The sequence below is a fragment of the Bufo gargarizans genome, chromosome 2 (genome assembly GCF_014858855.1).
Source record: "Bufo gargarizans isolate SCDJY-AF-19 chromosome 2, ASM1485885v1, whole genome shotgun sequence".
Taxonomy (NCBI): Eukaryota; Metazoa; Chordata; class Amphibia; order Anura; family Bufonidae; genus Bufo; species Bufo gargarizans.
The window spans coordinates 76664727-76736815 of NC_058081.1; the positions used below are offsets into that span (position 1 = coordinate 76664727).

General features: G+C 45.3%; 2 protein-coding genes across 6 annotated transcripts; one reads left to right on the forward strand and one right to left on the reverse strand.

The window, feature by feature from the left end:
* Nucleotides 1-808: 808 nt before the first annotated feature.
* Nucleotides 809-20868, forward strand: TMEM150A (transmembrane protein 150A). 5 transcript variants are annotated; one of them, XM_044279215.1, is made up of 8 exons: nt 809-952; nt 11239-11417; nt 13129-13176; nt 13647-13733; nt 14422-14489; nt 14714-14841; nt 16167-16344; nt 18336-20868. In XM_044279215.1, the coding sequence occupies exons 2-8, from the start codon at nt 11353-11355 to the stop codon at nt 18575-18577; spliced, it is 816 nt and encodes a 271-aa protein (XP_044135150.1). In that variant the 5' UTR covers nt 809-952; nt 11239-11352; the 3' UTR covers nt 18578-20868. The 5 variants fall into 5 exon arrangements, with proteins under 5 accessions (XP_044135150.1, XP_044135147.1, XP_044135148.1 ...); XM_044279212.1 differs by having other exon boundaries at nt 832-976; XM_044279213.1 differs by having other exon boundaries at nt 939-1023.
* A 1288-nt stretch (nt 20869-22156) lies between these two features.
* RNF181 (ring finger protein 181) lies at nt 22157-47017 on the reverse strand. The gene is made up of 6 exons (XM_044279217.1): nt 46914-47017; nt 45572-45669; nt 26283-26416; nt 24315-24430; nt 23031-23105; nt 22157-22483 (listed from the first exon to the last, which is right to left on the reverse strand). The coding sequence occupies exons 2-6, from the start codon at nt 45655-45657 to the stop codon at nt 22424-22426; spliced, it is 471 nt and encodes a 156-aa protein (XP_044135152.1). The 5' UTR covers nt 45658-45669; nt 46914-47017; the 3' UTR covers nt 22157-22423.
* Between the last annotated feature and the right edge of the window lie 25072 nt (nt 47018-72089).

A 72089-nucleotide genomic window follows, 5' to 3' on the forward strand; every position in this document is an offset into this window, starting at 1 on the left:
TTTTGCGGACGTGTGAATGGGGCCTAAAGCTGTATCTTGCTTGGATGAAAGTTACAATCAGTAAAAACAAGTTTGAACTTCACCCAAGGTCTGGATCTGAATTTCTGCTGCAAATTCCTCTATTTACTCCTACTATCACTACACTCAATTTATTGCAAGCAAGCTCGGAGTCCAGCCGTACCCAGGTAGGAGACACCATTGACACCATTATCGCCACCATACAGAGACATTACACCACTCTGGCATTCCTAACCTCGTACGTGAGTTATAACACCTTGGAGGGCCCTGAGACTGTACCCTGCGCATGCTGCAATTGGCGTCACAAAGAAAACTATAGACTATCACCTACACCTGACCCAGCCATTGCATAATTTGGCGTCAGAATGCATACCCTGTTCCTGGTCATTGCACACTCCCCTCTTCAGCCCTCTCTAACCGACAGTCCCAGTAAAAAAAAAAAAAAAAGAAAAAAAAAAAAGAAACAACTCTCTTCCCTACAGCTACCTGAAAAAAAAAAAAAACTAAAAAAAAAAGAACAAAAAAAACCTCATTGTTCCCATGCACATAACAACCTGCACCAATCTGCTCCTCACTGCAAGAACCTGCTCTAATATCTCTCCTGCAACCGTACGGCCCCGCCCTTTAGAGGAAGAGACCCCGCCTCTTTTTGTGACGTCATACCGACCAGGAGCAAATCCATTCTAGACACTACTGCTACCCATATTACAGCGCTCTGCCCGTGAGTGGCTGTTTACAGCCCTAGCACACCCCATGACGTCACCGCGCCGCCCCCTTCTACATACCTCCGCACGTCAGGACGTTGTTGTCAATCCTATTACCTGTGACTTGACGTTATTCCCGCAAGGGCTGCTGGGTAACGTAGTCCGCATTGTCTTTTGCAGCTATACTGGACAGAGCTCCGTGTACTACAGTTCCCGTGAGCCACCTCGATGTAAGGCACTTTAATGAGTTGAAGGTCTGTTCGCTGAAGGCTCCGGGGGACCCAGGGGCAGCGGGGTGCGGGTGGGTATACGTGGTGGAGACTGGTGTGAATGCTGCGGGTAAATTGGGGGCACCCGTGTTATTGAGCAGGAGTGGCGGCACGGTGGGGGTGAGTGCGGTGTGTTTTATCACCCGGTGTCCTTTCTTCTGGTTTTCATTATGTGGACTGCATGCTGGGAACATAGTATTGACATGCAGCAGCCGTACACTGACGTATGTATACGTATGCACAGTATGGAGCTAGTATGTGTGTGTGGTATATATAGATGGACAGTATATAGCCTGTGTGTATTATATAGTATATAGCTTGTATGTGTGCATTATATATATATATATATATATATATATATATATATATACACACTATATAGCCTGTGTGTATAAATATGTGTATTATATACAGTATATAGCTTGTATAGAATGTGTGTATTTATGTTTTATATAGATATTATATAGCTTGTGTGTATGTGTGCATTACATATATATATGTTACACACTTATATAGCGCTGACAGATAATATATAGATGGACAGTATATAGCCTGTGTGTATAAATATGTCTATTATATATAGTATATAGCTTGTATGTGTGTATTTTTATTTATATATATATATATATATATATATATATATATGTGTGTTTTATATAGATACTATATAGCGTGTGTGTGTATATATATATATATATATATATATATATATATTTTACACACTTATATAGTGCTGACATAGATACACTATATATAGCTTGTATTTGTGTATGGTATATAGTTTGTATGTATATAATGTATATATATATTTTTATCTAGATACTATAGAGCTCTTGTATGTATGTATGTGTGTGTATGTATATATATATATATATACACACATACATATCATGGTGTAGAACTTTGTGGCACTCTGCCAATATATGCTTGGAGTCGGGTTCCCACCCCTCGTATAATAATGAAGAAAACATCAGCAGTTATGTTGCAAATAGGTGAATCGTTTATTTGAAGTGCGGCCTTAACATACAGTAACGTTTCGGCCGGATATGGCCTTTATCGAACTGTTGCTGCTTTAAAGAAGGAGGAGATGTATGGTAGAAAGGCTGCGCTCAATAGATGATGTTGGCGTGCAATTGCAAAGACATTACACACACTTATATAGCTCTGGCATATTATAGATAGTCAGTATATAGCCTGTGTGTATAAAATATATACACTAAACAAAAATATAAACACAACACTTTCGGTTTTGCTCCCATTTTGCATGAGCTGAACTCAAAGATCTGAAACATTTTCTACATACACAAAAGACCCATTACTGTGAATTCAGACGTCCATAGTGTATTGCGGATCCGCAAATTGCAAAATATACCCGGCCGTCACCCCCATAGAAAAGCCTATTCTTGTCCGCAAAATCGCTATTTTTTTGCGGATGCGGACAGCACATTCCGGCCCCATAAAGAATGAATGGGTCCGCACCCGTTCCGCTTAATTGCAGAACAGATGCGGACCCATTTTACGGACGTCTGAATGGAGCCTTATCCCTTTTTCACACGGGCGTCATGGATTTGGCCCGGATAAGTTGCGGGTGCGTCGCGGGAAAATGCGTGATTTTTTTAGCACGAGTGCAAAACATTTAAATGCGTTTTGCACACGTGTGAGAAAAATAGTCATGTTTGGTACCCAAACCCGAACTTCTTCACAGAAGGTCGGGTTTGGGTTAGGTGTTGTGTAGATTGTATTATTTTCCCTTATAACATGGTTATAAGGGAAAATAATAGCATTCTGAATACAGAATGTTTAGTAAAATAGGGCTGACGTTCTTTTACCATGGTGATGGATCATGTGACGGACCATGTGATGAGCGCCGTGAAGTCACCACAGGTCCTTTTGCTCCTGCACAGCAAAGAAGAAGAAAGATGAGAAGCCGGGCTGTGCGAACAAGTGGATGAGGCGAGTTAAATTATTATATTTTTTTTTTAACCCCTCCAGCCCTATTTTACTAAACATTCTGTATTAGGCTGCTTTCACACTAGCGTTCGCTGGTCCGCTCGTGAGCTCCGTTTGAAGGAGCTCACGAGTGGACCCGAACGCCTCCGTCCAGCCCTGATGCAGTCTGAATGGAGGCGGATCCGCTCAGACTGCATCAGTCTGGCGGCGTTCAGCCTCCGCTCCGCTCGCCTCCGCACGGACAGGCGGACAGCTGAACGCTGCTTGCAGCGTTCGGGTGTCCGCCTGGCCGTGCGGATCCGTGCGGATCCGTCCAGACTTTCAATGTAAGTCAATGGGGACGGATCCGTTTGAAGATGCCACAATGTGGCTCAATCTTCAAGCGGATCCGTCCCCCATTGACTTTACATTGAAAGTCTGGACGGATCCGTACTAGGCTATTTTCACACTTAGCTGTTCTATGCTAAAAATAATGCAGACGGATCCGTTCTGAACGGAGCCTCCGTCTGCATTATTATGAGCGGATCCGTTCAGAACGGATCCGCCCGAACGCTAGTGTGAAAGTAGCCTTAAAGAGGACCTTCACTAGAATAAAACATCTAAACTAACTATACAGACATGGAGAGCGGTGCCCAGGGACCCCCCTGCACTTACTGTTATACCTGGGCGCCGCTCCGTTCTCCCGGTATAGCCTCCGGTATCTTCATATGTTCGGCTCCACCCAGAGAACCTGCCGGCGTCTCCTTCTCCCATGCTGCAGCGCTGGCCAATTGCAGAGCTCAGCTCATAGCCTGAGAGGCTTTTTTTTTATCTCAGGCTATAAGCTGAGCGCTGGAATTGGCCAGCGCTACAGCATGCGAGAATAAGGCATAAGGCTCCATTCAGACGTCCGTAAAATGGGTCCGCATCTGTTCCGCAATTATGCGGAACGGGTGCGGACCCATTCATTCTCTATGGGGCCGGAATGTGCTGTCCGCATCCGCAAAAAAATAGAACATGTCCTTTTCTTGTCCGCAATTGCGGACAAGAATAGGCATTTCTATGGGGGTGAAGGCCGTGTATATTTTGCAATTTGCGGATCCGCAATACACTATGGACGTCTGAATTCACAGTAAGGGTCCATTCACACATCCGCAAAATGGATCCGCATCCATTCCGCAATTTTGCGGAAAGGGTGCAGACCCATTCATTTTCAATGGGGCTGGAATATGCTGTCCGCATCCACATTTGCGGATCCGCACTTCCGCATCCGTGCTTCCGTTTCCGCAAAAAAAATAGAACATGTCCTATTCTTGTCCTCAATTGCGGACAAGAACAGGCATGTTCTATTAGTGCCGGCAATGTGCGGTCCGCAAAATGCGGAATGCACATTGCCGCTTTTCGTGTTTTGCGGATCCGTGGCTCCGTGGATCCGCAAAACACATTGCGGCCGTGTGAATGGAGCCTAATGGGTCTTTTGTGTGTGTAGAAAATGTTTCAGATCTGTGAGTCCAGCTCATGCAAAATGGGAGCAAAACCGAAAGTGTTGTGTTTATATTTTTGTTCGGTGTAGATAGTCAGTGTATAGCAGATGTGTATAATATATATATAATCAGTATATAGCGTGTGTGTGTGTATTTTATATAGAGATAGTCGGTATATAGCCTGTGTGTGTGTGTATTATATAGAGATAGTCGGTATATAGTGTGTGTGTGTGTGTGTATATTATATAGAGATAGTCGGTATATAGCCTGTGTGTGTGTATTATATAGGGATAGTCGGTATATAGCCTGTGTGTGTGTGTGTATTATATAGGGATAGTCGGTATATAGCCTGTGTGTGTGTGTGTATTATATAGAGATAGTCGGTATATAGCCTGTGTGTGTGTGTGTGTATTATATAGGGATAGTCGGTATATAGCCTGTGTGTGTGTGTGTGTGTGTGTGTATTATATACAGATAGTCGGTATATAGCCTGTGTATTATATAGAGATAGTCGGTATATAGCCTGTGTGTGTGTATTATATAGAGATAGTCGGTATATAGCCTGTGTATTATATAGAGATAGTCGGTATATAGCCTGTGTATTATATAGAGATAGTCGGTATATAGCCTGTTTGTGTGTATTATATAGAGATAGTCGGTATATAGCCTGTGTGTTATATAGAGATAGTCGGTATATAGCCTGTGTATTATATAGAGATAGTCGGTATATAGCCTGTGTATTATATAGAGATAGTCGGTATATAGCCTGTGTATTATATAGAGATAGTCGGTATATAGCCTGTGTATTATATAGAGATAGTCGGTATATAGCCTGTGTGTGTGTATTATATAGAGATAGTCGGTATATAGTGTGTGTGTGTGTGTATATTATATAGAGATAGTCGGTATATAGCCTGTGTGTGTGTATTATATAGAGATAGTCGGTATATAGCCTGTGTATTATATAGAGATAGTCGGTATATAGCCTGTGTATTATATAGAGATAGTCGGTATATAGCCTGTGTGTGTGTGTATTATATAGAGATAGTCGGTATATAGTGTGTGTGTGTATTATATAGAGATAGTCGGTATATAGCCTGTGTGTGTGTATTATATAGAGATAGTCGGTATATAGCCTGTGTGTGTGTATTATATAGAGATAGTCGGTATATAGCCTGTGTGTGTGTATTATATAGAGATAGTCGGTATATAGCCTGTGTGTGTGTATTATATAGGGATAGTCGGTATATAGCCTGTGTGTGTGTATTATATAGGGATAGTCGGTATATAGCCTGTGTGTGTGTATTATATAGGGATAGTCGGTATATAGCCTGTGTGTGTGTGTATTATATAGGGATAGTCGGTATATAGCCTGTGTGTGTGTGTATTATATAGGGATAGTCGGTATATAGCCTGTGTGTGTGTGTGTATTATATAGGGATAGTCGGTATATAGCCTGTGTGTGTGTGTGTATTATATAGGGATAGTCGGTATATAGCCTGTGTGTGTGTGTGTATTATATAGGGATAGTCGGTATATAGCCTGTGTGTGTGTGTGTATTATATAGGGATAGTCGGTATATAGCCTGTGTGTGTATTATATAGGGATAGTCGGTATATAGCCTGTGTGTGTATTATATAGGGATAGTCGGTATATAGCCTGTGTGTGTGTATTATATAGGGATAGTCGGTATATAGCCTGTGTGTGTGTATTATATAGGGATAGTCGGTATATAGCCTGTGTGTGTGTATTATATAGGGATAGTCGGTATATAGCCTGTGTGTGTGTATTATATAGGGATAGTCGGTATATAGCCTGTGTGTGTGTATTATATAGGGATAGTCGGTATATAGCCTGTGTGTGTGTATTATATAGGGATAGTCGGTATATACAGATATCTTTGGGTTTTACACACATGTATTTCTATATCTTAGTATGTAGTTATATGTGTGTATTATTTAAGTATGAAGGGAATTTGTAAAGTCAGTTTCTCAGGATCCTGTGTTGCCATAATCTGTGCCAAATTAGTCAAATGCCGCTTGATTAACGCATGTGCAGTGGATTCCACGGTTCTGGAGCCGAGTACAGCGCTCATCTATCTCCGGAATTCCCATAGAAATGAATGGAGCGGCCACACGCATGCCTCCCCGGCCGCTCCGTTCATTGCAGGGGGTGTTGGTCCCCCTTTCTTGTGATCAGTGGGGGTCCCAGCGGTAGCAACCCCACTGATCTAATAGTTATGCCCTATATTGTGGATAGGGGATAACAATAGGGCTGTCGAATATAATCGATGCAGCGATGCATCGCGATTCGACCCCCGGCGATTCTGCATCGATGTGGTTGCTTTAAATAATCGATGCATGTTAATGACGTTAGCGACGCGTCCGCCGTGCAGCCGAGTCGGAAAAAAGTTTTTGGGCGCCTTCTTTCCCGCCTCCCGCTGACGTGTCAGAGGGGGTGGCCACAACATTGAGTGAGCCGGGTCTGACTGAGTGAGGAGGAGCCGGAGGCGTGGTTTCCGCGCATCTCCGGCTCCCAGTCAGACACTCAGAAGCAGGCGGCAGTGCGGACGTGCGGTGGCTGGCGGCGAGGTGAGTTATCTACCTCCAAAGCGCCTGCCACCTACACAGCATATACACCTGCCACCTACACAGCTCATATTGCCGCTTCTCATACCTTTGCCGCCCGCTCCATGTTTCTTCTTTATTTTTCCGGTTGTGTATCTTCTTATTCTTCCCCTCCGTCTACAGTGGACGGAACTTTAGGTTCCGGGTCTATGAAAGGCGGTCAAACAGCGGCCCCTAGTGGCCAGTCTGGGAATGTCTACATTTATCTCACACTATTCAGGAGATTGCTCCCAGCAGGAGGTGATCCACACTGACAACTCTCAGCTAAGGGCAGGGATCTGAAACTGCTGGGGTGTCAGATTTACTGACAGTTACTGATCCTGCACCATCAGAGCCCCTTCACACGTGTATCAGTCCCTACTGAGAGGATGGTGATTGTGGATACACAGGATCTATCAACCTGAAACCTCCAGGACTAAGGCTACTTTCACACTAGCGCTTGATCGGATCCGTTCTGAACGGATCCGATCATATTAATGCAGACGGAGGCTCCGTTCAGTACGGTTCCGTCTGCATTAATAACTTAGATGTAAAGTCAATGGGGGACGGATCCGCTTGAAGATTGAGCCATATGGTGACATCTTCAAGCGGATCCGTTCCCATTGACTTACATTGTAAGTCTGGACGGATCCGCTCGCCTCCGCACGGCCAGGCGGACACCCGAACGCTGCAAGCAGCGTTCAGCTGTCCGCCTGTCCGTGCGGAGGCGAGCGGAGCGGAGGCTGAACGCCGCCAGACTGATGCAGTCTGAGCGGATCCGCTCCATTCAGACTGCATCAGGGCTGGACGGAGGCGTTCGGGTCCGCTCGTGAGCCCCTTCAAACAGAGCTCACGAACGGACCGACGAACGCTAGTGTGAAACTAGCCTAATACTGATGGTCTCTCAGGTTCTTTCACACTTGCGTTTTTCTTTTCCGGCGCTGAGTTCCGTCCTAGGAGCTCAATACCGGAAAAGAACTGACCAGTTTTATCCTAATGCATTCTGAATGGAGAGCAATCCGTTCAGGAGGCATCAGTTCAGTCCCTCTTACGTTTTTTGACCGGAGAGAATACCGCAGCATGCTGCAGTTTTCTCTCCGGCCAAAAATCCTGAACACTTGCCGGATCCAGCTTTAAACTTATATTGAAATGTATTAGTGCCAGATCCGGCATTAAAATTGCTGCATTGACGGATCCGTTCTTCCGATCTGCGCAGACCTTTAAATCTGTGAAAAAAATAAACACCGGATCCGTTTTTCCAGATGACACCGGAGAGACAGATCCGGTATTTCAATGCATTTGTCAGACGGATCCGCCTGACAATAGATACAAATAAATATTTTTGTGCAATTTCTGACTGATTGAATTAATTTTTTGATGTAAAATTGAAAAACAAGGGGACTTGGGTAATAATCTTGATGCATCGCCGAATCGAATCGAATCGAATCGTGGACTTGATAATCGTAATCGCATCGAATCGTGAGACGAGTGAAGATGCGCAGCCCTAGATAACAAGCTAACCAGAATACCCCTTTAATCCTTTTCCAATATGTTCCATACATGTACAAGGCATGTCAGGTCTTTCAAGATGGTGCCTGCTCTTGAGTGGAGCGAGCCCCAGAGCCGCTGGGAGTCTACTGTTTTACATAGCAGACACCTGGAGGCAATGTCTGCGATCAGCAATAACGCCAATCACAAATGTTTAACCTCTCAGATTGTGACCACGGCATCTGGGAGGCCTTTTCCTGGGAGCTATGCTCTGGGGCTCTAATGCCCCCCCCCCCCCATCCCCCACACTGTGATCAAGGTAGCCTTTTGGTTGCTAAGGCAGCCTGGAAGATCCGAGGCCTACAACAGCTATGCTGCCATGTTAAATCATTGCGTCTATGGAAGAAGCGATCTGAGGATCGAATGTTAAAATCTCCAAGGGGGACCTAAAATAAATGCCAAAAAAGTAAAATTCCACTTACCCCCTTATTAAAAATGAACCAAAAAAGAAAAACATAGGTATTTCCACATTCCAAAATGCCCGCACGATATCCTAAACTATGAACGCCATAGCTGGTTCACAGTTTTTTCGGCACTTCACTTGCCACAAATGAGCCCCTTCCGCCTCCACAGCTATGTTGACGTAACTATAAAAAATAAGTCATGGGGGTCAGAATATGGCGAAGAAAAACTATTTATTTCCAACGCTTTTACCTAAGTATTAAAACACAAGAAAAATTATACAAATGTGGTATCGCTGTAATCGTACAAGTCAATTTTACCGCATAGGGAACCCTGTCAAAATTAAACCCGTGATGACGGTGTTGCATTTTTTGTTTCCTGTTCCATACCATTTGGAATTTTTTATCCATTTCCCCACTACATTCTATGCCATATTAAATGGTGCCACTAGAACGTGCAACTTGTCCTGCAAAAAAACTGAAGGCAGAGAGTACGGATGCGAACAGCGCACGGAGTGCTGTCCGCATCTTTTGCTGCCCCATTGAAGTGCCGCCGAAACAGCAGCTCGGACGCGGACCCAAACAACGGCCGTGTGCATGAGGCCTTCTGCAGATGTTTTCATGTTGGTGCCTGGCAGAGTGGATGCAGCTCGGGTATAAGTTACACCGTGCCTAAAATGGTAGAGCAGCTGTTGGGTGTTAACATGGCTGCCCATAGCAGTGCTGGCATAATTAGGTTATAAATGAGTTATGAGGCCGTGACTTGTATTACACTAGTACATGCAGCGTCTGGTGTGCTGGGTGTGTGTATTGAGGACATGCATACAAGGAGGGGCAGTACATTATAAAATCTACCTTTTTGTTTAGTTTTTTTCCGTACGTATTTTATACAGAAATTTTCCAAAAGGTCAAGTCTGTCGTTCTCGTACATTTGCATCCCATTTCACGTTATAACAGTCTTGCGGTTCTTGCTTCTCATAGATTTTAGATATTATTTTATTTTTTTCCAATTTTCAGACACCATTGTTTAAAGGGTCATCAATATCAGATCCTTGGGGGTCTCACTTCCAGCACCCCAGCCAATCAGCCGTTTCAAGTGGTGAGGGCCACTGCCTGTTCTTAGGCTAGTAGTGAGGTCACATGGTCGGTACCGTTCAAGTGAATGGGCCTGAGCTGCAATACCAAGCACGGCCTCTATACAATGTATGGCGCTGTGACAAGGCTGCAGCACTCACTATTCAGACAGCAGGGATGTTGGGTGTCCGACCCCACCGTTCTGATGTTGATGACTTATCCCAAGGATAAACCATAAATATACTACCAGAAAACCCCTTTAATCGTTTATACTGCAGGTACACACAAGAGCAACCCAGTAATTACATGGAAAGCCTTAAAGGGGTTATCCACGTTGAATAAAAACTCAAATGGTCTAAAATAATAAAAATAAGTCATTTTTGCCCCTTTTTTCTCTTGCTGCTTCCAGCATTGCGATTCGGTCCTGCAGTGATGACGCCATCTTCCTGTCTGTAGCGGAGATGTTCTGTGCACACACGTCACTGTTGGGCCAGTCACAAGGCTTACCAGAAGGAGGCCAGTGATTGGCTGCAGCAGTGACATGATGAGCACAGAACAGCACTGCAGCAGCCAAGAAAACAGCTGTTCGGCTCCCAGGATGTAAACTTCCTGTTTGACGCTGGCTTCAGCAGCGACCTGCACCCTTTGCATCATGACAGAGGGTCACGTGACGCAGAGGGAGCAGGTCACTGCTGCGGCCAGAGATTGGCTTCAGCAGTGTCAAACAGGAAGCTCGCATCTAGGGACCACAGCGGAGCAGCTGACGCCATCGAGTGAAGGTGACAGTGCTGGGAGGCCAGTAAGTATGCTTCCCTTTGCAGGTCTGCCCGGGAGGAAAGGGGTTTGCCAAAGTAACCCCCTACCCCAAGGTGCACAATCTGTAATGTCTAGTTTGACTGAATTCATGCCACTCGGGGGAGTTTGTATGAAAAACAATCACACTTAGCAATTAAATTGGCACTAAAACTGGCACATGTGGTGGGCACGCCGTGCTTGGCTTCAGATAGACCTTCATCCCGGCACATGCTTGCGTAGCACCTCCGTTCTTATGGTCGACAGGATGCGACGCCTGAAGCCTCCATAGGAGATGGACACATGGTCCATACCTGTAAAATGCCATATGCATGTCCTGCAGTTTGTAGTTAAACCTGAGTCCACAGGTGGTTTTTCCGGAGCTCATGGCGATGGTCTCTTCTCTCTCACAGGTGGTCAGTGAAATGTCCTTTGTCCTGGTGGGGAGCGCCTGCTGATGGTTTGCGGTGGAGTTTCCTGTACTTCCTGCTCGTCCCCCTCCCTTGACCCCTGGACCTTCCTCACTAATGACTGGCTGGATTGTCCTACCCATCAGCCTGACTGCATTTTCCATTCCTGGGATATGGATTGTGTAAGTAACCTCAGCTTGACATATCATGCAGGATGGGGGCACCATAGAGTGAGTGCCCTCAGGACAGCGCAGTAATAGGGAGGGTCACGAAGACTCATCGAAATGGGCTGTGCAGAGGTAAGTACTGCTATATTTATTACAAATTAGCCCCTGGCATAACAGTGCCCACCTCGCAGGGAAGAGCAACAAACAGTCAAAAATGGCCAGTTTGACCCCTAAGTCCAAATACACTCTTAGCGCAGAAGATCAAGAATATCGGTGCACTGGCGGTGGATCTGCCGAAGTTAGGTAGGGGCGCCAGCCTCTACATAACTCCAACACATCCACCACCGGTCTAAATCTACGCCAGCTTCCTTGCAGGCGTAGATACATTTTCTATGCCTAAAACAGGAGTAGAAAATGATGAATGAGACAGGCCTACCCCATTCCCCGTCCACTTTTTTAGACATGGCCCAGCATACAGTCATAAGAATAGATGCTCCAGAATTATTACAGGGGGATGCATGTCAGGAGAGTTGACAGGTCCTCTTGAAAGCAGTATTTATTTAGTATCCCCCTCCTCATTGATAGTACAGCCCCCCATTTCACAAGGCAGAGTACATAGACCATATCTAATTGGAAAATGACTGGAGAGTCGGCTACAAACGTGCATGGTTCTTTCCAAACCTATTGGAGTTACAGAAACATGCCAACTACTTATGCCACCTCCTGCGCGTCTGCAGTATTTGGCAAAAAAAGAAAAAATGTAATGTCTTACTGGTTAGAGCTTCAAATAGCTTAAGATATAGGAGATGGTTCTAGGAGGACTGTGTAGGCACGTGGAGAGCAGAGCGCCATGCAGGAAGGACTGATGGTGGTTGTAGAGCGACTGCGCAGAAAGATATAAAAGACGGGATATGAGTGTGGAGACATGATTATCCCTGGTTATAGTAAGTGAGCTGTATATGGTATGGTCAGATGAGATAGCAGTGATGTGTTTGTATGAATAGAAGAAATGCTGCTCTGGAACAGGAGTTCCAGAAGTAGTTACGACCACACATGGTGGGCCCCTCCTGGAATTATCTGCAGCAGAAAGTCCACAGCGAAATTTGCACCAATTGGTGCAGAAATCCTCATGGAAATTCTGGGGGTTTGCATTGCAAAGGGTAAAATCTACGGCAGAAAGGTGCAGAACAGACCCCCTGCAGATGTAAAATTTCATCCACTACTGTAAACATGGCGGACTTTCCTCGTGTAACTCTTCTCTGCTGTGGATTTTCATGAGAAAAGGTGCAGATTTCTGCTGTGGAAAATCAGCAGCGTTTCAGTCCCATGTGAACATAACCCAAAGCACGTCTACAGACTCCGTGACTTGAGGGCTGCCCTGTTCTCTGTGAATGTATTAGAAGGGGGTACTCCACTCTTTAACCCCCCCCCCCCCTTCCCCACCTTCTTCCATTCTAGTAGTCTGAACAGAAGGCCACTCTAGATTTATAGGACCTTACTTGTTATTGCATTACATGGATCCCTTCCATATTTTGGTGGGTGCCATGTAAAGCCTGGGTGGTCCAACCTGTACAGTTGTTTAACCAGTCAGCCTTTGACCTTTTATAAAAAGCTGCTTTACCTTGGAGCACAAAGTTTTTCTGGTCAGGCAGGTCTTTCTCGCATGTACAACAAGCCGAGCTGATGGACTCCTGGTAACATTGTCACTTGATCTTTTTTTCTCCAGGTATGCTATGGCTGTGATGAACCATCACGTGTGTCCTGTGGAGAACTGGTATGAAACACGCTTACACCATTTTTCTTCCATTGTATATTCGCACCACATATCGCCCACCATAGGTTAGGGTGCAGGCACATTTATACAATTCCAATACTATGAAGTGTCCCAGTATGTTCAGGAGGTTGACACATGTTCAGGAGATGGCCGCATGTATGGTCCTCACTTCACTAAGGGATGAAGCCTCTCCTTGGTGATGCCAGGATGACTGTACACCAGGTCAGGACTTGGCTATTGGGCAACCACACCTGGAAATAGTGGCACCCAGTCTTGGGAGTAGGGCGAATAATGTTTAATTGGCTTTGCATGAAAAACATTACCCAACCTGATTACGTAAGAGGGACACCAGAAAATACATTTACTTCTGATTAACATGACTCAAGTATTGCCCAGGTTTCCTTTAGTTTATGGATGTAGGTGAAGCAATGCTTTCCTTATGTAATGAAGCCTATGGACTCTCTCTGCAGGATGTACAACGTGACATGTTCCGATGACAACGCCAAGCAGGGGGCCCCCAAGACCTGCTGTACCCTGGACGATGTCCCCCTTATCAGGTGACTTACAGGCAGGGTGGATAAAAATCTTTTTTATTTATTTTTTTATTTAAAAAAAATCTGTTTTTTTTTTCTATTTAAATCAGATTTTCTTTATTTAAATCGGATTTTTTTTTTATAAAATGCTTTTTGAGGAAAATATATTACCATCCAAAGGTTATTCCATCATAAAATAAAGATTCATTTTTTAATTATGTAGAATAAGGCTGTATATGTGTAATTTTTTGGGGAAATAAATTCCATTAAGCCATTCACAATGTCATGCTCTTCCAGAGGTTTTTGTAAGATTATTGGGCAGTTTCTCTGGTTTACTTTTGCAGTTCTCAAAACTGAATTTGACTCAGCAGAGATCACATGCCTCTTCTTCACAGCAAAAATGTTATAACATGAACAGAGTTGAGAAAAAGACCTTAATCCTAACTTCTACAAACCTATGAATGCAGAATCAACCTAATCAAACTAATATGAAAAGTAGTTATGCTAAAAAATCTTCATCTACTTGCATATTATTAGTTATACCTGCAAGAATTAGTCTTTATGTAGAAAACTATGATTTAAATCAAGCCTTACTGACTAGTGATTTAAATCAAATCCACCCTGCTTACGGGCTTTGCTGGCAGTTTTCCGTTCTCATGCTTGTGTCTTCTCCATATTGACAATCAAACCTTTTCTTGTCCTATCCTATCAGTAAGTGTGGGACATACCCACCTGAGAGCTGCCTCTTCAGCCTGATTGGGAATGTCGGAGCTTTTATGGGTGAGTGCTCCCCAAGAAACCTCATGTATCTTCACTGTCCACATTTTCCACCAGTGTCCTACCCATCCACTCACATCAGTTTCCCCATCCCTTCTCCCACCACACTTGTCTCCCCACCCATCCCATTGCCATCTTTCCAACCAAGAATGTTTCTCCCCCATTCATCCCCCCCCCCCCCCCGTGTCCTCTTTCCGTCCCTCCTCCCTGACTCTCCTCTCTCTCAGTGGTGATGATCTGTTTGCTGAGATACAGCCAGGTCATCGAGCTCAGCCACAGCTCATGGCTGAACACTGTTGCTCTGATCTCCGGCTGCACCAACGCGGCAGGACTAGTCATGGTGGGGAACTTCCAGGTAAGCATGCAATAGTCTCAACAGCTTTGTGTCTGTGCTTGCTGTAGTTCTCACCCACTTTGTGTTCTCCTTTACCGTAACGTTTTCTGCTCATGCAGTGCTACTCTTCTAGGAGTTATTCACCTCAATTTAGAAAATCTAATTTCCCATAGCGTGATGTCACTACTGCCAGGCTGCTGTTCTTCTGTCAGCAATGGCAGCTTTGAATAATTTTGGACAGAGAGGTTGCTATCGATACACTTCACGTTGTCAGGCAGTGCTTCCCTAGCAACCAGTCTGTCTCAGCATATCCGTGTGTCCGGTTATAGGCCAAAGGTGGCGAAAAGTAGACCCAGCAGTACTCCAAAAGATATAAATTAAGGTGAACAACTTGTGTAACCTCTGACTAAGGCCTCATACACTAGACCATATTTTCTTAAGACCGCTAGACCATATTTTAAAGTGTAACTGTCATATTTTTTATTTTTATTTTCTAGTTTATTAGAGGTAGGCATGTATACCTAAGTTAGAGTGTCAATGATTGTAAATTGTGTAATTACCTTATAATAACAGCTATCATTAATGTCCCCTGTCCCTTTCCACTGGTCCGTTACTAGGGCTTGTCTATCTCCCAAATTAATGTAAACAGAACACAGAGGGGCGGTCCTTCACACTGCCTGTCTGCATTAGGCTTCAGAGTGAGGAGGCGTGTCTCTCAGTAATCCATGCTGATTGGCTGGCAGGAAGCTGCTGGCTACAGAAAGTGTGTATGTAAAGAGAAGGAAGGCAGTTTTAGCCCCAGAGAACTGGCCGAGGAGCCATCTTGAAAAGATCCTCATGTTGTAGGGTTCAAAACAAGGGAAAAGCTCAAGGAAAACAGTGCTATGTGAAGAAACTAAAGATTGCTTTATGCATAATGCTCCACCAGCAGTAACATATGCAACATTTATTTTTTTATGAAAATATGACAGTTACACTTTGAGGTCCGTGTCCAATCCACATTTTGTGCCAGGGCCGGAAAAATGCAAACAGAAGACGGATGTCAACTATATGCTATCTGCATCCACGCAGCGGTATGTCCGTCCTGCAAGAAGAATAAAACATGTTCTATTCTTGTCCTTTTTTGTGGACAAGAATAAGCATTTCTACAATAGGACGGAACGTGCTGAATGGGAACGCATACAGTCGGTGTCCGTGTTTTGCAGATCCACACTTTGCGAACCGCAAAACACAATATGGTCATGTGCAGGAAGCCTAAATGTAGTACTTTTTTGTGATCCACTGCTTTTCTGGTGTGGGTAGCTTTGGGTAATGTAGACTGTCACTAAATAGTCTATTCCCGGCAGGTGGATTACGCCAAGTCTCTACATTACATTGGTGCAGGAGTGGCATTTCCAGCCGGGCTGTTGTTTGTATGTCTTCACTGCATCCTTACTTACCATCTGGCTGCTAGTGCTCTAGACTACTTTGTAGGACATCTGCGTGTAAGCCTGACCACTGTGGCCTTAATATCCCTTGTCTTGAGTATCCTTTACATACCGAGGAAGGAAAAGAAACGGTGAAAGACGGTGGGCACTGCTGTGTGGCTTAGAAGTGCGTAAATTGGTGTAATTGGCCACAACTAGAGTTTCTACAGTTTTTCACACTTGTTCAAAAAGGGTGTTTTTGCTTGGTGGGAAGGGGTCGAGCTTTGTTACGGGTGTTGCTCAAGATGTGACACAAGTCTGGTGTAAAATTCTGTAATCCGACCAATAGTACCGTATGTACAGAGGTAGAGGAAAGTCTCTGTCCTTGCACCCAGAGGTTCCACTCCATTTTTTCTTCTTAGTTTTGAGGAATATTGTCAGCAAAATAATACGCTGGATGGCTTTTTTTCTGGCTATAAATATTTTTTATTTTTCTTTCACTGTAGCCGTATGAAGGCTTGTTTTTGGTTGGTGTGAATTGTATTTTTTAGTGCCACCATTTTGGGTATATATAATTTATTACCTTTTTTAGGGTGCGAAGGGGGAACAAAAAGCTGTTCCGACATTGTTTTTAGCAGTTTAAATTTACAATATTCAGTGTGTAGCATAACTAATACGTTACTGTTATTCTATGGGTCAGTACTACGGGATGAGCGAATCTGAAACATCCGAAGCCGATTCGCATAAAACTTTGTTCCAATACTGTACGGAGCAGGAGCTCCGTACCGTATTAGAATTTAATGGCTCCGATGAGCCGAAGTTATTGCTCCGTGAAGTCTCGCAAAACTTTGCGTAATAACTTCATAAATTAATTTGTACTGTAAAAAAACATTTCCCGAACAAAGTTTTATGCGAATCAACTTTGGATGTTTCATCTGAAGTCGATTCGCTCATCCCTAGTCAGTACGATTGCTGCAATATCAAGTATGTATAGTTTTATGTGTTTTTTATTTTATTTTATTTTTTTACTACTTTCGCACAATAATATCACGTCTCGTTATGTCGCCACGTTCCAAGAGTCACAACTCATTCAGTTTTGTGCTGGTGTAGCTGTATGAGGGCTTGTTTATTGCAGGGCGAGATGTTTTTGATTATTAATTTAGCATTTTTAATTTTTTTTAGGCAGGGGTAATTAGGAAGAAAAAAAAATTCTGTATTTTTGCATTTTTTTATGTTGTTCATGGAGCGGTTTAATTTATCCCACACACACATATAATCCATTATTTATCATTTTTTTTCATTTATTGTTTTTGTCATACTATGCAACTTGTCCATTAGGAGGCTCAATGACTATTGTAATACACTGCCATCCTTCTGAATTAGTGTATTATGCTTATCAGCCTAAGTTGATTGTGCTGCAGAGCGACAGTACTTCTGTCAAACCCTTTAGATGGCGTGGTCGCTATAAACCATGCATCTAAGGGGTTAAATAGCTAGGATGCTATATCCGATCCTTGCCATTGCAACACTGCAGTATGCTACATTACAGCCAGCACCGGGGAGCAGGTAAGTCATCTTTCCTTTAGGGCTTTTTCACACAAGGGTGTCCCTTGCGGGAATCACGCTCCTCCATGAGAAAAGAGGAATCGTGTGTTCTGGACTTAGGAGGAGCATGGCATTATCATGATTGATAATCCTGTGTGCCTCTGCCTGACCTTTCTGTAACGGAATCATACTGACAGCTTTATGTCAGTATGATTCTATTACAGAAAGGTCAGGCGGATTCACACGGCATTATCAATCTTGATAATGCATTGCGCTTCTGTATTCCAGACCGCACAATCTCTCTCTCTCATATGGAGTGCGATTCCTGCAAGGGACACGCTCATGTGAAAGAGCCCTTACAGGTTTGGCTGAGGGGGGTAGTGGCGGCCAAAACCCTCCCATTCTTTCACAACCCCTTTAAGGCCAACCCGCCGCTGACATAATATTACACCATGGGGTGGAAAGGTGGGGAAATGTTAACTTTTGGCTGTGTTCAGTCACCACCAGAGGGCCCTGATGAGCAAGTTGTGCATCCAAGTGTATTTCCCTTAACTTTCTACCCAGGTGGTGTTTTTTTCATCCACGAAAGCTTCCTCCTTCAACACCTGGCTGCCATCTGCGAGTGGATCTTTGTCCTGGACATACTGGTCTTCTACGGGACTTTTGCCTACGAGTTTGGTTCAGTTTCCACAGATACAATAATGGCGGCCCTGCAGAGCTCGGCCGCTCGCAGTTGTAAGTCGCCGGGAAGCAGCAGCACATCCACCCACCTCAACTGTAACCCTGAGCGGATTGCCATGATTTAAAGAACCATGTGGTAACGGGCCATTGACCTACCAGTCCTAACACTCAGGATTATTTTTAAGAATTTTTATTTTTACCAAATATATAAAGAAATGTAAGAAGCCAATTTTAACTCTTTTACAGCCGGATGGGCCTAAGACGGTCCTGACTGGCAGCAAACGGATCATGTGAAACAAAAGTATTCACAAAGACTCACTTTTTCATGTACATTGTCACGTCTGACACTTTTGGGGGATTTTTTTATATTCACTTGTATTCTTTTTTTTTTTGCATTTGTGTGTGAGAGTATTTCAAAAGTAATAGCTATTGCTTAAAACATGTGGAAACCTCTAACCTGATAATATTCAGGAGGAATTACCCATACATTTATATATTGCTTTCTCATGTACATTGACTTCAGAAAATTGCAGCTTTCCCAATAAGTGTGACTGTTACAGGGTGTTCATGTAGGGTTCTGTTAAAGATAGCCCCCTGAGCTCCAGGGTAGGCTGTGTGATGAGCACATCTACTGCCGACTAGATTAACCCCCTATGGACTTCTCATATTTGTATTTTAAAGGTATACTCCGGTCCACAGAATATACCATTAATGCCTCGTGGGTCCCATCATCTCTCTGAAGAAGCCACGTCACCTGGTGAGATGGACACTGACCATCGCATTCAGGCTGCAATCGAGTGCAGAGGTGGCCGGCGTCACATCACAGTGCAGCGGTTTCCGTAATCCTGGCCACCTGTGAATTCAATCGCGGCCTGCAGTCGCATCACCTGTCAAGATGGGGTTGGGGACCTCTGTTTTTGAGGTGGATGCAGGTCCAGCCTCTAAGACACGGACCTATCAGACATTTATGGTGTATTCTTTAAGATGGGAAAACCCATTGTCTGATGGCGGAGGTCCCTTAGGACCCCAGCTTATTTTGTAAATGGGGTCCTTCTTTGAGCACCTTTTTTTTTTGCATTGTGCCTTTCCTCTTTTATTCCTCCTGGACACATATGAGTAACTTGACCACTAGGCTTTTTACCGTTCCCCCTTTAATAGGGCATGTCCCTGCACAGTTCGATACTGCCAGAAGAATGTTGGGACTGGTTCCTCTGACAAAGTGAATGGTAAAACCCATTTGTCAATGTAGTTATTTTTCCAGGAGGAATAATAGGGAGAAAAGCACAATGCACACTTCTAAGACCAGAGGCTCCAGACATGTTATTTTTAATGGGAAATTTGCTAAAACAGAGAAGAGCTGGGAGTTTCCACTTATCCACCGCTGGACCCACCACCGATCGAGAACGGGGCCCTGCGTCCCCTGGTTGAATAGAGCAGCGGTCGAGCATGTGCACTGCCACCCTATGCAGAGTCTGTGGGGTTACAGAAGACAGCCGAGTACAGTCGCTCCATTCAGAAGGGGGACAAGGGACCTTTGATTGAAGGATAGGTGGTGGGTAATGATTTTGGGACGCCCCCTTTAAGGCTACGACAGCTGTATTGATAAATCATACGGTGGACCCTGAGGCAGGTAGAACATTGAATATCGCGGTGCTATGCTGAAATAATAGATGCCATCCTAACTTTCTACACTGATCCTGGTGGCACAAACGTCGCATTCCAAGTAGTACATGCAATATGTGAAACCAGCACACTACGTGATCGTCTTAGATAAGCTAATGAGCACTACGGTTTCCACGTGTTTGTACGCAGCTTAGTATTACGGTAATGTATTGCTTTGCAGGCCCTTGGTACAACTGATGCAGATATCAATACCTCAAAACTGCCATATTTTCTGAACACATTTTTTATATGTAGGACATGGGAACTTTTTGTTTTATATGTTGCACGTCATGAATATTCATACCAGGGTAACACCACATGCTACAGTATTTGGCAATAAAAAAAAAGAAGCAGTACACCAGATCAGACACTAGGTGTCGAAATGCAAACCTTAACCAGGGCAGAGACAACGTCCTGTTACGTCATCTGCGTCAAGGTCACATATCCACGAGCCTTAAAACCTTTTTTTGTGTACGGCTTTGTTCAGAAAGATCTTTTCCTGGAGAAGTGACTGTCGCTGCTGCTTTGGGGTGGGAAGTGCCCTTCCTGTCCGAAACTGTTACAAACTTCCTCACTGCCACTTGACACATACAGGAAACCTTGTCCTGAGTACAGCAGAGCCGGGATTCCTGCTCGCTCTGCTATCCCAGGGGATCCACACTCTTCTACTTGCTGCTCTAACAGAGGCTCGAAGCCTTGTTTGTTACAGGATAGCTTTTTTTTATTGTTAATAAAGGTGGAATTTTATCATCTGTCTTCTGGTCTGTTATTCCTGGCGCCATGATGTTGCACACGCACAAGTTTTTGTCCGGCTGAGGCCCAGAATTTATGCCGTTTTTTTTTCTTGACGCATTGTTCCTCGTGTTAGTGGTAAATATGGGTCGATTTTGAAAATTTGGAGAAACCCGCTCTTTTCTAAATTAGAATTTCTCTGCTTTTAAGACAGGTAGTGACACCTCATAAAATAGTTATTAACATTCCCCATATGACTACTTTACGTTGGCATCATTTTGTAAATGTCATTTCATTTTTCAGGACGTTAGAAGGTTTAGAATGTTAGACTGTAAGCACCAGTACAGTTCTGAAGTGACTTAGAGGGGGCTTACATAATAGAAACCACCCGTAAATGACTCCATTTTATAAACTACTCCCTGTAAATTATTCAAAACTGACTTTAGAAACATTGTTAACCTTTTAGGTGTTCCACAACAATTAAAGGAAAATAGAGGTGAAATTTCAAAACTTAAAAAGGGTTTTCCAGGATTTTTATACCGATGACGTATCCTATGGATAGACCATCCAGTATCTGATCGGTGGGGGTCCGAAACCCGGGGCCCCCACAAATCAGCTGGTTGAGAAGGCACCGGGGCTCCTGTGAGCGTGCTGCCTTCTCTCTGCTCACCAAACACAGTGCCGTGCTTGGTATCGCGAGCCGCCCCGTTCACTTTTATGTGGATGAGTTGCGCCTAGGTCACGTGACTGATGAACGGCCTAGGGAAAGCTGTGAGAAGGCCGCAGCGCTCTCAGGAAGGCCATTGACTTCTCAAACAGCTGATCGGTGGGAGTCCCACGTGTCGGACGGGTCCGCAATCCGGAAGATACGGTGCGTAATGGAGGCATGGATTGGAAGCTCACCTAGCACTTCCATGGGTTTTCTGTCCGTGCCTCTGCACTGCAAAAAAGTAGCGCGTGAACTACTTTGTATGCAGTTCGCCGACCGCATCCAAGTGAATGGGTCCGCAGGCGCATGGTGGGTGCACAGAAACGGCCATGTGCATGAGGCCTAACTGTTATTAAGGACCTGGTTCCCAACTAGTCGGTTAGGATGTGTTGGAGCCGCAGAGTACTGCACATATACCTGTGCTTCCTGTGTTTTATGTTGGACATAGAGGCGTGGTAATCCGCTTGCAGTTACTGTGGATCAACATCTATGGGCATGACCCCCTTATGGTGCCAATCATATCATGCTAAATATTAGACAAGTGAAGGGCCTTCACCAGCCTGTGCTGTACGATTAGGTCTATACACATAGGAGCACTCTGTAGACAACAGCCGGATCACTTTATTACCCATCCCTGTGTCACTTTATATAAAACACTACTCTGATTTCTGGAAGGGGTGAATTTTGAATATAAAAAAAATATTATAATTTCAGAAGACTGACAATAAAACATATGATGTTCCCAGATCTGGCCTCAGACGGAACGCCATGTTTGATCTCCGCTGGGTGCAGCCGCCCGGGGACCTGTTCTAGCTGCGCTGGAAGCTCCAGTCGTGTGTAAGACGCGTTAGACCAGTATGAAGGGAGGTCATGTGTACATGGCTCCATGGAGATGCTCCAGTCTGTGTTCTCTCTGCTGTCTTCTTGCCTGAAACAGACAGTGACAACCATTTGTCAGCACAGGGGACAAAAGATTCAAGACAGAGACTATTTCCTTCTACAATAAACAATCTCAGGCCGTGTTCCACACTTAAAGGGGATGCCCTGGTATTAGGAAAAACATGGCTTTTCTTCCGAAAACAGCACCTCCCCTATCCATGGGTTGTGTGTGGTTTTGCATTCCCATTCACTTCAATAGAGCGGAGCTGAAATACCAGACATAACCCATGTTTTTCCAATCCCATACAACTCCTTTAAATCCTGCTAGAATATGCTGAATATGTCTAGTGCAAATCCAACATGCGTATGTGAATATGGCCTAATAGAAGCTTGGTGACAACCATTAATGGGACCTTAGGGGTCCCCTCCAGACCCTGAATAGCATGTGTAGCTACTAAACCACTGCAACAGGCTACAAATAAACCCGCAGTCATACTCCTACATCTGTCACCTACTAAGTGCATGTTATTAAGAAACAGGGGGGCACAAGTATGAATCCCACCCCTGCCTGGAACCCCGCTTTCCACCCTTGTTACCTTCTCCTGTTTGTATTCTTCATATTCTGGGCTATCTGTAGGCAGTTCATCTCTGCACAGCGGACAGGAATTTGTCTGTAGGAAATAAAGTAGTATTATTAGTCATACACTAACAGTTACAGAGGAATACTGAAATCTGATTGGTCAGTATTGCCTTTAAAGGGGTTGTCTGAGATTTTGATATTGATGACCTATCCTTAGGACAGGTCATTAATATCAGATCGGAGGGCGTCCAACTCCCGGCACACTGCCCATCACCTGCTGGAAGAGGCCGTGGAGAGCACTGCAACCTCTTCCTTGGCCAGTGACGTCACGTTCATCGGTCAAATGGCCTAGACGCAACTCAGTCCCATTTAAGTGAATGGGGCCGAGCTGGAATACCAAGCACAACCGCCATCCAACGGACGACACTTCGAGGAGGCTGCGGTGCTCGGATGATTGGCGGGGGTTCCAGGTGTTAGACCCTCGCTGATATTGACGATAGGTAGGTCATCAATATTAAATATCCAGAAAACTCCTTTAACCTTATCGTTACATACATGTCTGCTTAGTCTTTTTTCCTTGATTCAGCATAAGTGGCATAGGCGGGTACAACTGGGCACAGTTTGCCTGGTGCCTTAGGCTACTTTCACACTTGCGTTTGGTGCGGATCCGTCATGGATCTGCACAGACAGATCCGTTCCGATAATACAACAGTCTGTATCCGTTTGTATTATCTGTAACATAGCCAAGACGGATCCGTCTTGAACACCATTGAAAGTCAACGAAGGACGGATCCGTTTTCTATTGTGCCAGTGAAAACAGATCCGTTTGGCTCAGTTTCAGTTGCAAGCAGCGTTTTGGTGTCCGTCTCCAAAGAGGAATGGTGACTGAACGGAGCCAAACTGATGCATTCTGAGCGGATCCTTTTCCATTCAGAATGCATTCAAATGCAAACTGATCCGTTTTGGACCGCTCCTGAGAGCCCTGAACGGATCTCACAAACGGAAAGTAAAAACGCCAGTGTGAAAGTAGACTTAGACTCTAGCAATCAAAAGGCCACAGTCGACCCAAAGCTGCTGGAAATGTACAATGCAGCGTTCCAAGGATCATCTGATCGCCGGGTCCACCTGGGCATGGCCGTGAAGGGGCGTGCACCCAGTTAAAGGGGGTAATATTTCAGCCTTACCTGGTGTCACGTGTTTCTGTTAAAACATTTACAATAAGAATTCCGATTTTTGGGGTACTCCCATCACATTACAACCCTCTATTATTCTTCTAAAAGAAATGCTAAAATCGTCTCACCTTTCCAAGCCAGGGCAGGATGCAGGCGGAATGGAAGAGGTGTTCGCAGGGCAGCTGCCGCACCGTCTCATCCTCCTCAAACTCCAGCAGACACACCGGACACTTCAGGCCGGCATCTGTACAATATACAGAGCAATGGATTAACAAGACGCCCGTTACCCCCGTTATACTGGTACACTCTTCACAGGAATCCCACTTTTAACACTTTCATGACTGGGTGGCCTTGATGGGCATGTCACCTTTTAGAAGTTTTGCATTCTACAGGTACGTCCACATGTGACGGGTCTACTGCAGATTTGCTGTATCTGCCGGGACGCCACCGCAGCAGTTGGTATTCATAGTGGAAATGCTGCTGGGTTGTCGCAGATTTAACCCTCTGCATTACAAAAAAAAATCCAAACATAAATAGACATGGATTTAAAATCCGCACCGCAGGTCAATTTAGTGGCGAAAAAAATTCCTGCAGCGTGTGGATGGCGTTTTTTTTTAAAGAGGTTGTCTCACTTCAGCAAATGGCATTTATCATGCGGAGAAAGTTAATACAAGGCACTTAGGCCTCTTTCATACGAGCGAGTTTTCCCGTGCGGGTGCCATGCGTGAAGTGAACGCATAGCACCGGCACTGAATCCTGACCCATTCATTTCAGTGGGTCCATGTACATGCGTGAAAATCGCAGCATGTTCTATATTCTGCGTTTTTCACGCAGCCCTGGCCCCATAGAAGTGAATGGGGCTTCAGTGAAAGCGATGCGTTTTTCACTGATGGTTGCTAAGAGTTGTTTGTAAACCGTCAGTTTTTGATCACGCGCGTGAAAAACACATAAAAACACATTGCAGCCACGCAGAAAAAACTGAACGCAATCGCAAACAAAACTGACTGAGCTTGCTTGCAAAATGGTGCGAGTTTCACTGAACGCATCCAGAGCCAATCCGCCGTGCTCATGCGAAAGGGGCCTTACTAATGTATTGCGATTGTCCATATTGCCTCCTTTGCTGGCTGGATTCATTTTTCCATCGCATTATACACTGCTCGTTTCCAGGGGTTAAGACCACCCTGCAATCCAGCAGCAGTGGTCGTGCTTGCAGACTACAGGTATAATCACCGGCCTCTCTGGTGGCCATGACTCTGGGAGTGCACATAGGCTGGCATATGCAGCAGCCATAACCCCCAGGAAACGTGCAGTGTATAATGCAATGGAAAAATTAATCCAGACGGCAAAGGCAATATGGACAATCACAATACATTAGTAAGTGCCTGGTATTAACTTTCTCTACATGATGAATACCACTTTGCTGCTACTGTGAAACTGAAAATTTGCAATATATACACCGTGTGAGCCCATACCCCCAAAATGGATATTTTGTTATTACAATCTTCTACAGTGGAACCCCCACCAATCATGAGAACAAGGGTCACATGAACCCGTTTATAGGGAGCAATGCCCAGCATGTGCCACTCAATTCAAAGTGAATGGGACTGACAAAGATGGCCAAGTGCAGCACTTTAAATGGAGTTGCACGCTCGACTGCCTCTCCATTCAAACAGTAGATATGGGACCTCCATTCTCATGATCACTTGGGGTCCCAGCGATGGATAGAGGTTAATTTGCAATTCTGAAAAAAAAACCTTTAATGTGTATGGTCACCTTCAGAACCTGTTCAGTGTGATCTGCCGTTTACCCCTAGGGCCCGATTCTGACGCCTGCATCTTTCTTCCACTGCGCACAGAAGTCACAAGGACCCACAGAAGGAAATGGTGCTAGTCTCACCTCCATCTTGTCCCCTTGGTCTGTGCACAGAAACTCAGGGCACACACTGCTCTGGTCTCCAGGTCCGTGCCCTACTCGGACATACAGACCTCACTGTTGGATTAAAAAACCTCCATGTATTGGGAGAATTTTTAATATGACCATGTGAACCAGGCCTAATGTACATATGAGGTGACAGAAGCTTCTGACGATTCTCTTACCTGCTTGCTTTGCAGACACCGTAACTCTTGGCAAGTTTTCTACCACTTTTTTGGCAGCCGGCGGGGGCAGTCTATGGTCCCAGTCTGTTACATCTATACCTCCGATGTCAATATCCATCCCACTAAGAAGACCCCTGAACAGAAAAAAAATAATAAGAGCTCAGCAAAGACATAGCAATACCAACAGAAAGCTGACAATCCTTAAAGGGGTTGTCCTATGAAAAATATTTTACATCTTTCAAACCAGCACCTGTATCCGAATACTTTTGTAATTGAGTTTAATAAAAAAAAAAATTATATAGTATAGCCTCTGAGTTATTCAATAAACTGTATCTGTATAGCGCCACCTGCTGTTTTTTTTTCTTATTTCTTCAACATGCTCACTGAGATGGCTGCACATGCTCAGTTTCATCCTTCAACTGGCTCCTGAGCCGTGATGGGGAGCGCTGAGGCACGCCTCCTGAGCCGTGATGGGGAGCGCTGAGGCACGCCTCCTGAGCCGTGATGGGGAGCGCTGAGGCACGCCTCCTGAGCCGTGATGGGGAGCGCTGAGGCACGCCTCCTGAGCCGTGATGGGGAGCGCTGAGGCACGCCTCCTGAGCCGTGATGGGGAGCGCTGAGGCACGCCTCCTGAGCCGTGATGGGGAGCGCTGAGGCACGCCTCCTGAGCCGTGATGGGGAGCGCTGAGGCACGCCTCCTGAGCCGTGATGGGGAGCGCTGAGGCACGCCTCCTGAGCCGTGATGGGGAGCGCTGAGGCACGCCTCCTGAGCCGTGATGGGGAGCGCTGAGGCACGCCTCCTGAGCCGTGATGGGGAGCGCTGAGGCACGCCTCCTGAGCCGTGATGGGGAGCGCTGAGGCACGCCTCCTGAGCCGTGATGGGGAGCGCTGAGGCACGCCTCCTGAGCCGTGATGGGGAGCGCTGAGGCACGCCTCCTGAGCCGTGATGGGGAGCGCTGAGGCACGCCTCCTGAGCCGTGATGGGGAGCGCTGAGACACGCCTCCTGAGCCGTGATGGGGAGCGCTGAGACACGCCTCCTGAGCCGTGATGGGGAGCGCTGAGACACGCCTCCTGAGCCGTGATGGGGAGCGCTGAGACACGCCTCCTGAGCCGTGATGGGGAGCGCTGAGACACGCCTCCTGAGCCGTGATGGGGAGCGCTGAGACACGCCTCCTGAGCCGTGATGGGGAGCGCTGAGACACGCCTCCTGAGCCGTGATGGGGAGCGCTGAGACACGCCTCCTGAGCCGTGATGGGGAGCGCTGAGACACGCCTCCTGAGCCGTGATGGGGAGCGCTGAGACACGCCTCCTGAGCCGTGATGGGGAGCGCTGAGACACGCCTCCTGAGCCGTGATGGGGAGCGCTGAGACACGCCTCCTGAGCCGTGTTGGGGAGCGCTGAGACACGCCTCCTGAGCCGTGATAGGGAGCGCTGAGACACGCCTCCTGAGCCGTGATAGGGAGCGCTGAGACACGCCTCCTGAGCCGTGATAGGGAGCGCTGAGACACGCCTCCTGAGCTGTGGTAGGGAGTGCTGAGACACGCCTCCTGAGTCCTGAGCTGCAGCAAAAAAGACCCCCCCCCCCCCCCGCCCCTGAGCTGTCAGCTTGATATAAATCTAGTAGAGCAATGAATGTGGAGATCTCTGGATCAGTGTGAGGTACAGGGCTGGTTCTAGCTGTGTTAGAAAGAAATTGTTCTATATGATGTCAAATTCTCATTTTTTTACATTAATCATGGGATATCTCCTTTAAGAAGCTGTAAGATGGGGAAAACCGATATAAATTAAGACCTTTTGGAAAGCGACGACTGAAGAATTTGCCCCCCTCCCTTCCACCCCTTAGACTACTTCCAGTTCTTGCTCAATCCCCTCCTGCCATGTCCAGCTGCATGTATGTGTCATGGGGAGCGGGATATTTTCCTTGCAGTACTAGAGCTCCTAGGTTATAACTTTGATCATTGCTGGGAGCACAGCAGAGACTGGCAATGAAAAGAGACTTTGGCGCCTTAGGGTATACACATGGCCAAAAGTCCCAAAAAATGTATTTACTCAGCGAAAATTGTAAGACGACAATGCCAAGTAAATAGAGTCACATATCAGGAGCTTAATGGATTTCACTATAGGTAAAAATCTCCATATTAAGCCTCTTTTAGGCGCCCCCATGACCCAGACTCTGATCACAATAGGATTCTTTGCTGATCTGAGTTTAGTTCATTCAAACTGTCGGGGGTCTGGATTTTGCAGCCATAATACAGAATAAAAAATGCGGCAGTATTAATGGTCACTTATGAGAGGTCTGAAGCTGAGAAATGCTAGAAATCATGAAACCATTCTTGGTCAGAGCTGCAATCACGATTCTGCTGGCTCTCTCTCAATTCACCTATTCAGTGCTCAAATGCTCCAGCAATCCCTGCTTGTTCAAGGGTGTTCTGTAATTTGCATTCTGGAAGCTACAGTTCTTATATCAGACACTGTACTGATCTAGAGAAATTTTCAAAAATAATACTGAGGACCTATTCTCTGGATAGGTCATAGATATCAGAAAGGCGAGGGTCTGACTCGCAGCCCCCCCGCTGATAAGCGCCCTTGTGAGAGATCTGTGTTCCCCTAATGTTTTCCTGCTCGCCGTCTAGACTGCAGTGGTGGAGGAGTGTAATTACAGCTGTCTGACCAATTCACTTGAATGGAAGAGGAGGCTGTAATTAAACTGCACTGCGGTCAGGATAGTCATCAATAACACTGCACGAACCCTGTACCCATGTACGATGCCAGGATTAGCGGAGCGGGCTCCTGCTTCTGCCTGCTCCGCTAAGCTAATAGCCGACATGCAGTTCTCTTAGCTTAGCGGAGCAGGCAGAAGCAGGAGTCCCCTCCGTTCCGCTAATGCCATTTTCACACTCGTGTTTGGTGCGGATCAGTCATGGCTCTGCACAGACTGATCCGTTCAGATAATAAAACCGTCTGCATCTAGTTCAGAACAGATCCGTTTGTATTATCTTTAACACAGCCAAGACGGATCCTTCTTGAACACCATTGAAAGTCAATGGGGGATGGATCCGTTTTCTATTGTGCCAGATTGCGTCACAGAAAACGGATCCGTCCCCATTGACTTAAATTGTGTGTCAGAACGGATCCGTTTGGCTCAGTTTTATCAGACGGGGGCAGTACAGAGGGGGCCATGCTAAATACTGGGGGGCATGCTAAATACAAGGGGCACTACAGAGGGGGGCCATGCTAAATACTAGGGGCACCATGCTAAATACTAGGGGCACTACAGAGGGGGGCCATGCTAAATACAAGGGGCACTACAGAGGGGGGCCATGCAAAAAACTAGGGGCACCATGCTAAATACTAGGGGCACTACAGAGGGGGGCCATGCTAAATACTAGGGGCACTACAGAGGGGGGCCATGCTAAATACTAGGGGCACCACGCTAAATACTGGGGGTCATGCTAAATACTAGGAGCACTACAGAAGAGGGACCATGCTAAATACTCGGGGCACTACAGAGAGGGCCATGCCAAAAACTGGGGGCACGCTAAATACTAATATATTATTTATTAAATTATCCTATTTGCTAGGATACATTTACATAAAGCATTTTTACTGTGCAGTCAAAAATCATGGTAAAAACTGAAGAGTTTTTAACATTTATGATGAGGTTTTAGATGCCGTTTTTGCCAGCAATCATTTCAAATAGGAAGGTACTGAAAAGACACTCAGAAATCACTGCAGCAAAACACATGGTTAAAAATTGCAATGCAGTTTTTAATGTAGTTTTGAGCAGCCTTATGGTTCCCAGAGCACAATGTCAAGAGGAAGGAAGGATCTGAAATTCCGCTCCATCTAAACAATACTGCCAATCAGTTTACAGCGAGATTTATGATAACGGGAACTGAAGAAATAGGAAAAGCCCCAAGAATTTAACATGTCTATTTACTTAGCAAAAAGGAAGGTTGACTGAATGGAGCAGTCGAGTCTATTATACAGGAAGAGCAGAAAGTCTAATACCAGGAATATACACTCACCACCCTACTACACAATGCTAGTCAGTAACTATGGCTGCACATACGGCATTCATACTTACAGCAGCATCTTTTCTCAAGCCTGGCATCTGCATTCCCTGGGCTGTTAAGGGGGCGCTCTCATTCACACTCACCACTAGAGGAGGGGAGTTTAAAGCATATCTGAGTTTTCAAAAAAAAGTTTGCATAATGAATCATAACTGAGAAGGAGCAGGCGTTTTTGGGCTTTCCTAAAATCTTCCACATATTACTCTCTGTTTCAGCTGCACAGTTAGATGCATTTCACAAAGAAGCAGGAGGTGTCTCTCTTCTGTGGAATCACTGCACCTCTGGGGTGTACGTTCCCTTATTTCCCCACTATAAGTTTTCAGCTCGACAGCTCACAGAACAGATAAGCAGTTCTACGTTACTAGGGACGGATCTTGCCTGACAACAAGCACGGATTGAGACCTCTAGTCGCCGTGACTTTTTTTCCCAGGTGGTTGCAGGCATATTTTTTACATGAAGTGATTAAAAAAGCTGCTATTTACACTATTCTCTATTAAATTAAATTGTGTGAAAGCACGGTGGGAGCTATATAGATCCATCTTCAGCACGCTCCAGCATCCAGGAAGCTATAAGCAATATTTTTTTTGACATTTCTTGTGTTTTGTTTTGTAAGATCTTTTTAGTCTCTGTGGCCTCAGTGATGAAAAAATAAATAAAAAAAATTGCGAATTGGCCATTTGTTTCCTGTTACACCAGTCACAATATTTTCTTTATACTTTTTAATTTTTTTTTTTACTTTTTACTTTGAAATCGTCATATTGCATTTTGTATAGAGTAATGGAATTTTCGCCATTATCCAATACAGATATTACTATATTATATTTCAGTGCTGCCACCGGCTGGCCTGAATTGTAATATAAAAGTAATTACCTAGAAGCCTAGTACAGGCTCTGGCTCATTACCGAGGCTACTTTCACATCTACGCTTTTCCTTTCCAGTTTTGAGATCCGGCAGAGGATCTCAAAACCCAAGGAAAACGCTTCCGTTTTATCCCCATTCATTGTCAATGGGGATAAAACTGAACGGTACGGGGTGCACCAGAATGTAAAGATCCTGAAAATCCTATATGGAGGGATCTGCATGGGATTATGATTATCCCAATGGTGGCCTTAGCTAGTTCTTTGGCTGGAATTTTTCCGCCAAGACCAGTGGTAAAGATGGCTAAAAATAGCCTAAGTTACTAGGTAGGATAAGGTAGCAGGGGATTGGTTAGGAAGGTGCCCTATAGTGTACTGTTGCTGGGTTAATGAGGTTTAGGGGACCCCAGCAATAGTTCATTGGTTATGGGGTGGTGTTATGGAGGGTATATAATTGCAGTGGCTGCCAGTGTTATGCTGTCAGCCAAGCCGCATTTGAAGATCTGCTGCCTGTTTTCTGCCCGTTTGGAGTCTGCTGCCCCGTTAGTGTTGGTCCGGTCGGTTCTACCTACCCATGGAGAATTAGTCTTCAGCTGTGTCGGTGCCCGGCGGTTCGGTTGAGGTATCGTCTGTGGATGCGGGCCCCACATCAGTGTTACCTGCGCAGCGTGAGAGGAGGCAGTGCGCACGTTTTTTCTCCCTCTCCTTCCAGGTCTATCGTGGAGCTACGCAGAGGCGAGAAGCGGCCTGCGTCGGGGGCCCAGACCGGAAATGGCAGTGGGAGCCTGACGTCACTTCCGGGGGTGCACGGAGAATCAGCGTCTTCCGCGAACTGCTGCCAGCCTGTTTGTTCCGGTGGTCCTTGTTGGCGGAAGGGATCCCAGATGGCCTGTCAGGAGGGTGGAAGATCGTTAGAGCCGCGGGCTGCGTCTCGTCATTGCAAGAACCGGCAGCACGGGAGTCGGGTTCCACAGGTGCAGCGTCCAGACCGGCAGCCCCGCTCTGGGGTTTCCTTGCTTCCAGTGGATTTGTCTCATGCCGAGGTCCGGACGAAGGCAGCATCTGGTGGCGAGTGCCAAAATGGTCTAGCCCCTGTGCTGGCCTCCGTGTCCTCTGTTCTGTCCTCTTTGCAAGAGTTGCCTCCACCTGCTAGACCGGCTGCTTTGGCTGAGGATGTCGTTGACGCTTGGAGGCTGGGAGAGCAGAGGAAGGGACAGGACTCTGATAGTGAAGATTCCGTCCCTTTACCATTGGTATCCAGGAAAAGAGGGGTGGCAGAGGCGTGTTATAAGGAGTCGCTCCCTTGTGATATTTCCCCTTTAGGCTTTCATTTGTCCATGTCGGTAAAAGAGAAGATATGGAGAAATGAATTTGTCGACATTCTATCTTTATTGCCTGCATCCAAGGAGTTTGTACTTAAAATTAGAGAAGCGTGAGGATAAATCTGAAGAGGACAGGAGGCATCCGATTCCTCAGACTTTTAATAATAGGTTCCAGGCTTATTGTATATTTTGTAGCGTGATGGGAGAGAAGTTCCCTCAAAGATGTTCAGGACTGCTTCAGCACTTAGATAATGTACTGGAGGCTTAGAAAATGTTTGAGGTGTTGGGTGGTTTACATATGATGAGGGTGTTAGACAGCGGCTGCCTGTATATCCTAGTATGCTTTGGGGCATAAATGATGTGGGTTTGTAGCTTAGTTTATTAGTGCCGCATCGGCTGTCCTTTTCTGCCCCTAAGCAGCAGCCGCCTTTGTCTGTCCAGCAGTCCCCTATGTTGAGGAAGGGCGCCTGCTTTGTGTTTAATGAGGCGCAGTGTCGATGGCCTTCCTCCTGTAGATATCGCCACGAGTGTGCATTTTGTGGGGTCAGTCACCCCATGGTGCGCTGTTTTAAAAAAGCAAATTTACCCACTCAGCCATCTACCAAGAAATTCGTGGCAAAAAGCTTGGACGCCGGTAAAACTGGAGACTATGTGTCCGTGGCTAGAGCGTTATCCAAATCGCAAGATGGCGGAGCTACTTCTTGAAAGTTTTGCGTTAGGTTTTTGCTTACCGGCATTTTCGGAGGTGGGTTGTGAGTGGGTAAATAATTTATCTTCGGTTACGCAGTTTCCGCAGGTAGTGCAGGCCAAGTTGATGAAGGAGTTGGCATTGGATAGGATCGCTGGTCCTTTCCCATTCCCTCCTTTTGGGAACTTTCGTCTTTCTCCATTGGGTTTTGTACCTAAAAAGGAGCCTAATGCCTACCGTTTGATTCATCATTTGTGTTTTCCCTATGGGGCATCGCTAAATGATAAGGCATTGTGTTCGGTTAAGTACGCTACATATGATTCCGCAGTGGCTCTGGTGCGTAGTTTTGGCAAAGGGGCCTTAATGGCCAAATCGGACATTCAGTCGGCCTTCCGTTTGTTGCCAGCGCATCCGTCTGCTTTTAGTTTACTAGGTTTTCAGTTTCAAGGTTCCTTTTATTTTGATAAGTGTCTCCCCATGAGGTGTTCGTTATCTTGTTTTTATTTTGAAGTTTTCTCTTTATTTCTCGAATGGGCGGTTGCTGTGCGCAACATGGGGGGAGCAGTAATGCATTATTTGGATGATTTTTTGTTTATTGGTCCGGTTGACTCTGGTTTGTTCCGAGTTGTTAGATTCCTTTGTTTCTATTTGTTCAGAGTTTGGTGTTCCTTTTAGCAGGTGTATCCTGTTACCGTATTTTTCGCCCTATAAGTGGGAGGAAACTGGCAGTGCGTCTTATGGGGCGAAGGCTGCCATTTTTACACTGATACACCGCCGACCGCAAGCTGCACAGTGCGGCTGGCGTGTGTATCAGCGAGGGGGGAGGAGGGGCTGGAGGCCGGCCTTTAGTTTTATAATGGCAGCGGGGCCCGGTGCAGTCACTGTACTAATGGTATCGGTAACTGCAGGCAGGCAATGGTTAACTATAGATATGTTCGATCCAGCACTGAGCAGCCTGTACTTACGATCATAGCAGGCTGGATGCTGGAGGCAGGGCAGGCGCTGGCAGCGTAACTTCCTACTTCACGTGCCTGCTCCGCCAACTTTATGAATGAAGCAGGCGCTGCAGGCACGTGACGTAAGAAGTTACGCTGCCAGTGCCCGCCCGCCCAGCATCCAGCCTGCTATGATCGTAAGTACAGGCTGCTCAGTGCTGGATCGAACATATCTATAGTTAACCATTGCCTGCCTGCAGTTACCGATACCATTAGTACAGTGAGCGGGGCCCAGTGCAATGGAATGCAATGACTGCACTGGGCCCCCGCTGCCATTTAAAAACTAGTGTAGATGCCAGCCCCCACCCCCTGTATTGGGGGTCATTCACAGTGGCTGACACTGTTATGGGGGGGGGGGGGAATGGGAAATCTGTGGATGTCAAATAGCATAAGATGCTATTTATCTGTCATCCACAGATCCCCCCCATAGCAGTGTCATGCCAGCCACAGACGCCCCCATAACAGTGCCAGCCACAGGCTACCATTAGTTCAAAGCCCACCAAAAGGACACCTTTTGGTTCAAAATATTTATTTTTCTTATTTTCCTCCTCAAAAACCTAGGTGCGTCTTATGGGCCAGGGCGTCTTATAGGGTGAAAAATACAGTAATTGTTTAGAGTACTTGGGCATAGTTATTGACTCACTGAAAGGTGTGTTCAGTTTTCCTTTGGTCAAGGTGGAAAAAACAAGCTCTGCTATAACTCTTGTTAGGTAGAAAGAAAGCTACTGTAAAGGAAATACAGCCCGTGTTGGGTCTTTTGGCATTTGCTTCTAGAGTCATGCCGATGGGTTGTGTTTTCCGTCGGCAGTTGGCTGCTAAGATCTCTGGAGTGCGTAATCCGTTTTTTTCATGTGCGCTTGTGTAAGGATGTTAAGGAAAATGTATCTATTTAGTTGGAATTTTTTCAGCAGTATAACGGTTGTTCCTATTGGCAAGAAGATTTTGTCTCGGCTTCTTTTCAGGAATGGTTTATGGATGCGGCAGGTTCTTGAGGGTTTGGAGCTTACTGGATTGGTCACTGGTGTGCCTCCAGATGGCATCCATTGTGGATTGCGAATGCTGTAATAAAGAATATTGCGCTATTGGAATTGTTCCCAGTTGTGGTGTCTTTGGTTTTATGGGGGAAGGTTTTTCTCCAATAGATGAATTTTTCTGCATACTGATAATAAAGGGGTTTTGTTTGCAATTAACAGTTTATCATCAAAGTGTCCATTAGTTGTTAAATTGTTACGTCATTTAGTTCTTCTTTGTCTGAAATTGAATATTTGGGTGAAAGCACGGCATATTCCGGGTGTGGATAACTCTATTGCCGATTCACTTTCTCATTTTCAGTTTCAGAAATTTCGCATGTTGACGAAAGGGGCCGACTTGGAAGGGGAATAATGCCCTCCGTATCTTTGGAATCTGATTTGGTCTTAGTTATGTCCTATCTTCAGGCTTCTGTGGCTCCTGCCACTTGGTTGGATTATGTTCGCTATTGGAGTAAGTGGTGCCGTTTTGCGGAGAGTAGGAATCGGTCTCCTTTTGTAGGAAATTAGGTTTTGGCATTAGCATTTTGTTTGTCCCTTTTTAAGGAACATTTAGCCCATGCAACGGTTGTGAGGGTGTTTCCTTTTTTCTTAGCGTTTTGGGCGCTCCGGCTATATTGGATTATTTTATGGTTAAGCAAATCCTGAAGGCTTATAAGAAAGGTCATTTTTCTCCTTATAACAGGTGCCCGATTTCCCCTAATATAGCTTTGACATGCATGTTTTTTGGCGCATTTAGGATCAGCGAGCTCCTTCCAAAGAATAGAGGTTCTAGTTCAGGCTTGGCTTTGGGGAATGTTCATGTCAATGGTAATTAGGTTTTGTTTTTTCTTCCTAACTCGAAGACGGATCGGTCAGGTAAGGGTTCCTGGATCCGTGAGGGCAGAATCAGGTCAAAGGACATCTCCCCGGTAAGTATGTTGTCACGCTATTTGCATGCTAGGCCACCTGGTGGCGTTTTGTTTTTTTATTCATGGTGATTTTTCTCCATTAACGCAGTATTAATTTCGTTCAGTTATGTCCAAATTCTTGCAGGAATTGGGTTTAGAGGATTTTAATTTCACGTCGCACTCCTTTAGGATAAGCGCCACAACCACGGCCGCTGGGTCTTGTTTAAGTAAGTCACTGATTAAGCAAATTGGGAGGTGGTCCTCTAGTCGCTGTCAGTTATATATTCGTCCATACCTTTATGTTTTTTCATGCGGTGTGTTTCCGCAGGAATCACCGTATGGATCTTCGGCCATTCCTTTGTGCACTGGGGCCCATCGAAGAGCGTTGGAGCGATTGTACAGTGATAACCTGTCATGCTCCACAGTTAAAGTCCGAATATACTGGAACGGGGTTAGGGGACTTCGTTGGGAAGGTCTGATGGATGCGATTCTTGAAATGTGTTCTTTGTATCCTGATGTTATTATTTTTCATGCAGACGGCAATGATGTCGGTAAGGTAGGCACTATCGATTTAGCGTATTGTATGAAGCGCACCATGGTGAGAACTAGGCGGTTGTCTCCTGACTCTCGTCTTCTCTGAAATGGTTCCTCGTTTACTGTGGCTTGTCTTATGCGAAGTTTAAGTATTTGGACAAAATTAGGATTCGCATAAACAGAATCATGGCTCGTTTTATGCCTCTAGTTTGGGGATTCTCTTTTCGACACATGGACTTAGTAGGAGGTTTGCCCGGCCTGTATTTTTACGATAAGATTCGTCTTTCGGACATTGGTTTAGAAATCTTTAATTTGGACTTGCAGGCGATGATTGAGATAGCTATGGGTGGGGCAGGGCCCATGCCGCCTGTTTAGTTGGCATGGTCCGGTGGGGTAAAGTTGCTCACCCATAAGTGGCGAGCGGACTAGATGTTTATGGTATTTAGGACGAGCTTATGGCTGGTCTATTCAGTGGTTAATACGTTTTATGGTATTTATTCATTTTTTAAATGGCTTCTGTCACCCCACTAAAGTGATTTTTTTTTTTGGGCTGGTGAAATTAGTTATATTGCGATATATCACAATATAATTGTGTTGCTTACTTTGATCCAGCAGTTTCTTCAAAAAACGAAGTTTTATCATATGTAAAGTCGGTCTCTAACAGCAAGTAGGGCGGCTACTTGCTGCTAGCTGCTGCAGAAATCCGCCCTCTCATCGTGTTGATTGACAGGGCCAGCCGGGATCTCCTCCTCCGGCCAGCCCTGTCGGCATTTCAAAAATCGCGCGCCTCTGTGGATTCGGCGCAGGCGCTCTGAGATGAGGAGGCTCGTCTCCTCAGCACTCCCTCAGTGCGCCTGCGCCGATGACGTCTTTTATTTCGGTGATGTCATCGGCGCAGGCGCACTGAGGGAGTTCTGAGGAGACGAGCCTCCTCATCTCAGAGCGCCTGCGCCGAATCCACAGAGGCGCGCGATTTTTGAAATGCCGACAGGGCTGGCCGGAGGAGGAGATCCCGGCTGGCCCTGTCAATCAACACGATGAGGGGGCGGATTTCTGCAGCAGCTACCAGCAAGTAGCCTCCCTACTTGCTGTTAGAGACCGAATTTACATATGATAAAACTTTGTTTTTTGAAGAAACTGCTGGATCAAAGTAAGTGACACAATTATATTGTGATATATCGCAATATAACAAATTTCACCAGCCCAAAAAAAAATTATCACTTTAGTGGGGCGACAGAAGCCCTTTAAGCTATTCTTTAATAAAGTTGGCCGTGGTCCTAATTTATCCATGTATATTATGTGTCCACGTGTCTTCATTTTATTATTGACTATTAGGCTAAGTTATTGGGGTGTGTATATATCATCTATAATCCCATGCATTCCGTTCCAGTTTGTTGTGTTCTCATGTCGGACAAAAAAAAAACCTGCAAGCAGCGATTCTGTGTGCGTCATGAAAAACTGAACATGCCAGATCCAGCACCAAAAACCATGTAGGTCAAGGGTGTCGGATACGTTTATTTATTTTTTTCAGGCAAGAAAAAAAAAAAAAAAACTGATCCAGCGCCCATTGACTTACAATGGTTTTAGTGCTAGATCCGGTATGTTAACTTTCGATAGAATACAACCGGATCTGTTCTGAACGGATGCAGCCGGTTGTATTATTCAAACAGATGCGGTTTGCTGTGGTTTTGAGATCCGGTGCTGGATCTCAAAACTGGCCAGCAATAATGCATATGTGAAAGTAGCCTTACAAGGAACGCCTTCCCAGATATCCAACCAGGGAAGGCGTTCCCGCCCCTGGAATCACGCGCTTCCGGGTTTTAGGCCTCTTATATGACATGGTCATATTTAACCACAACATCTGAGGGGCTGAATGTACGCGATCAGCATTACTGCCGATTGTGGATATTAGCCATGGGTGTCTACTGTGTGAAACAGGAGTAGGCACCATCTTTAAAGACCCGACACAGAAAGGGATTAAATGAAGACTGGGATCATTGTGATAGCCATGATACAGCCCAAAACATAGCCCTTAGAAATCAGTTGGGAGTGAGATTTGCAGGTTATGTCTCTAGCTCACATATCTAGCTGCTATATAGCCTGAGATAGAGCAGGTTATCCTCACCCACAGAATAAATAATACTTACCCACAGAGCATATTATTATTATTAATGCTGAACTAGTATGTCATTTTCCTTCTGTGAACCATGCGTAAAAGTGCAGCGTATAATAATATATATATATATATATATATATATATATATATATATATATATATATATATGAAGAAAAAAAATAGATGAGCAGCACACACTTTGAGTAGGTGCAATTCCTTGAAGCAGACCACGGACTTGATCCAAATTGAATATGTATAGAAAAAATCCAAGGCAGCACACAGATATCGGTGAAAAACAGGGTGTTTATTCCCCCATGTGAAGACAGCAACGTTTCAGCTCTCTATGGAGCCTTTGACACAGGTGTTTAAATAGCATACAAAATTACTGTGTAATTTACATTATTGTACAAATATTTTAAAAAGAGTGTATATTATATATATATATATATATATATATATATATATATATATATATATATAAAAATATACACTCTTTTTAAAATATTTGTACAATAATGTAAATTACACAGTAATTTTGTATGCTATTTAACCACTTCAGCCCCGCTAGGTGAAACCCCCTTCATGACCAGGCCACTTTTTACACTTCGGCACTACACTACTTTCACCGTTTATCGCTCGGTCATGCAACTTACCACCCAAATGAATTTTACCTCCTTTTCTTCTCACTAATGGAGCTTTCATTTGGTGGTATTTTATTGCTGCTGACATTTTTACTTTTTTTGTTATTAATCAAAATGTAACGATTTTTTTGCAAACAAATGACATTTTTCACTTTCAGCTGTGAAATTTTGCAAAAAAAAACGACATCCATATATCAATTTTTCGCTAAATTTATTGTTCTACATGTCTTTGATAAAAAAAAATGTTTGGGCAAAAAAAAAAAAATGGTTTGGGTAAAAGTTATAGCGTTTACAAACTATGGTACAAAAATGTGAATTTCCGCTTTTTGAAACGGCTCTGATTTTCTGAGCACCTGTCATGTTTCCTGAGGTTCTACAATGCCCAAACAGTAGAAAACCCCCACAAATGACCCCATTTCGGAAAGTAGACACTCTAAGGTATTCGCTGATGGGCATAGTGAGTTCATAGAACTTTTTATTTTTTGTCACAAGTTAGCGGAAAATGATGATGATTTTTATTTTATTTTTTTTCTTACAAAGTCTCATATTGCACTAACTTGCGACAAAAAATAAAAAATTCTAGGAACTCACCATGCCCCTCACAGAATACCTTGGGGTGTCTTCTTTCCAAAATGGGGTCACTTGTGGGGTAGTTATACTGCCCTGGCAATTTAGGGGCCCAAATGTGTGAGAAGAACTTTGCAATCAAAATGTGTAAAAAATGACCGGTGAAATCCGAAAGGTGCACTTTGGAATATGTGCCCCTTTGCCCACCTTGGCAGCAAAAAAGTGTCACACATGTGGTATCGCCGTACTCAGGAGAAGTTGGGGAATGTGTTTTGGGGTGTCATTTTACATATACCCATGCTGGGTGAGAGAAATATCTTGGCAAAAGACAACTTTTCCCATTTTTTTATACAAAGTTGGCATTTGACCAAGATATTTCTCTCACCCAGCATGGGTATATGTAAAATGACACCCCAAAACACATTCCCCAACTTCTTCTGAGTACGGCGATACCAGATGTGTCACACTTTTTTGCAGCCTAGATGTGCAAAGGGGCCCAAATTCCTTTTAGGAGGGCATTTTTAGACATTTGGATCCCAGACTTCTTCTCACGCTTTAGGGCCCCTAAAAAGCCAGGGCAGTATAAATACCCCACATGTGACCCCACTTTGGAAAGAAGACACCCCAAGGTATCCAATGAGGGGCCTGGCAAGTTCATAGAAATTATTTTTTTTTTCGCATAAGTTAGCGGAAATTGATTTTTTTTAGTTTTTTCTCACAAAGTCTCACTTTCCGCTAACTTAGGACAAAAATTTCAATCTTTCATGGACTCAATATGCCCCTCAGCAAATACCTTGGGGTGTCTTCTTTCCAAAATGGGGTCAGTTGTGGGGTGTTTGTACTGCCCTGGCATTTGAGGGTCTCCGCAATCATTACATGTATGGCCAGCATTAGGAGTTTCTGCTATTCTCCTTATATTGAGCATACAGGTAATGAGATTTTTTTTTCCGTTCAGCCTCTGGGCTGAAAGAAAAAAAATGAACGGCACAGATTTCTTCATTCGCATCGATCAATGTGGATGAAAAAATCGCTGCCAAAAAAAAAAAAATGGAGGGGAAAGGCGTCTGCCAGGACATAGGAGCTCCGCCCTACATCCATACCCACTTAGCTCGTATGCCCTGGCAAACCAGATTTCTCCATTCGCATCAATCGATGTGGATGAATAAATCATTGCCGGGATTTTTTTTTTTATATATATATATATATATATATATATATATATATATATATACACACAAAGTGTTTGCCAAAGCATAGGAACGCAGCCGCCTCCTCAGCTCGTATGCCTCGGCAAACGTATCTGTCACTGCAGAGGAGAAAATCCTGTCTTGCAGCGCCGCATACACCGACTTGCGTGTAATCTGACAGCAGCGCAATGCTTCTGTCAGAATGCACATCGGTGCTGCAGCTAGTAGATCGGTTGGTCCACCTGGAAGGTTAAAAAAAAAAAACAGGCCGCAACGCAATCATTTTATTAACTTTGGAACAGAACATGTAAACTTTAACTTTTGGAACTAAACATTAACCTGTTTGCTTACTGGTGTTTTTTTTTTTTTACCTTTATAGAACAAACCTCTCCTTCCCCATGGGTCAATGTGCAAAGCGCAAATCGCCCAAAGATGTGGCGAAGTGCGTTATGCACTTTGTCCCAGGTGAAAGGAGACGTTTGCAGCAGCTGTGAGTGAATGGGCCCTAATAGCCCTGTGTGCCTATCCTGGTGAGATGATCCCTATGCTAGGTGTACCTGTGTGTGGTACTTTCGGAAACACTCCCCTAAGCATAGGGCAGGGTGGTCAGGACAGTCAGGACAGAAATAGCGGGTGTCACGCCTTATTCCACTCCTGCTACAGACACAACATTTTTTTCGGGGTGGCGGTCGGTTTGAGGTACCAGCAACGACACTGGGGAAGTGTCGCTCGTGTAGACGGCTAACTACACTGGTGGATGGGGCCACGGAACCTCCTGGATACAGGAGGTTCGCGATGATCTCTTCCTGAAATTTGAGGAAGGATCCAGTTCTCCCAGCCTTACTGTAGAGAACAAAACTATTGTACAGAGCCAATTGATTCAAATATACAGACACCTTCTTATACCAGCGTCTGGTTCTGCGGGACACTAAATACGGAGCCAACATCTGGTCATTGAAGTCCACCCCTCCCATGTGGAGGTTATAGTCGTGGACTGAGAGGGGCTTTTCAATGACACTGGTTGCTCGCTCAATTTGTATTGTCGTGTCTGCTTGAATGGAGGAGAGCATGTAAACGTCACGCTTGTCTCTCCATTTCACCGCGAGCAGTTTTTCGTTACACAGTGCGGCCCTCTGCCCCCTTGCAAGACGGGTGCTAACGAGCCGTTGGGGGAAGCCCGCGCGACTAGTTCGCGCGGTACCACAGGCGCCAATCCGTTCTAGAAACAAATGCCTAAAGAGGGCCACACTTGTGTAAAAATTGTCCACATAAAGATGGTACCCCTTGCCGAATAAGGGTGACACCAAGTCCCAAACTGTCTTCCCACTGCTCCCCAGGTAGTCAGGGCAACCGACCGGCTCCAGGGTCTGATCTTTTCCCTCATAGATCCGAAATTTGTGGGTATAGCCTGTGGCCCTTTCACAGAGCTTATACAATTTGACCCCATACCGGGCGCGCTTGCTTGGGATGTATTGTTTGAAGCCAAGGCGCCCGGTAAAATGTATCAGGGACTCGTCTACGCAGATGTTTTGCTCAGGGGTATACAAATCTGCAAATTTCAGGTTGAAATGGTCTATGAGGGGCCAAATTTTGTGGAGCCGGTCAAAAGCTGGGTGGCCTCTGGGACGGGAGGTGGTGTTGTCACTAAAGTGCAGGAAATGCAGGATGGTCTCAAATCGTGTCCTGGACATAGCAGCAGAGAACATGGGCATGTGATGAATCGGGTTCGTGGACCAATATGACCGCAATTCATGCTTTTTTGTCAGGCCCATGTTGAGGAGGAGGCCCAGAAAAGTTTTAAAGGGAACCTGTCACCCAAAAATCGCCTATTAAGCTGTTTACAGTACCTTATAGTGCTGTATAGTCGTTTCCTGATGCACTTTTTGTTAGTTTTGCAGCATGTATGCTCAGTCAGAAATCGATGTTATATTCAGCTGCTGCCCCGTGCTTCAAGTCAGGCTTGAAGTCACGGGGGCAGCGGCCTCGGCGTCTTACATGGCCCTCTCCCCGCCCCCTGCCTCTGTGACTGACAGCCGAAATCCGATTCCGGGACCGCGCTCAACGGCCGCATGCGCAGTAAAGGGCGGCAGGAGCGCGGTCCCGGCTGCCGCGCGTACTACGCGCCGTCTTACTTTCGCCGCACTGCGCATGCGCCCGACATCCTGTATCAAACGCGCCCGCGCCCAGATGCCGGGCGCGGGCGCGTTTGATACAGGATGTCGGGCGCATGCGCAGTGCGGCGAAAGTAAGACGGCGCGTAGTACGCGCGGCAGCCGGGACCGCGCTCCTGCCGCCCTTTACTGCGCATGCGGCCGTTGAGCGCGGTCCCGGAATCGGATTTCGGCTGTCAGTCACAGAGGCAGGGGGCGGGGAGAGGGCCATGTAAGACGCCGAGGCCGCTGCCCCCGTGACTTCAAGCCTGACTTGAAGCACGGGGCAGCAGCTGAATATAACATCGATTTCTGACTGAGCATACATGCTGCAAAACTAACAAAAAGTGCATCAGGAAACGACTATACAGCACTATAAGGTACTGTAAACAGCTTAATAGGCGATTTTTGGGTGACAGGTTCCCTTTAAGTTCGGAAACTTGGACTGGTTTCCACCGGAAAGGCTGGGCATAAAAGCTTCCCGGGTTAGCGGTGATAAATTGTGTGGCATACCGGTTTGTCTCTGCCACAACTAAGTCTAAGAGCTCCGCAGTCAAGAACAGCTCAAAAAATCCCAGGGCCGAATCGATCTGAGCTGTCTCAACCCGAACTCCAGACTGGGCGGTGAAAGGGAAAACTACAGGTGCGGCTGAAGTTGGGGACTGCCAATCAGGGTTTGCCAGCACCTCAGGGACTCTAGGGGCTCTACGGGCACGTCTTTGCGGTGGCTGCGACGGGGTCACTACTGCACGTGCCACCGTACCAGCTTCAACTGCCCTTCTGGTGCTCGCTACTTCACCAGGTTGTACGGCAGTGCTGGTACTAGGTCCAGGATGGGCTGGGCTGCTGGTGTATGCCTCACCACGTAATCCGACAGCACCAGCCCCACTCTGCTGCTCTTGAAGCGGATCCTGCGGTCTAGCGACACGGGGCCGGGTACGCCTGGTGGTATCAGGGACCTCAGCCTCCTCGTCCGAACTTTGGGTCAGAGAGCCACTGCTTTCTACAGGTACGTATTCTGACCCGCTGGATTCATCAGATGAGGGTTCCCACTCCTCATCCGACTGGGTCAGAAGCCTGTAGGCCTCTTCAGAGGAATACCCCCTGTTAGACATGTGGGCAACTAAATTTAGGGGTATTCCCTGAGACTACCCAAGAAAAAAAAAGCAAGCCTGTCTTACAAATGGGAGGCTAGCGAAGTACCGGAGGCTGCTGCGGTTGATAAAAAATATCAAAACTGATTTTTTTATCGCCGCAGTGCGTGTAAAGTGAATGTGCAGTGATCAAAAAAAATAAAAAATTTTGTCACTGCGGTGGGGCGGGCGTGGGCGAACGCACGTGTGGGCGACCGATCAGGCCTGATCGGGCAAACACTGCGTTTTGGGTGGAGGGAGAACTAAAGTGACACTAGTACAATTATAGATCTGACCGTGATCAGTTTTGATCACTTTCAGATACTATAAAAGTACAAATGCTGAATAGCGATACGCTAATCAGCGAATAACGGACTGCGGTGCGGTGGGCTGGGCGCTAACCGATCCCTAAACTACCTAACCAAGGGGCCTAAACTATACTGAAACCTAACGGTCAATACCAGTGAAAAAAAAAGTGACAGTTTGCACTGATTGACAGGGGCGATCAAAGGGGTGATCAAAGGGTTAATTGGGGTGATCTGGGGGCTAAGTGTAGTGTAGTGGGTACTCACAGTGATGTGCTCCTCTGCTCCTCTGCTGGAACCAACCGACCAAAAGAAGGAGCAGAGGAGCACAGCAGCCATATAACCCCATCATATTTACTAATATGTGGGGTTAAATGGCTGCTGATTGGATTTTTTAAAAATCAGCAGCCTGCCAGCCAATGATCGTGGCCGGCAGGCTGCTGACTAAATACTCTGCTGCGAAATGCCGGCCCGCGATGCGCATGCGCGGGCCGGCTGTGACGTAATCTCGCGTCTCGCGAGATGACGCGCCGATGCGTCCAGGAGGAATAAATCAACCACCTCCAGGACAGCGGTCGGGAGGAGGTTAAACACCTGTGTTTGCACTGACTGTTATTGCTTGACAAAGGCTCCACAGAGAGCTGAAACGTTGCTGTCTTCACATGGGGGAATAAACACCCTGTTTTTCACCGATATCTGTGTGCTGCCTTGGATTTTTTCCATATATATATATATTATTTATTTACTTTTTTTTTTTTTTATATCCCCCCCCACCACACACACACACGGTATACTAACTGACCTGGCCAACTCTAATAAGGCATTCTGGCGGTACTGCTCCTCAGGGACTGTGGGCTCACAGTTATGTTCATCAAAGTAGGACGCCATAGTGGATCAAGTCTGAAAAGAACATCAAAGATTGTTAAAGCGATATATTAAAGGGAGTCTTTCACCTAATCTGAGTGTTTTAGACCGCTCAGATCAGGTTATAGACTCTTTAGCCCTCATTACGATCATACCTGTCTCTTATGTGTCCCTCGCCCAGATAATGAAAATAACACTTGTTAAACTTATGCAAATTACCTTCTGAAGGTGCCCAGGGGCGGCGTTACTGGGCGATGTGCCCAGAAAAACACACCTCCAGCCGGCGGACGTCACGAGCGGCACCAGAGGACGGCGGACTGGGAACTGGCCCGCACCTGCGCACTGCTCTGCCCATTATGGGCAGAGGAACATCCTTTCATATTGCGCATGTGCCGGCCGGCTGTCTTTAGTTGGCCGGCGCATGCGCAATATGAAAAGCTGTTCATCTGCCCATAATGGGCAGAGCAGTGCGCAGGTGCGGGCCAGTTCCCAGCCCGCCGTCCTCTGGTGCCACTCGTGACGTCCGCCGGCTGGAGGTGTGTTTTTCTGGGCACATCGCCCAGTAACGCCGCCCCTGGGCACCTTCAGAAGGTAATTTGCATAAGTTTAACAAGTGTTATTTTCATTATCTGGGCGAGGGACACATAAGAGACAGGTATGATCGTAATGAGGGTTAAAGAGTCTATAACCTGATCTAAGCGGTCTAAAACGCTCAGATTAGGTGACAGACTCCCTTTAAAGGGGTTCTCTGTGTTATATATTATCCAAGGTCATCATTATCAGAATGGTTGGGGTCTGACACCCCCAGCGATAAAACTTTGGGCTGCCTCGGCACCACTAACAATACAGTGTACAGAGCTGGAGGCAGACAGCGCCATACACTGTGTAGTGGCCGTTCCGGGGCACTGCAAGTCAGCTCCCATTCAAGTGCACCTGAGCTGGAAACTACAAAGTGTATAGCGCCTCTGGTGTAGTTTCCAGTGCCGAGGCTTCATAAAACCAACGTCTGACCAGTGGGGGCCAATGGGCGTCCACAGGTTGTGTGTGGTACTGCAGATCAGCAGCATTCACTTTAATGGAGCTGAAGTGTAATACCAGACACAGTCCATAAATAGGGGTGGCGCTGTTCAAGGAAGACAGCAGCCCTGGAAAAAACCCGTTAAGGTATCTGTTTCTGGGAAAGTTGGGTAACCACTACCAGCAGAAGCACTACCCCGGCTTGCTGACAGCCCCCGCTTTCCTACTGTCTCCTCCCTCCCCTGGATGTGGTCGGCAGTTACCTGCTCTCCCAGACGCCGCACATCCAGGAAGTGTCCAGTGCTCCAGGTGACACAGCTCTTCACCAGCCCCGTCACCGCGGCGCGTCTCAGCCAATCAGAGAAGCAGGATAGTCCTATCCGCCAATGGGCTTCTTGGGGGCGGGCTCTAGGGACAGAAGCCGGAGACGCGCTGTTTTGCCGGTCATGTGACCGAGTGGGGGGAGGGGCGTCCTAGTATCACATGACTTTAGAGAACGTCTTTCTTTCGCTTTTTTTTCTTGTGAAACCCGCGAGAAAAGGCTCAAAGTAGCAACTGGGCCCTGGCAGTGTAACATGGCATGTACTAGTGTGAAGGACCATAAGCCATGCCTTAAAATGATATAAATGGTTAACTTGTGTTTCCATTTTCTTTACGCTGGTGAATGAGATCAGAAAATGGAACCTGCAGAGCGTTTTTAGCCAATAGCCACAATATTCCCTTTAATGATGATGTTCCCAATAAGTGTATGTTCACACTGTGTTTTATTTTGCTGTGGCACCATTTTTCGAAAAGAATCTGTGTCATAGGAAAGCCACAGAAAAAAACCTTTTTGCGTTTTCACGGAAAACCGCTATCAGTGGCCTCCCATGTATTCACCCTTTTGAATGGAGCTGAATCCTTAGACGTGTCCGCAGCGCGTAAACTGAACGTCCGCTCTCCGAATAGACGGGAAACACATTTTTCTGCCGTGTATTCTCTGCTGTGTGAACCTACCCTAATGGTAGGCAGGGCCGGTGCTACCATAAGGCAGACCAATCGGCTGCCTTAGGGCGCACCCTGGGGCAGGGCGGAGAAATGTGACAAAGGGGGGTGATTTGACATGGAGGGGGAGAAATGCGACATGGGGGCATGATGGCTGACATAGGGCTGTGAGCTGAGGTCTGATTAACATTGGGGGTCTGATTGCTGGTCTGACCTGAGGTGTAATGGAAAATATTTTTTTCTTATTATCCTCCTCTAAAACCTAGGTGTGTCTTAGAGGGCGAAAAATACGTTCCTTAAAGCAGAGAGAAGCCAGCCGCTGCAGACGGGACCAGGGCCAGGTGAGCTGCAAGGGGGGCACCAAAATGTAGCTTCGCTTGTGTTGGCAAAAATCCTTGCACCGGCCCTGATGGTAGGATGACACTGGACGGCACTGACGCAGCCACAATCCCCTGTTCCGGGGGGCCAGCTCCGTTTTTGAAAATCACATAACTTATTGAACCATTTAAAAACCTGCAGGGGTCATCTGCTGCTGTGGTTTTCCCATCGCGGTCGTGTCAGTGCCGCCCTGCGTGGTCCTAATCTGCAATGTGAACGTAGGGGCTCAATGCACACAACCCCAAGAACATGGTCCATGGGGCACATTTACTAAAACCGCCTTTTTACGCTGGTCTTTTCCCCCTTGTGCTGCCGGTAGATTCACCATGAGTTAGAAACGGAATGCACACGGAGTAACTTCTGTTTTTTTTTTTGCAGACCTATTGAAGTGAATGGTTTCGCATACGGTCCGCAAAAAAAACAGAACAGACAGGGAAAGAAAAGGCCTCATGCACATGAACTTTTTTTCCCCGTTTACGTTCCGTTTTTTGTGTCCCGTATACGGAACCATTCATTTAAATTGATCCGCAAAAAAAAAAACAGAAGGTACTCCGTATGCCTTCTGTTCCCGTTTTTCCATTCCGTTCAAATATAGAGCATGTCCTTTTATTGTCCGCATAACGAACAAGGATTGTACTGTTCTTTTAGGGGCCAGCTGTTCAGTTCCGCAAAAAAACTGAATGCACACTGATGTAATCTGTATTTTTTGCGGAATCCTTTTTTTGCGGACCGCAAAATACTGAAAAAGCCATACGGTCGTGTGCAATGGTAAATTTTCTGGAGTAGGAGTCCCCGCCCTAGCAGGCCCCGCCCCAAAAAAACGTCATACCCAACTGGCGGAAACGGCATAAAACCGACCATTGAACTAAATATTGTCGCACAGACGGGGAACTTGCGACTATTTTATGCCAAAAATAGTTGCACGTACCTTAGTAACTGTGTCCCCATGCGTCTGCCGGGCCGACCGCCACTCCAGCGAACTAAGCTGACTGTATCATAGAGTTTTATAATGAAGCTAGTTTAAAGCTACATTGCGTGTCGGTTCCGCATTTCTGTTCCAAAAACTTGCACATGGCCGGCCTTATGATTGAAATGCATATTGTCCGTGATTGCGGACAAGAATAGGACATGCTGTGTGCCGTGCGCATCTTCCACAAAACGGTCGTCTAATTGAGCCCCATATGTGATTGCGGATATCTTGTACTCAGTTTGCAGTTTTACCCCTTATTGAATGGGACTAAACTGTGAGCGGACGCCGGCTGCGGTTTTCCACAGAGATCGTGCGGACACCACACCAAGAATGGGCATATCCTTTCTCGGTGTGGTCGCTGAAGAATAAACCTAGGCTAATAGCAATGCCTTTCCTTGTCCGTGGCTGCGGACAAGAATAGGACATAATATATTATTTTCTTGCAGGGCCGCGGAAAGGAAGTGCGGACGCGGACAGCACACTGTGCGCTGTCCGCATTTTTTGCGGCCCCATTGAAAATGAATGGGTCCGCACCCGATCTGAAAAATTGCGGAACGGATGTGGACCCATTTTGCGGACATGTGAATGGACCCTAAGTGGCCACTCTTCCTGCAAGTCAGAGGCGGACAATGTGGCTGGTACACTTACCATGGCACTGTATTTTTCTCTCTGTAATTTGACTGTCTAGGGCACTGAAGCAGACACTGTTTGGGGGGTACTGTGGCTGACATTGAAAGGGGGTTACCCATGATAAATGTAAAAAATGAAAAATCATCATACAGAACATGACAAGCTCTCTCTAACACAGCTAGAACCAGCGCTGTACCTCACATGGATCCAGAGATCTCCCCATTCATTGCTCTGCTAGATTTATATCAAGCTGGCAGCTCAGGGGAGTGTCTTTTCTGCTGCACCTAAGGGGGCGTGTCTCAGTTCTCCCTATCACAACTAAGGGGGCGTGTCTCAGCTCTCCCTATCACAGCTCAGGAGGCAGTTGTCACAGACGTAGCGCAATATATGGTCGTTCCCGCGACAGGTGGCAGGAGATCTGTGAGACTGGCAACACGTGGTTTGATCTGACATGTTTTCCTTTTGGATCTAATGATGTCTGTGTTTCTGGTGCTTGTCACACCTTCTTTCCCCAGGTCTGGCTATTGTGGTCATTTTACCTCCTCTATTTTTTTGTTTCTGTTGGACTTGTGGTTAGTTTGTGTTTGGTTCTCAGCTGAGTTCCTGGTGGTACCAAAGCTTCATTGAAGAGAAGTGTTTCCTTTCCATTTTGTATTCTGTTTATATACATTCACCTAAAGAATTATTAGGAACACCTGTTCTATTTCTCATTAATGCGATTATCTAGTCAACCAATCACATGGCAGTTGCTTCAATGCATGTAGGGTTGTGGTCCTGGTCAAGACAATCTCCTGAACTCCAAACTGAATGTCAGAATGGGAAAGAAAGGTGGGCTACAACAGCAGAAGACCCCACCGGGTACCACTCATCTCCACTACAAATAGGAAAAAGAGGCTACAATCTGCACGAGCTCACCAAAATTGGACTGTTAAAGACTGGAAAAATGTTGCCTGGTCTGATGAGTCTCGATTTCTGTTGAGACATTCAAATGGTAGAGTCCGAATTTGGTGTAAACAGAATGAGAACATGTATCCATCATGCCTTGTTACCACTATGCAGGCTGGTGGTGGTGGTGTAATGGTGTGGGGGATGTTTTCTGGGCACACTTTAGGCCCCTTAGTGCCAATTGGCCATCGTTTAAATGTCACAGGCTACCTGAGCATTGTTTCTGACTATGTCCATCCCTTCATGACCACCATGTACCCATCCTCTGATAGCTACTTCCAGCAGGATAATGCACCATGTCACAAAGCTCGAATCATTTCAAATTGGTTTCTTGAACATGACAATGAGTTCACTGTACTAAAATGGCCCCCACAGTCACCAGATCTCAACCCAATAGAGCATCTTTGGGATGTGGTGGAACGGGAGCTTCATGCCCTGGATGTGCATCCCTCAAATCTCCATCAACTGCAAGATGCTATTCTATCAATATGGGCCAACATTTCTAAAGAATGCTATCAGCACCTTGTTGAATCAATGCCACGTAGAATTAAGGCAGTTCTGAAGGCAAAAGGGGGTCCAACACCGTATTAGTATGGTGTTCCTAATAATTCTTTAGGTGAGTGTGTATATATATATATATGTATATATATATATATATATATATATATGTGTTGCCTTTCCCTGTTGTTTATCATTAGGCCTGAGGGAGACTCCTGTTCGTCCTTCCCTTTGGAGGAACAGGTAGACTCAGTCCTGACATTAGTTCCAGGGTCCTATAGGGTGAGATAGGATTCTAGGTATCCGGTGTATGAACTTGCCCTCCTTTGGGGGCCTGTTCATACTGGTAGTCTGTAAGGACTGGAGTTAGGGTTTTCTCTAGGAGGTGTCCATCTTCCTTCCCTAGTTTCCAGGCCTTATTCCGGTATCCCCTTTCCCTCCTATGTTTGGTGTGGTGTTTTTCCTCCCCCACACGAGTGTGACAGCAGTTGAAGGATGAAACTGAGACTGTGCAGCCATCTCAGTGAGCAGGTCAAAGAACTAAGAAAAAACAAACAACAGGTGGCGCTATACAGGTACATTTTATTGAATAACTCTGTGGCTATGCTACATTTTTAATTACATGCAATTACAAAAGAATTATCTAAATTATCTACCAGGTGCTGGTTTGGAAACTGTAGAATACTTTTTGTGGGACAACCCCTTTAAGATGGCATCTGTGTAGGCAGGGGTACTTAAAGTGGCCCTGGAAAAAATACTAAAAGTGGCCACGTTTTGTAGTCGGGTCTAAATTGATGGAAGGCAGGGCCAGCAATACCATATTCTGGCACATTATACCACCCCAACAGAGCCAAATACCACAGTTCATCACAAAATACTTCCAGCAGCACAAAATACATCCCCAAAAACTTCCACTGGCCGGACCCCCAGTGGTGAATGCTATCAGGTTCTCCATCCTGCAGATTGTATAATTACTCTCAAACCCTCCCTCAGTCACTCCATTTTTCCCCTATGTTTCCTCTTGGCTTTATTGGACTGAGGCAATCAAAGCCACCGGCTGCCAAAGGGGAACCGGTATAAGCACCACCGCCATGTGGTAAGATTACTTCCTGTCCTGGTGTAATAATTTTCTCCCTCTTCACCATGTGAGGCTCATGTCGTCAGCTCTCTTATAAGTTAGACCATGTGCTAATCGTTTACTTATCTTCAACTTTCCCAGTTCTTGATGCTGGCTAGACCTTGGTGCAGAGTCTAAGGAATCCCCTGGTCTTCACCCTTAACCCCCACCAGCAGGCAGGGCAAACTGGTCGTAGATAGAGATGAGCGAATCGAATCCCTCGAAGCCGAATTCCCTTGTGCTTCGTATAAGCGAATCGATTTAACCTGAAATAGTATAAAAAAAAAAAAAAAATTCATTCTTACCACCGCCAGCCGCCATCTTGATTGAAGATCTCAGCCGAAATCCTGTTCGACCGACGTGATAACGTTATCTCGCGCCGCGTGAGATTTCGCACCAGATCTTCAAGCAAGATGGCATCGGCTGGCCCGTCGCAAGCAAATGGACCCGGTAAGTTTGATTAAAGAAATGTTTATGTTAATTTCACACTGTTTTTACACTCGGATGCTGCGATCATGTATGAACACGGCATCTGAGGGGTACAATGACGGGGGGGTGGCGCTATCGCAGCTCCCTGTCATTGCACCCACTACTTACAAAAAAAGTCATGGGTGTAAGATTAGGCAAATCAGAGGTTTCCCAGGGGGCACCTGAGCCCTCCTCACGGCAGATGGCTGGGTACATAACGATCTGATGCTCTAAGCACTAATTAAAGAGGCTCTGTCATCCGGATCATCCTGTGACCCTAAGGCCTCTTGCACACGAACGTGTGCGCCCCGTGGCCGTGCTGCGGGCCGCAATGCACGAACACCAACCGTGGAGCAGCCGCAGTGGATCACGGACCCATTCACTTTAATGGGTCCAGGACCCCCCTGTTCCGCAAAAAGATAGGACATGTTCTATCTTTTTGCGGAACAGAAGTACGGGACGAAAACCCCATGGAGTGCTTCAGTAGTGCTTCCATAGGGTTCCGTTCCGTGCTTCCGTTCCGCACCATTTGTGGACCCATTCAAGTGAACCCATTCACGGATGCGGAATGCCCACGGAACGGCGCCCGTGTATTGCGGATCTGCAAATGCGGTCCGCAATACGGCCACGGAGCTCACACGTTCGCGTGAAAGAGGCCTAAGTGTCTGAAGGTCCGGGGGATAGATTGTATACCCAAAAATGTTTGTGGTGGAAACATATCTAGGAAACTTGCTGAATTGGAATGTAAATGGATTTGAAAACTTAACTCATTGCGTTCAAATGGACTCAATGAGTCTTCTGGCTTCTGGTCTTTCCTATAGGCTTTCCCTGGTCAGCATACGCTCATTGTTTTTAATGATTTTTTAAATCATAAATAGTTGTATAATTATTACTATTTGTTTAATTAGTGTTGTCATTGCATGTAATTAACCACCTTCCACTCCAGGTTTGCTTAGGCTCCTTTCACATCTCCGTTTCTCCGGCTCCGTTGAGGAGCTGGAAAACGGAAAGGACGGATTCTGCAGATAACTGAGACCTAACTGAACGTAACGGAGTCTAAAGACCCCATAGACTATAATAGGGTCCGTTCGGTGTCCGCTCAGAATATGATTTTTGAGCGGAGACGAAAGTCCGTTACTCTCAGTTAGGTCTCAGTTATCTGCAGAATCCGTCCTTTCCGTTTTCCAGCTCCTCAACGGAGCCGGAGAACGGAAAGGAGAAACGGTGATGTGAAAGGAGCCTTATGAATATAGTGCTGGAGCTTTGAGATATTTATGGCGCAAGGAAAAGAGTTTTTTGTTTTGTTTTTTTAAATTGCATGATTATCTATAATCATGTTTACAAGACTTAATGTAATGGTAATGAATGAATTAATTATCACTTCGGCATGCTTACAGCACTATTAGTCATGTTTATATCATTGCTTTATTCTGATTACATAATTTTTAGTTAATGTATCATGATCACATCATCATTATGGTTATATATTCATCTCACTTTTATTCATCACGATTTCACCTGGATTACACTGCTATAATTTTATTTATTTTTTTACACATTTTGGTTCATTTCAGATTATGTGTGATGCGGTTTCTCCACAAGTAATGATTATGGTTGTGGCTCACGTCATGTTAAAAACACTTTATCAGTCGTTGTCATCATGTCTGTATCGGGGTAGTGAATTACACGGTTTCACATCTTTATTATTTAGTCTCCTTTTTTCTTGCCCTTTTTAGCGCTATCATCCAGGCCTGCGCATGCGCTATTGGCTTTTTGATGCCACCGACACTATCCCCGAATATCTCTCAGAATGTGCCGGCGTCATCATGTGACGCGATGCAGGTCACTTGACCGAGGAGTCATGTGATGCCTCGCATCACTGAGATGCGGCCCGCATTATTTTGTACTTACATGCGGTCTGGTAATTTTTCTGTAGGATATACGTATTGTGATTTCTACCATAGGCATGTGTGTGATTAGCTCAATAAGGCCTTGTATTATTGGTGCAGTCTCAGAAGTCAATAGCAGTACACCAAATGGGAGCCAAGGAAGGATGTGCCTTAGGCCTCATGCACACGACCGTGCCATTTTTTGCAGTCCGCAAACAACAGAAGAAATTCCTATTCTTGTCCGCAAAACGAACAAGAATAGGACATGCTATATTTTTTTTGCGGGGCCACGGAACGGTGCAACGGATGCGGACAGTGAAGGAAGTGAATGCGGCTCGGATGTTGTGGACCACAAAAAAGGTCGTGTGCATGAGGCCCAAGCATCGTGCTGAAGTCCTCAATAAATTGGCTGTCAGAGCCTGAAGTCATTTTTGGGTGCAAGTTGCTTTAAGAACCTGACGCTGTCATGTGGGCGCAGAAGAAGGAGGTGACGCTGGAGCAACAGAGGCGTCCAGAAATCTAGCAACCTGAGGCAGCCGTCGGTGGTGGGAACCAAGGCGCGTTATTTTACACCATTGCTGTGTGCCAACTAGTGCTGAATAGTGTCTAGGGCAGAGGTGTACAACGTTTCCTGGTTGGGGGCCACATTGCCAGACTGAACCAATGACCAGGGCCGAAAATAAAATGTAAAGGGGTATTAACAACTGAAATGCTATACTTATGGCATATTAAACATACAGTGTATACACCATTAATGTCTAGTTACACTTCCAGGACTCCCATCTAATGGGAGCATACATGAAAGATACATGTGAGCAGCCACAAGACATAGGCATACGTGTCTGTTACCAGATGGTTGGGGGCCGCACAGAATGGTATCAAGGGCTGCGCACCCCTGGTCTAGGGTCTTGTAGTTCTCTTTCTTTTGTGTACAAGTAGAAATAAATTGGGAGCGGAGGCCACTCTGATATTAACCTTCATCTTTAAGGATATGTCCATATGGGACAACTGTGGGTGGAAAATCTGCAGCATTTTCCACTAGCAGCAGAGTGAATGTAATTTATAAAAAAAAAAACCTTCACACGTTACATGCAGTGCAAATTGTAAATCCACAATATGTCGGTTCATGTTGCAGGATTCCATAGGTATGCAGTTTTTTTTGGTTACATTTAGAGACTCAAAGCCTTTCCTAAAAAATTTGTTGAAATACAGCTTCAGGGCTCATACAAATGACTAGAGATAAGCGAATTTAAAGGGAACCTGTCGCCGCGATTTTGGGTATAGAGCCGAGGACACGATTTGATACGTATGCAAATTAACCTGAGATGTGTCTGAGCTTAAAAATATGACTTCTCTGGTCACAAACAAAAAAATCACAGAAAAAACTAAGATAAAAACATCCTGCACGATATGATACAAATTTGCGGATGTCCCTGGCCATATTATTGAAGAAAACCACAGAAATAAGATAATACTGCACTTAGTAAAGTAGATGCAAGCACTATATATGGACTAAGTCCTCACTCTGATATGATAATGTCTGAGACACTTAGTCAATATATTTTGATCAAAACACATCTAAGCCCGCCTACCAAGCGCCAAGGTGGTCTCAGGTCAGGCGGGTCCTACACTAAACCTACCTAAGCCGTTGGGCTTCTATGTTCAGGAGCGCAGACACCGCACATATGGTGTGCTGCTCCTAGTCACCTCCATGTGCGTCAAGCAACCAATGGGAGGAGGATCACAAGTAAGATATGGCTCCTATGTTCATTAGCATAAAAGGCAGGAAGTGCAAAAATGCATAAAACGTATCGAATTCGTCTGCAAATGAAATTAAAAGTGTAAGTTATATGTTTAGGGTAACACAATGAACATTTAGAAACGCTCAGTGAGGGTAGCATAGTAGAGGCGACAGGTTCCCTTTAAGAAAAGTTCGATTTGGCTGATTCGACAAATTTTACTAAATAATTTGCTTAAATTGTGACGAATAACTTCATCACGAAGTGCATTTTTTGGTAAGTAGCAGGTGCAATGACAGGGAGCAGCAGATGCCGCGATCATGTATGTATCATCTGAGTGTAAAAACGGTGTGAAATGAACATTAAAATTTATTTTTTTATCAAACTTACCACCTCCATTTGTTCGCGACAGGCTGACCGCCGCCATCTTGCTTGAAGATCTGGAGAGAAATCTCGCGGGGCGCGAGATTTCATCATCGAGCACAGGATTTCGCCTGAGATCTTCGATCAAGATGGAGACTGGCAGCCCGTCGCGAACAAATGGAAGCGGTAAGTATGATTTTTGAGGTTTTTTTTGCACTATTTCAGGTTAAATCGACACCAAGCACGAGGAAATTCGGTTTTGAGGAGAATCAAATTTATCCTGAAATTCGGATCGAATTCCAGTTCATGGGATTCGATTCACTCATCTCTACAAATGACCATTGTTGGCCGATGCTAGTGTTGAGCGAACTTGTGTTTCAAGCTCAGCGTACAAGGTTCAGGTTATCTAAGAATTCCGTTATGGATTCCGCTACCACGGACCATAAGTTATGGTCCGTGGTAGCGGAATCCATAACAAAATTCTTAGATAACCCGAACCTTGTACGCTGAAATCGAAACAAACACTTGAATGGGTCTTCAACCCGGAAGCATTATGTGGTCCCCAACACACGGAGCAGGCAGCACACGTTCGTGGGCATGAGGCCACAGTCTCTCAAATTGGAGCTGTGCTGTAGCATGGCAGCTGGTTGCAGAAAACTGCTGAAGGTGGTATAGTCTGCAGCCCCAATATTCTAGGGAACTGTGGGGGGTCCAAAGGGGTGCAAATGATCTGAAAATGATGGCATTTCCTAGCACTATGCCTGCAGCGGTTTTTGTCCGGCCAAATCCGAGATCTAATACCAGAAACCGTCTGGGTCCTAATGCCGGATACGATGAACTCCAGCAGATTTTAGCCCTAGTGTGAAACTAGCCTAAGAAATACAGATTTTAGCAATAATGTGCGCCTTATATCGCATTATATTGTATATATTATGAGGTTTTTTATTTGCACTTGATTAGTATATACCCAGCTCTTTTGTCTTACTATGATTCTCACAGGTAAAGATGCTGTATCTCTTAGGGCTGTTTCACATAAGGGAGCGTGTCCCTTGCGGGAATCAAGCTCCGCGTGAGAGAGAGATTGCGTGTCCTGGACTTAGGAAGCGCACGGCTTTATCTTGATTGATAATGCTGTGTGGCTCTGCCTGACCTTACTTCTACAGAATCATACTGACAGTTATATGTCAGTATGATTCCGGTACACAAAGGTCACAGAGAGGCACACAGCATTATCAATCATGATAATCCCGTGCGCCTCTGTAGTCCAGACTGCACGATCTCTCTCTCAATTCCGGCAAGAAAGAGCCCTTAACCCCTTCAGTACTGAGCCACTTTTCACCTTAAATCCGAGGACTTTATGTGGTAATAACTCTGGAATGCTTTTACTTATACAAGCCATTCTAAAATAGTTTTTTCGTGACACATTGTACTTCATGTTAGCGATACATTTGAGTCAATATGTTTTACCTTTATTTATAAAATAAAAAAATCCAAAGGTTACAGAAAATTAGCAATTTTTCAAAATTGTAATTTCTCTGGCAGATAGTGATACCACTTTATATTTCCCATATGTCTACTTTATGTTTGCATCATTTTATTTTTTAAGGATATTAGAAGGGTTAGAATTTTAGAAGCAATTCTTAAGGCTACTTTCACACTCGCGTTTGGTGCGGATCCGTCTTGTATCTGCACAGACGGATCGGCACCAATAATGCACACGCTTGTATCCGTTTATAACGGTTCCATTTGCAATATTCATAAAAAAAACCAAAAAAAAACGGATCCGTCTTGACTTACATACTTGCAAGCTGCGTTTTAGTGACCGTCTAAAAAACGATACGGAGACCAAACGCAGCCAAATTGATGCATTCTGAACAGATCCTTATCTATTCAGAATGCATTGGGGCTGAACTGATCCGTTTTGGACCGCTTGTGAGCGCCCTGAAACGGATCTCACAAGCGGACCCAGAAACGTCAGTGTTAAAGTAGGCTAACATTTTTAAGAAAATTTCCAAAACCAACTTTAAGGACCAGTTCAGTTATGAAGTCACTTTGTGGGCCTTACATAGTAGAAACCACCCAAAAATTACCCCATTTTAGAAACTACACCCCTCAAGTTATTCAAAACTGATTTTTACAAACGTTGTTAAAATCCATGTGATGGATCATGTAATCAGCACAGTGACGTCATAAAAGGTCCTTTTGCCAGGTCCTGAAGAAAGGAGATCCGCTATGCGACCAAGTGGATGAGGTGAGTTAAATTTGTTTATTATTTTTAACCCCTCAACGGACATTTTACTATGCATTCTGTATTAAGAATGCTATTATTTTCCCTTATAACCACGTTATAAGGGAAAATAATAAAGATCGGGTCCCCATCCCGATCGTCTCCTAGCAACCATGCGTGAAAATCGCTTGCAATTTTCACGCATCCCCATTCACTTCTATGAGGCCTGCGTTGCGTGAAAAACGCACAATATAGAGCATGTGTCACGACCATGTTTATGGCCGTGACTCCTTGGGAGCCGCATACAGTTGCCCGCGGTTTGGGTTGTTGTGTCAACCGCAGCTAAAGGCATAATGTTGTTTGCCTCAGGTGCGGTTGCCGCGGACAACAGGAGTGTGTGCGGTTTCCTTGGAGTTGTGTGCGTGTATGTATGCATTTTGTATGTCTGTGTGCACTCTGTTTTACGTGTGGTGTGCACTGACATCTTTCCTTAACTGTGGCTGCCCGTGGCAACGTTTGGTTGTATGGTGTATATGTGGTGGCAGTGTCCCAGCCTTCGGGCTGACTCCCAGGACATGGTTGCCACCCATGTCGTTGCTTGCGGCAACAGCCACAGTGTGTTCTTGTGTTGGACACTTTCCCTTTAAGTTGGTGTTTCCCTTCCCTGGTGCTGGAAGGGTTAACTCCCTTCCCAGTGTGTGTGTGAGTCACTAGGTGTGTCTGACTGTTGGGTGTGGCTACATGGGCTATAAAGTCTCAGTCCAGATCAGTTGTCTGGAGAGGTACTCCAGGCATGTTGCTGGAGTCGTCCTCCTGGTATCCTGTAACCATCCTTCTAGTAAGGGCCACCCTTCCGGTCATAAATCCTTTACCTTGATGTTTTGTTGATGTCCTATGTCTTTGGTTTTTAGTGCAGCTATGGATGTCCTGGTTCCTGAGTGTTCTTATGTGTGTGCTGTTTGTCTTATGTTTGTGTGGACAGCGTTTTCTGAGCACGGGTTCCAGTCAGCAAGGCTGTGGCAGGTTAGTGTGGAACTGTTGGGTTCACCTGTCATATCCACAGATCTGTTTATGTTCCCCATCTCCATGCTGCTTGGCCAGTGAGACTCCTGTTCCTCCGTGCCGAGGAGGAACAGGTCGTCTTACCCTGCTCCTTAGTTCAGGGCCATCCTGAGGGCTTGTAGGGACTATTAGGTTCCAGAGTATGAGCCCTCCTACCATCAGGGTCGGCTCATACGAACAGGAGACAGGGTCAGTGTTAGGGACGCAATAGGAGGTGACCTGCTCCCTAATTCTGTTGCCCTGGCCGAGTAGCGACCGGACATCTTCTGGCATCGCACGGCTGAGGATTTTCCCCATCCTCAGCCGTGACAGCATGCTGCGATTTTCACACAACGCACAAGTGATGCGTGAAAATCACCGCTCATGTGCACAGCCCCATAGAAATGAATGGTCTGGATTCAGTGCGGGTGCAATGCGTTCACCTCACAAATTGCACCCGCGCGGAAAACTCGCCCGTCTGAAAGAGGCCTGTAATTCCTTTTTTTTTTTTTTTACTATCATTCTTTTTGCTGCTGCCCTTACTGCCTCTCTTTACATATATACAGTACAGACCAAAAGTTTGGACACACCTTCTCATTCAAAGAGTTTTCTTTATTTTCATGACTATGAAAATTGTAGATTCACACTGAAGGCATCAAAACTATGAATTAACACATGTGGAATTATATACATGACAAAAAAGTGTGAAACAACTGAAAATATGTCCTATTCTAGGTTCTTCAAAGTAGCCACCTTTTGCTTTGATTACTGCTTTGCACACTCTTGGCATTCTCTTGATGAGCTTCAAGAGGTAGTCACCTGAAATGGTTTTCCAACAGTCTTGAACGAGTTCCCAGAGATGCTTAGCACTTGTTGGCCCTATTGCCTTTATTCTGCGGACCAGCTCACCCCAAACCATCTCGATTGGGTTCAGTTCTGGTGACTGTGGAGGCCAGGTCATCTGGCGCAGCACCCCATCACTCTCCTTCATGGTCAAATAGCCCTTACACAGCCTGGAAGTGTGTTTGGGGTCATTGTCCTGTTGAAAAATAAATGATGGTCCAACTAAACGCAAACCGGATGGAATAGCATGCCGCTGCAAGATGCTGTGGTAGCCATGCTGGTTCAGTATGCCTTCAATTTTGAATAGATCCCCAAAAGTGTCACCAGCAAAGCACCCCCACACCATCACACCTCCTCCATGCTTCACGGGGGGAACCAGGCACGTAGAGTCCATCCGTTCACTTTTTCTGCGTCGCACAAAGACACGGTGGTTGGAACCAAAGATCTCAAATTTGGACTCATCAGACCAAAGCACAGATTTCCACTGGTCTAATGTCCATTCCTTGTGTTCTTTAGCCCAAACAAGTCTCTTCTGTGTGTTGCCTGTCCCTAGCAGTGGTTTCCTAGCAGATATTCTACCATGAAGGCCTAATTCACACAGTCTCCTCTTAACAGTTGTTCTAGAGATGTGTCTGCTGCTAGAACTCTGTGTGGCATTGACCTGGTCTCTAATCTGAGCTGCTCTTAACCTGCGATTTCTGAGGCTGGTGACTCGGATGAACTTATCCTCCGCAGCAGAGGTGACTCTTGGTCTTCATTTCCTGGGGCGGTCCGCATGTGAGCCAGTTTCTTTGTAGCGCTTGATGGTTTTTGTGACTGCACTTGGGGACACTTTCAACGTTTTCCCAATTTTTCGGACTGACTGACCTTCATTTCTTAAAGTAATGATGGCCACTCGTTTTTCTTTACTTAGCTGCTTTTTTCTTGCCATAATACAAATTCTAACAGTCTATTCAGTAGGACTATCAGCTGTGTATCCACCTTACTTCTCCACAACGCAACTGATGATCCAACCCAATTTATAAGGCAAGAAATCCCACTTACTAAACCTGACAGGGCACACCTGTGAAGTGAAAACCATTTCAGGTGACTACCTCTTGAAGCTCATCAAGAGAATGCCAAGAGTGTGCAAAGCAGTAATCAAAGCAAAAGGTGGCTACTTTGAAGAACTTAGAATATGACATATTTTCAGTTGTTTCACACTTTTTTGTTATGTATATAATTCCACATGTGTTAATTCATAGTTTTGATGCCTTCAGTGTGAATCTACAATTTTCATAGTCATGAAAATAAAGAAAACTATTTGAATGAGAAGGTGTGTCCAAACTTTTGGTCTGTACTGTATGTATATAAATAGGTAGATTGAGGCAGTGAGGGCAGCAGTCAGTGTGGAGCGTGTATATGTATGTATATATAAAGGTAGATGGAGGCAGTGAGGGCAGCAGCAGTCAGTGTGGAGCGTGTATATGTATGTATATATAAAGGTAGATGGAGGCAGTGAGGGCAGCAGCAGTCAGTGTGGAGCGTGTATATGTATGTATATATAAAGGTAGATAGAGGCAGTGAGGGCAGCAGTCAGTGTGCAGCGTGTATATGTATGTATATATAAAGGTAGATGGAGGCAGTGAGGGCAGCAGCAGTCACTGTGCAGCGTGTATATGTATGTATATATAAAGGTAGATAGAGGCAGTGAGGGCAGCAGCAGTCAGTGTGGAGCGTGTATATGTATGTATATATAACGGTAGATGGAGGCAGTGATGGCAGCAGCAGTCAGTGTGGAGCGTGTATATGTATGTATATATAAAGGTAGATAGAGGCAGTGAGGGCAGCAGCAGTCAGTGTGGAGCGTGTATATGTATGTATATATAAAGGTAGATGGAGGCAGTGAGGGCAGCAGCAGTCAGTGTGGAGCGTGTATATGTATGTATATATAAAGGTAGATGGAGGCAGTGAGGGCAGCAGCAGTCAGTGTGGAGAGTGTATATGTATGTATATATAAAGGTAGATGGAGGCAGTGAGGGCAGCAGTCAGTGTGGAGCGTGTATATGTATGTATATATAAAGGTAGATAGAGGCAGTGAGGGCAGCAGCAGTCAGTGTGGAGCGTGTATATGTATGTATATATAAAGGTAGATGGAGGCAGTGAGGGCAGCAGTCAGTGTGGAGCGAGTATATGTATGTATATATAAAGGTAGATAGAGGCAGTGAGGGCAGCAGCAGTCAGTGTGGAGAGTGTATATGAATGTATATATAAAGGTAGATAGAGGCAGTGAGGGCAGCAGCAGTCAGTGTGGAGCATGTATATGTATGTATATATAAAGGTAGATAGAGGCAGTGAGGGCAGCAGCACTCAGTGTGGAGCGTGTATATGTATGTATATATAAAGGTAGATAGAGGCAGTGAGGGCAGCAGCAGTCAGTGTGGAGCACGTATATGTATGTATATATAAAGGTAGATAGAGGCAGTGAGGGCAGCAGCAGTCAGTGTGGAGCATTTATATGTATGTATATATAAAGGTAGATGGAGGCAGTGAGGGCAGCAGCAATCAGTGTGGAGCGTGTATATGTATGTATATATAACGGTAGATGGAGGCAGTGAGGGCAGCAGCAGTCAGTGTGGAGAAACATAGAAACATAGAATGTGTCGGCAGATAAGAACCATTTGGCCCATCTAGTCTGCCCAATATATCTGAATCCTATGAATAGCCCCGGCCCTATCTTATATGAAGGATGGCCTTATGCCTATCCCATGCATGCTTAAACTCCTTCACTGTATTTGCAGCTACCACTTCTGCAGGAAGGCTATTCCATGCATCCACTACCCTCTCAGTAAAGTAATACTTCCTTATATTACTTTTAAACCTTTGCCCCTCTAATTTAAAACTGTGTCCTCTTGTGGTAGTTTTTCTTCTTTTAAATATGCTCTCCTCCTTTACCGAGTTGATTCCCTTTATGTATTTAAAAGTTTCTATCATATCCCCTCGGTCTCTTCTTTCTTCCAAGCTATACATATTAAGGTCTTTTAACCTTTCCTGGTAAGTTTTATCCTGCAATCCATGTACCAGTTTAGTAGCTCTTCTCTGAACTCTCTCTAGAGTATCTATATCCTTCTGGAGATATGGCCTCCAGTACTGCGCACAATACTCCAAGTGAGGTCTCACCAGTGTTCTGTACAGCGGCATAAGCACTTCACTCTTTCTACTGCTTATACCTCTCCCTATACATCCAAGCATTCTGCTTGCATTTCGTGCTGCTTTATTACATTGTCTTCCCACCTTTAAGTCTTCTGAAATAATTACTCCTAAATCCCTTTCCTCAGATACTGAGGTCAGGACTGTGTCGAATATTCTATATTCTGCCCTTGGGTTTTTACGCCCCAGGTGCATTATCTTGCACTTATCCACATTAAATTTCAGTTGCCAGAGTTCTGACCATTCTTCTAGTTTTCCTAAGTCCTTTTCCATTTGGCGTTTCCCTCCAGGAACATCAACCCTGTTACATATCTTTGTGTCATCAGCAAAAAGACAAACCTTACCATCGAGGCCTTTTGCAATATCACTTATGAAGATATTAAACAAAATTGGTCCCAGTACAGATCCCTGTGGAATCCCACTGGTAACATGACCTTGTTTTGAATGTTCTCCATTGACTACAACCCTCTGTTGTCTGTCCCTCAGCCACTGCCTAATCCACTCAACAATATGGGAGTCCATGCTCAATGACTGCAGTTTATTGATAAGTCTTCTATGTGGGACAGTGTCAAAAGCCTTACTAAAATCTAGATATGCAATGTCTACTGCACCTCCACCGTCTATTATTTTAGTCACCCAGTCAAAAAAATCTATAAGATTTGTTTGACATGATCTCCCTGAAGTAAACCCATGCTGTTTTTCATCTTGCAATCCATGGGATTTTAGATGTTCCACAATCCTATCCTTTAATAGGGTTTCCATTAATTTGCCTACTATTGATGTCAGACTCACTGGTCTATAGTTGCTCGATTCCTCCCTACTACCTTTCTTGTGAATGGGCACGACATTTGCCAATTTCCAATCTTCCGGGATGACTCCTGTTACTAATGATTGGTTAAATAAATCTGTTAACGGTTTTGCCAGCTCACCACTAAGCTCTTTTAATAATTTTGGGTGTATCTCATCAGGCCCCTGTGATTTATTTGTCTTCACTTTAGACAGCAAACTTAGAACATCTTCCTCTGTAAAGACACATGCATCAAACGATTTATTAGTCATCCTTTCTAGTGGAGGTCCTTCTCCTTTTTCTTTTGTAAAAACTGAACAGAAGTATTCATTAAGGCAGTCGGCTAGCCCTTTATTCTCTTCTACATACCTTCCGTCCTTTGTTTTTAATTTAGTTATTCCTTGTTTTAATTTCCTTTTTTCATTTATATATGAGCATGTATATGTATGTATATATAAAGGTAGATGGAGGCAGTGAGGGCAGCAGCAGTCAGTGTGGAGCGTGTATATGTATGTATGTATATATAAAGGTAGATAGAGGCATTGAGGGCAGCAGCAGTCAGTGTGGAGCGTGTATATGTATGTATATATAAAGGTAGATGGAGGCAGTGAGGGCAGCAGCAGTCAGTGTGGAGCGTGTATATGTATGTATATATAAAGGTAGATGGAGGCAGTGAGGGCAGCAGTCAGTGTGGAGCGTGTATATGTATGTATATATAAAGGTAGATGGAGGCAGTGATGGCAGCAGTCAGTGTGGAGCGTGTATATGTATGTATATATAAAGGTAGATAGAGGCAGTGAGGGCAGCAGCAGTCAGTGTGGAGCATTTATATGTATGTATATATAAAGGTAGATGGAGGCAGTGAGGGCAGCAGCAGTCAGTGTGGAGCGTGTATATGTATGTATATATAAAGGTAGATGGAGGCAGTGAGGGCAGCAGTCAGTGTGGAGCATGTATATGTATGTATATATAAAGGTAGATGGAGGCAGTGAGGGCAGCAGCAGTCAGTGTGGAGCGTGTATATGTATGTATATATAAAGGTAGATGGAGGCAGTGAGGGCAGCAGCAGTCAGTGTGGAGCGTGTATATGTATGTATATATAAAGGTAGATGGAGGCAGTGATGGCAGCAGCAGTCAGTGTGGAGCATGTATATGTATGTATATATAAAGGTAGATGGAGGCAGTGAGGGCAGCAGCAGTCAGTGTGGAGCGTGTATATGTATGTATATATAAAGGTAGATGGAGGCAGTGAGGGCAGCAGCAGTCAGTATGGAGCGTGTATATGTATGTATATATAAAGGTAGATGGAGGCAGTGAGGGCAGCAGCAGTCAGTATGGAGCGTGTATATGTATGTATATATAAAGGTAGATAGAGGCAGTGAGGGCAGCAGCAGTCAGAGGGGAGCGTGTATATGTATGTATATATAAAGGTAGATAGAGGCAGTGAGGGCAGCAGTCAGTGTGGAGCATGTATATGTATGTATATATAAAGGTAGATGGAGGCAGTGAGGGCAGCAGCAGTCAGTGTGGAGCGTGTATATGTATGTATATATAAAGGTAGATGGAGGCAGTGAGGGCAGCAGCAGTCAGTGTGGAGCATTTATATGTATGTATATATAAAGGTAGATGGAGGCAGTGAGGGCAGCAGCAGTCAGTGTGGAGAGTGTATATGTTTGTATATATAAAGGTAGATGGAGGCAGTGAGGGCAGCAGCAGTCAGTATGGAGCGTGTATATGTATGTATATATAAAGGTAGATGGAGGCAGTGAGGGCAGCAGCAGTCAGTGTGGAGCGTGTATATGTATGTATATATAATGGTAGATGGAGGCAGTGAGAGCAGCAGTCAGTGTGGAGCATGTATATGTATGTATATATAAAGGTAGATGGAGGCAGTGATGGCAGCAGCAGTCAGTGTGGAGCATGTATATGTATGTATATATAAAGGTAGATGGAGGCAGTGAGGGCAGCAGCAGTCAGTGTGGAGCGTGTATATGTATGTATATATAAAGGTAGATAGAGGCAGTGAGGGCAGCAGCAGTCAGTGTGGAGCGTGTATATGTATGTATATATAAAGGTAGATAGAGGCAGTGAGGGCAGCAGCAGTCAGTGTGGAGCATGTATATGTATGTATGTATAAAGGTAGATGGAGGCAGTGAGGGCAGCAGTCAGTGTGGAGCATGTATATGTATGTATATATAAAGGTAGATGGAGGCAGTGAGGGCAGCAGCAGTCAGTGTGGAGCATGTATATGTATGTATGTATAAAGGTAGATGGAGGCAGTGAGGGCAGCAGTCAGTGTGGAGCGTGTATATGTATGTATATATAAAGGTAGATGGAGGCAGTGAGGGCAGCAGCAGTCAGTGTGGAGCGTGTATATGTATGTATATATAAAGGTAATTAGAGGCAGTGAGGGCAGCAGCAGTCAGTGTGGAGCGTGTATATGTATGTATATATAAAGGTAGATAGAGGCAGTAAGGGCAGCAGCAGTCAGTGTGGAGCATGTATATGTATGTATATATAAAGGTAATTAGAGGCAGTGAGGGCAGCAGCAGTCAGTGTGGAGCGTGTATATGTATGTATATATAAAGGTAGATAGAGGCAGTAAGGGCAGCAGCAGTCAGTGTGGAGCATGTATATGTATGTATATATAAAGTTAGATAGAGGCAGTGAGGGCAGCAGCAGTCAGTGTGCAGCGTGTATATGTATGTATATATAAAGGTAGATGGAGGCAGTGAGGGCAGCAGCAGTCAGTGTGGAGCACGTATATGTATGTATATATAAAGGTAGATGGAGGCAGTGATGGCAGCAGCAGTCAGTGTGGAGCGTGTATATGTATGTATATATAAAGGTAGATAGAGGCAGTGAGGGCAGCAGCAGTCAGTGTGGAGCGTGTATATGTATGTATATATAAAGGTATATAGAGGCAGTGAGGGCAGCAGCAGTCAGTGTGGAGCGTGTATATGTATGTATATATAAAGGTAGATGGAGGCAGTGAGGGCAGCAGCAGTCAGTGTGGAGCGTGTATATGTATGTATATAAAGGTAGATGGAGGCAGTGAGGACAGCAGCAGTCAGTGTGGAGCGTGTATATGTATGTATATATAAAGGTAGATTGAGGCAGTGAGGGCAGCAGTCAGTGTGGAGCGTGTAGATGTATGTATATATAAAGGTAGATAGAGGCAGTGAGGGCAGCAGCAGTCATTGTGGAGCGTGTATATGTATGTATATATAAAGGTAGATGGAGGCAGTGAGGGCAGCAGCAGTCAGTGTGGAGCGTGTATATGTATGTATGTATATAAAGGTAGATGGAGGCAGTGAGGACAGCAGCAGTCAGTGTGGAGCGTGTATATGTATGTATATATAAAGGTAGATTGAGGCAGTGAGGGCAGCAGTCAGTGTGGAGCGTGTAGATGTATGTATATATAAAGGTAGATAGAGGCAGTGAGGGCAGCAGCAATCAGTGTGGAGCATGTATATGTATGTATATGTATGTATATATAAAGGTAGATGGAGGCAGTGAGGGCAGCAGTCAGTGTGGAGCGTGTATATGTATGTATATATAAAGGTAGATGGAGGCAGTGAGGGCAGCAGCAGTCAGTGTGGAGCGTGTATATGTATGTATATATAAAGGTAGATAGAGGCAGTGAGGGCAGCAGCAGTCAGTGTGGAGCATGTATATGTATGTATATATAAAGGTAGATAGAGGCAGTGAGGGCAGCAGCAGTTAGTGTGGAGCGTGTATATGTATGTATATACTGTATAAAGGTAGATAGAGGCAGTGAGGGCAGCAGCAGTTAGTGTGGAGCGTGTATATGTATGTATATATAAAGGTAGATGGAGGCAGTGAGGGCAGCAGCAGTCAGTGTGGAGCGTTTATATGTATGTATATATAAAGGTAGATAGAAGCAGTGAGGGCAGCAGTCAGTGTGGAGCGTGTATATGTATGTATATATAAAGGTAGATGGAGGCAGTGAGGGCAGCAGCAGTCAGTGTGAAGCGTGTATATGTATGTATATATAAAGGTAGATAGAGGCAGTGAGGGCAGCAGCAGTCAGTGTGGAGCATGTATATGTATGTATATATAAAGGTAGATAGAGGCAGTGAGGGCAGCAGCAGTCAGTGTGGAGCGTGTATATGTATGTATATATAAAGGTAGATAGAAGCAGTGAGGGCAGCAGTCAGTGTGGAGCGTGTATATGTATGTATATATAAAGGTAGATAGAGGCAGTGAGGGCAGCAGCAGTCAGTGTGGAGCGTGTATATGTATGTATATATAAAGGTAGATGGAGGCAGTGAGGGCAGCAGCAGTCAGTGTGGAGCATGTATATGTATGTATATAGAAAGGTAGATAGAGGCAGTGAGGGCAGCAGCAGTCAGTGTGGAGCGTGTATATGAATGTATATATAAAGGTAGATGGAGGCAGTGAGGGCAGCAGTCAGTGTGGAGCATGTATAAGTATGTATATATAAAGGTAGATGGAGGCAGTGAGGGCAGCAGTCAGTGTGGAGCGTGTAGATGTATGTATATATAACGGTAGATGGAGGCAGTGAGGACAGCAGCAGTCAGTGTGGAGCGTGTATATGTATGTATATATAAAGGTAGATGGAGGCAGTGAGGGCAGCAGCAGTCAGTGTGAAGCGTGTATATGTATGTATATATAAAGGTAGATAGAGGCAGTGAGGGCAGCAGCAGTCAGTGTGGAGCATGTATATGTATGTATATATAAAGGTAGATGGAGGCAGTGAGGGCAGCAGCAGTCAGTGTGGAGCGTGTATATGTATGTATATATAAAGGTAGATAGAGGCAGTGAGGGCAGCAGCAGTCAGTGTGGAGCGTGTATATGTATGTATATATAAAGGTAGATAGAGGCAGTGAGGGCAGCAGCAGTCAGTGTGGAGCACGTATATGTATGTATATATAAAGGTAGATAGAGGCAGTGAGGGCAGCAGCAGTCAGTGTGGAGCATGTATATGTATGTATATATAAAGGTAGATGGAGGCAGTGAGGGCAGCAGCAGTCAGTGTGGAGCGTGTATATGTGTGTATATATAAAGGTAGATGGAGGCAGTGAGGGCAGCAGTCAGTGTGGAGCGTGTATATGTATGTATATATAAAGGTAGATGGAGGCAGTGAGGGCAGCAGCAGTCAGTGTGGAGCATGTATATGTATGTATATATAAAGGTAGATGGAGGCAGTGAGGGCAGCAGCAGTCAGTGTGGAGCATGTATATGTATGTATATATAAAGGTAGATGGAGGCAGTGATGGCAGCAGCAGTCAGTGTGGAGCATGTATATGTATGTATATATAAAGGTAGATGGAGGCAGTGAGGGCAGCAGCAGTCAGTGTGGAGCGTGTATATGTATGTATATATAAAGGTAGATAGAGGCAGTGAGGGCAGCAGCAGTCAGTGTGGAGCGTGTATATGTATGTATATATAAAGGTAGATGGAGGCAGTGAGGGCAGCAGCAGTCAGTGTGGAGCGTGTATATGTATGTATATATAAAGGTAGATGGAGGCAGTGAGGGCAGCAGCAGTCAGTGTGGAGCGTGTATATGTATGTATATAAAGGTAGATGGAGGCAGTGAGGACAGCAGCAGTCAGTGTGGATCATGTATATGTATGTATATATAAAGGTAGATTGAGGCAGTGAGGGCAGCAGTCAGTGTGGAGCGTGTAGATGTATGTATATATAAAGGTAGATAGAGGCAGTGAGGGCAGCAGCAGTCAGTGTGGAGCGTGTATAATGATGTATATATAAAGGTAGATGGAGGCAGTGAGGGCAGCAGCAGTCAGTGTGGAGCATGTATATGTATGTATATATAAAGGTAGATTGAGGCAGTGAGGGCAGCAGTCAGTGTGGAGCGTGTAGATGTATGTATATATAAAGGTAGATAGAGGCAGTGAGGGCAGCAGCAGTCAGTGTGGAGCGTGTATAATGATGTATATATAAAGGTAGATGGAGGCAGTGAGGGCAGCAGCAGTCAGTGTGGAGCATGTATATGTATGTATATATAAAGGTAGATAGAGGCAGTGAGGGCAGCAGCAGTTAGTGTGGAGCGTGTATATGTATGTATATATAAAGGTAGATAGAGGCAGTGAGGGCAGCAGCAGTTAGTGTGGAGCGTTTATATGTGTGTATATATAAAGGTAGATGGAGGCAGTGAGGGCAGCAGCAGTTAGTGTGGAGCGTTTATATGTATGTATATATAAAGGTAGATAGAGGCAGTGAGGGCAGCAGTCAGTGTGGAGCGTGTATATGTATGTATATATAAAGGTAGATAGAGGCAGTGAGGGCAGCAGTCAGAGGGGAGCGTGTATATGTATGTATATATAAAGGTAGATGGAGGCAGTGATGGCAGCAGCAGTCAGTGTGGAGCATGTATATGTATGTATATATAAAGGTAGATGGAGGCAGTGATGGCAGCAGCAGTCAGTGTGGAGCATGTATATGTATGTATATATAAAGGTAGATGGAGGCAGTGAGGGCATCAGCAGTCAGTGTGGAGCGTGTATATGTATGTATATATAAAGGTAGATAGAGGCAGTGAGGGCAGCAGCAGTCAGTGTGGAGCATGTATATGTATGTATATATAACGGTCGATGGAGGCAGTGAGGGCAGCAGCAGTCAGTGTGCAGCTTGTATATGTATGTATATATAAAGGTAGATAGAGGCAGTGAGGGCAGCAGCAGTCAGTGTGGATCATGTATATGTATGTATATATAACGGTAGATGGAGGCAGTGAGGGCAGCAGCAGTCAGTGTGGAGCGTGTATATGTATGTATATATAAAGGTAGATAGAGGCAGTGAGGGCAGCAGCAGTCAGTGTGCAGCGTGTATATGTGTGTATATATAAAGGTAGATGGAGGCAGTGAGGGCAGCAGCAGTCAGTGTGCAGCGTGTATATATGTATGTATATATAACGGTAGATGGAGGCAGTGATGGCAGCAGCAGTCAGTGTGGAGCGTGTATATGTATGTATATATAAAGGTAGATAGAGGCAGTGAGGGCAGCAGCAGTCAGTGTGGAGCGTGTATATGTATGTATATATAAAGGTAGATAGAGGCAGTGAGGGCAGCAGCAGTCAGTGTGCAGCGTGTATATGTATGTATATATAAAGGTAGATGGAGGCAGTGAGGGCAGCAGCAGTCAGTGTGCAGCGTGTATATGTATGTATATATAAAGGTAGATAGAGGCAGTGAGGGCAGCAGCAGTCAGTGTGGAGCGTGTATATGTATGTATATATAACGGTAGATGGAGGCAGTGATGGCAGCAGCAGTCAGTGTGGAGCATGTATATGTATGTATATATAACGGTAGATGGAGGCAGTGAGGGCAGCAGCAGTCAGTGTGGAGCATGTATATGTATGTATAT

What these genes read in the sequence shown, in the direction of transcription:
- TMEM150A (XM_044279215.1), top strand. Translation starts at nt 11,353, where the DNA reads ATGACTGGCTGGATTGTCCTACCCATCAGCCTGACTGCATTTTCCATT. An exon ending in TCATGGTGGGGAACTTCCAG is followed by an intron (nt 14,842 to 16,166) that starts GTAAGCATGCAA and finishes TATTCCCGGCAG; the next exon opens with GTGGATTACGCCAAGTCTCT. An exon ending in CTTAATATCCCTTGTCTTGA is followed by an intron (nt 16,345 to 18,335) that starts GTATCCTTTACA and finishes CTTTCTACCCAG; the next exon opens with GTGGTGTTTTTTTCATCCAC.
- RNF181 (XM_044279217.1), bottom strand. Translation starts at nt 45,657, where the DNA reads ATGGCGTCCTACTTTGATGAACATAACTGTGAGCCCACAGTCCCTGAG. An exon ending in GGTGTCTGCAAAGCAAGCAG is followed by an intron (nt 24,431 to 26,282) that starts GTAAGAGAATCG and finishes TATATTGTACAG; the next exon opens with ATGCCGGCCTGAAGTGTCCG. An exon ending in AAGAATACAAACAGGAGAAG is followed by an intron (nt 22,484 to 23,030) that starts GTAACAAGGGTG and finishes TGTCTGTTTCAG; the next exon opens with GCAAGAAGACAGCAGAGAGA.